Here is a 52,878-nt window from a genome sequence, read left to right on the forward strand (position 1 = left end):
TAAGCAGCTCCCGGTGTGATGGGGCCCTGATCTCGGCTGGGGTCTTTAGCCAGGACTCTTAAGACCTCTAATAACAATTCCAGAGCACAGGTATTTACAGAGCAGGGGTCCCCTTCTTTCCCTGCTAGGAGAAGGGTCCCTGGGAGCAATAGGGGGTCTTAAAGAAGAGTAGAAATCAAGGGTGGGGGCACCTGGGGAAATAATCTTACATCATGCTTCCAGCTGTGTAACCAGTCACGCAGCAGACAGTGCTGGTGTGAAGAGCTGCTTTGGGTCCATTAACACCCCCCAGAAAAAATGCCACCCCCACAACACCCTGCCCAGAGCTCCGGAGTGTCAGAATTAAACATTTATCCGGATGCCTGGGTGTGTTCCCTGCTTGGAAGAGGAGAGGCTGCCTGACTGGTCAGGAGGGCGGGGTTCTAGAATCGGTGCTAGGAAGGAAGTGGAGTTTAGTGGTTGGAGCAGGGGGGGCTGGGAGTCAGGACTCCTGGGTTCTGTTTCTGGCTCTGGGAGGGAAGTGGGGGGCTAGTGGGTTACAGCAGGGAGAGGGCGGGGACTCAGGACTGAGGGTGAATGTATTTGCCCCCAGTTTTAGATCAGCTGTAAAGAGTAGGGTCAGGGCATTATGGCCTAGTGGTTAGAGCAGGGGCTGGGAACTAGAACTATGGGGTTCTAGCCCCAGGTTATTCACAATTGGACTAAGAGAGGGTGAGCCAGGCTAGACCCTCAGGGCAGCAGTTGCTAAAGTGACTTAAGGAGTTTGAAATATACAAGAATTAACCAAGGTGCTGGTCAAGCCCAAATAGACCCAGCCTTAACAAGGCCTTTTTAAAATGACTAATGGAATCATCGTTACCCCCAAGAGACTGTGAGCACATCCCAGCTGGGCCCGAACTAAAAGCCTTTCAGCCAGCCCCTCCCTGCCCCCAGAGCATTTCCCCGAGAGCATGTTCCTGTACCCAGCATTGCACTCGGGAGGCCCCATTGATTGCCCTGACACCCCTAAGTTAATGGGGTGTTTTGCAAGCTACCCACATGGGGCAGCGTATGTTTAGATACTAGCGAGTGGGGCATCTGTGAGTCAGGACTCCTGGGTTCTAGTCCAGTGCCGCTCTATTGGATTCAATGGGGCCAGATCCCAGCTGGTGTCAATGGGCATTGCTCAACAGGAGTCAATGGGCCCAGATCCCCAGCTGGTGTCAATGGGCGTCGTTCCATCAGAATCAATGGGGCAGATCCCCAGCTGGTGTGACCTGGCAGCCCTGCATGGAGCCAACGGAGTGGCACGGACATGCTCCAGCCCCACATGGGGTAAGAGCACAGACGGCCTGGCACAGAATCAGCCTGGCATCCTAACTCGCTCCACCCCTGTCCCCTTGGGGCTAACTCTCTATTTCTCTTTCAGCTCCTGCTTTCTCTCCTGTTTTCTCTGCAGGCTGGAGCTCCCCTCCGGGTCACCTGGGCAGGAGCTGTGCCCAAGAGGAACCCCCAGCCTGCTAGCTCCCTTCGGCGACGGGTATTCTTGGGTAGATAATACGGATTGCGTTGTTATTGCTTGAGAATACGCGTAGCCGAGGGGAGAGTCTCTCATCTCGTGCCTCTCTCCCTCCTTCCTGCACCAGCTGACGCTCACCCAGCCGGGGGCTCAGCACCACCCCTGGAGGAACACGGAATGGTGCCCACCCACACCAGATGGCACCAGCGAGCCAAGACCCATGCTGGCCCCTGTGTCATGCTACCCCATTCCCGCCCCTGCCCCTCAGTGATTGTGTTGGCCTGTGGAACTCCTCACCACAAGATGAGGAGGATTCCTGCATGGGATCAGACTTTTCCATGGGGAGCAAGAGCACCCAGGGTCAGGGTGGAGAGGGTCAAAAGAATAGGTGGTTTTAAACTCCCCTTGGGCAATGGGCCACAAGCTGACCCCCCAATATTGGTGGATAAGAGGAGATTGCCCCCCTTGGGGGGGCAGTTAACCCACCAATGGGGTTCTTGCATCTTCCTCTGTAGCAGCTGGTTCTGGGCCCAGCTGGAGGCAGGAGACAGGGCTACATGGGGATTCCTGGATCTTTTTCTGTTCATCCAAGCTGCTTCCCTGGAAAGCCAGCTGGGAGTCTGGACCCATTGAGTCCAAAGGTGCAACAGCCAGCTGAGGACTTGGCATGAGTGGGGGCAAATCACCGTTGCTCCACTGGAATGAATCAGCGTTTGGATCCGAGGCGCATTCTCCCCGGAGCCCGTCCTGCCCAGTCACTGGAGGCAGAGATGTTGGCCTCCAAAGTGCCCAGTGGCTAGTGGGTGCCATGACCTCCCTTGGAGACCCCCAGGCTCTGACCTGCAGGGGCTGACTCCAAGCACCCAGGCCCTCACCACTCACGCTCCTCAGTCCGCCTGGCCCCCCCGGTATATGACAAGACGAGGGGCTGGTAGCCCTGATATCTCATCGAGCTCCAGTTAACATCCCCCACCTTGCACTACTGGCTGGATGTTCTTATACTGCGTGCAGATGTGGTCGCCCCATCTCAAAAAAGACATATTGGAATTGGAAAAGGTTCACAAAAGGGCAACAAAGATGTTTAGGGGTAGAGAAGGGCTTCCGTATGAGGAGAGATTAATAAGACTGGGACTTTTCACCTTGGAAAAGAGGCGACTAAGGGGGGAGATGATAGAGGTCTATAAAATCATGAGTGGTGTAGAGAAAGTAACTAAGGAAGTGTTATTTACTTCTTCTCATACTACAAGAACAAGGGGCCACCAAATGAAATTAATAGGCAGCAGGTTTAAAACAAACACAAGAAAGTATGTTTTCATGCAATGCACTGTTAACCTCTGGAACTGCTTGCCAGAGGGAGTTGTGAAGGCCAAGACTGTAACGGGGTTCAAAAGGGAGCTAGGCAGATTCATGGAGGATCAGTCCATCAATGGCTATTAGCCAGGATGGGCAGGGATGGTGTCCCTAGCCTCTGTTTGCCAGAAGCTGGGATCGGGCGGCAGGGCATGGATCACTTGATGAAAATCTGTCTGTTCATTCCCTTTGGGGCACCTGGCACTGGCCACTGTCAGAGGACAGGACACTGGGCCTTTGGTCTGACCCAGTATGGCCGCTCTTATGATGCAACATTCGCCTTCGCTCCCTGCTCTAAGCCACCGCTTGTTAAAACACCGGCTGCCGTCCACCCCAGAAGCAGCTGCAGCTCAGCAACTCAAGCTTTGGGGGAGACAGCACAAGGGTCAGGGTGGGATTCCCCTCTGCCAGCCATGAGCAGCATGAGATTTGCAAGGTGACTGTCCCTCCCACCCCCCGCCTCAGCCCCAAACTTGCCTCCGAAGGGTCAGACTGCTTCCTACGGCCAGAGGTTCCTGGGGTGTTGTAGGAATTGTAACCCCGGTACTGCAGCGTCGCCCCTGCTGGGGATCTGAGGCTAATGCTTTCTCCTCTAGCTACAACCACCCTCGTCAGGAGCCAACCCCCCTGAGCTTCCCGCGCCCACGTGGGCAGATCCATGTGAGCAGGGCTCGAGCTAGTGCATTAAAAATCGCAGCGGGGATGTTGCAGCTCGGGGTCTCCAAGCCCACCAGGCTCGAGGGCCCGAGCTCCAGCCCGGAAGTCCTGACTCCTAGCCAAATGCCCTGTCCGCTGGGCCATGCTCCGACTCTTTTAAGAGAGATTTAAGTGACACCAAGGGCTTGTGCTGGGCCCAGCGCATGGGGGTGGATTTCAGCCCCAGCTGCTGATTTAGGAGACCACAGACCCTGCGAGGACTGGCCCAGGTGTTCGTGGGTGGGCAAGCGAGGAATCCTGCTGCCACCGGGCCTGAGTCGTGGCCCACCCAGGCCAGGGTCACTGGCTGCTTCAGAGATTTCCCTCAGTGGAACGTGCGTGGAGATAAGCAGGGGCAGCAGGTTTGTATAATTTTTGGTGGTGCCCAGAACAGGTCCAAGTCCCGCCCCCGCCCCCCCGCCCCGACACCTGCCTAAGGCTCTGGAAGGGAGTTTGGGTGCGAGAGGGGTGAGGGGGTGGGCTCTGGGAGGGAGTTTGGGTGCGGGGTGCAGGCTCTGGGCTGGGGCACAGGGGGCGGGGTTCAGGAAGAGGGCAGGGGGGCAGCTCTGGGAGGGAGTTTGGGTGCAGGCTCTGAGCTGGGGCAGGGGGTTGGGGGGTAGGGCAGGTGGGGGGCGGTCTTTGGGAGGGAGTTTGGGTGCAGGCTCTGGGCTGGGGCGGGAGGGCGGGAGGGGTGCGGCGCTTACCTCGGGCGGCTCCCGAAAGCGCTCGCACGCCCCTCTGGCTGCGGCTCCTAGGCATGGGGGCGGGAGATCTCCGTGCGCTGCTGCCCGCAGCTCCCATTGGCAGAGTCAGTGATTGGGGCGGGAGCAGCACGCGGAGACCCCCACACACACCCCAGGGGCTGCTGCGCTGCCGGTGGTGGCAGCAAGGGGCCCCGGGCCCTTTTAAATAGCCCTGAGGCAGCAGACGGGGCCGGGAGACACTCTGGGGGTGGTGCCTGGGGGCAGCAGGCAGGGCCCGGGGGAGAAACCTGGCCCTGAAGATCGGTGGAGCTGGGCCCCCATGCTCTGAATATTCCTGGACCACGGGTACCACACACTCGTACAACTCGCCGCCCCTGGGCGCAAGGGGGCTGGGAGCCAACCAGTGCAACGTCCCCCTGTCCTTAGCCTCAGGGTGAAAAACTTTCTTTTCTTTCTTTCTTTCTTTCTTTCTTTCTTTCTTTCTTTCTTTCTTTCTTTCTTTCTTTCTTTCTTTCTTTCTTTCTTTCTTTCTTTCTTTCTTTCTTTCTTTCTTTCTTTCTTTCTTTCTTTCGTTGAAACAAATGGGTAGCGCCCAGCCAATCTGCAGCTGTCCGCTTTATATCCATGGCCCCTGTTTGTGGATCGGCTGTGGCTATAAATTTTGTATCCGCTCAGGGCTCTACAAATGGGCACTGAGGGAACTCAGCGCTGGGAAATGGGGAAACCTTTTGTGTGGAAATTTTCAACAAAAAGTGGAAGGGGAAAAAAAAATCCAACCCCAACTGTCTCTTTTGAAATTTTCTGTCGAAAAATGTGACTGTTTTGTGTGTGTCCCCCAAATCACTATTTTTTTTGGGGTTGTTTTTGGTTAGCCTTAGTTTAGGGATTCTCCCATTTGAGGATCAGTTTTCAGGTTTTTGGTTGTTCTCGGACCAATCAAACATCTGGGAGGAAATCAAACACTTTCCACACACACACACAGTCATTTTTTTTTTCGAAACCCCCAATTGGCCATCAAAAATCCAGTTCCAGGGGGAATTTTCCACTGGCCCCAGGGCAGCATCTTTGAAAACGTGGACCGATTTTCTTCAGCTGCCTAAATAAGAATTACAGGGCCTCAATTTAAAAGCCTGAAATCCAACAGTTCAAACCCCTTTAAGGAGATTTCAAGTAGGCGCGGCGATTCGATTCCTTCTGGCTTTGGCACTGGTGGAGTCCTGCGCTCAGCTAAGAAGCAGGTTGATAAATTGGAGAGGGTTCAAAGAAGAGCCAGGAAAATGATTCAAGGACTAGAAAACAGGTCTTAGAGTGAGAGACTGCAGGAACTCAATCTATTTCGCTGAACAAAGAGAAGGTTAAAGGGCGACTTGATCCCAGCCTCTAAGTACCAACTAGGAACAAATATTTATCCTGGGCTCTTCAGTCTAGCAGCAAAAGGTCGAACACGATCCAAAGCTGGAAGTTTAAGCCAGCCAAATTCAGACTGGTAATAAAGTGCAAATTTTTAACAGTGAGGTAGATGCACTATTGGAAGAACTTCTGAAAGCTCATGGTGGGTTTTCCATCACTGGCAATTTTTAAATCAAGCTTGGGTGTGTTTCTAAAAGCTCTGCCCTAGTTCAACCAGGAATTACTGCAGGGCAGCTCAGTGTTATCCCGTCTGGCCCTGGCCTCTATCAATCTAGGCAAACCCTGGTCTCGGCCTAAGTGACAAATCCAGTACAGCTAACATATTCCCACCTCTGCTTGGTTCTGACATCAACACGGCCCAGGTCAGCGTTCTCCACTTCTCCCAGTTTGGGGGAAGCTGAGCGGCCAGAGCCCCCAGTCTGGGAGTGGCTCTCAAAGGCTGGATCTTCCTGGCTGCTTGACTCCTGACCTGCTGCAGAAAAACCCCAGCGAGCGGAGCCCGTCTGCCTTAGGTAAATATGGGATGGGGGGGGAACTATTCTCAGAGCACTTCTCTCGCTGTGAGATGGATAGCCAGTGAGCCATGGGCGTGGTTAGATATGGCCCATCCTAGGTACATTTCCCACCCCACATCTCTGCTCCTAGTGCATCCGCCTACTCCACCAGCGCATGGGGACTTGGATCCTGGTGGGAAAGGCCACTGGGCTTCAGCGTCTCTCCAGATTTTGGGATAGAGGCAGGAGAGTGGCTGGCTCCTCCTGGCCCTGGAAGATGGTAAAAGCCCCGGATCTGGGAGCCTTCTGGAGGAAGCAGGGGAGGGCCTGTATGTGAGGGTAGGGTCTGGTCTCTTGGCTTCTGTAGCAAGGTGGAGGCAGCTGGGGCTTCTACCTGAATATTTTTGCCCAGGGCAGGGTTGGCACTGGGCTCCATGCACTGCTGGGGGCTTTGCTCCAGCAGGATCCTGCCCTGTCCCCCAGCTGAACCGTTCGGTCTCCAGAGCAGACTTGGAAAAGGCTCTGGAGCACCCTGAAGTCCACAGCCCCCTGTTCTAGAACCTCCCTACTCCAGAGGCCCCCGGTCCAGAACCTCCTTCTCTAGAATACCCTGTTCTGAAAACCCTGTCGTTCTAGATCTCACAGCCCTGTAATGGTCCCAGGCCAGCCCCCCAAACTCTACAGTCACTCTGCTCTGGGACCCCCATTCTAGAACCCAACTTGAGAACCACCCAACCCTAAAACTACCATGTTCTGGAGCCCTCCGGGCCAGAACCCCCAACTCTAGAACACTCCTCTTCTACAACCCCAAACATAACCCCCTATCTCTAGAATCACCGACTCAAGAACTTGCTGTTCTAGAACCCCCGACTCTAGAATCATCCTATTCAAGAGCCACCCCCAGCTACAGGACCCCCCCCAGCTCTAGAATGGCCCTCTCTAGCTCCCACAGAGGTGACGGACCGGACGCAGGGATTGCTGGGGGAAATTCACTGGCCTGTGCCATGCAGGAGGTCAGACTAGGTGACCACAGTGGTCCCATGCCAGCCCCCTTCTCCACCACCACCCCCCCACGCTCTCCTCCCCCATGGGCGTGTACAGTATGCCTGTGTATACATGGAGGAGGGGGTTGTGGGAGGGCCCAGCACATCCTGGGAGCCGGGGGTTGGCTGGCAAACTCAGTGCCCAGAAACACCAACGATGGGCACCTTGGCAATCCGGAGACACACAGATCAGGGTGGAGGATGGGCAGTGAACACCCATTCCCTTTAATCCTCTCCTTCCCCGATAGTTATTGACGGTGCTACTGGCCCACAGCTGCCCTCCTGCCCCCATGGTCACGAGAGGCTGCAGGTGGGATCGAGCCGGGGTACGGGGGTGTCATCGTGGGAGGCTGTTTCTGGCCTCCCCCTTAAAAATTCTCCACCCACTGGAACCCTGAAAGTTCTCAGTGTTGCTTGGCAACCGGAGCAGCGGGCGCTAGGCAACGCAGTTGCTAGGGAGCATGTGTGTGTGTAGGGGATGATTGGCAGCTCTGGCAGAGGCCTGGCAAATGGCACTTGACCAGATGAGTAGCCCCCCCCCGCCCCCCCCAGTGCCAGGGTATGAGGGTTGCCAATTTTGGGTGGACGTATTCCTGGAGGTTTCATCACATGACATAATCTTTAATTAAAGCTTCATCTTTAATTCCTGGAGACTCCGGGCCAATCCTGGAGGGCCAACCCCAGAGCTGGGAACAGACCCAGAAGTCCTGCTTCCCAGCTCCCTGCTCTAACCCATGCCCCTGTCTAGTCACTCCTCGCAATTCCCTAGGCAGTGCAGGGAGCTGGCCCCATGCTGCCCGCCCCCCCCATGCCCTGAGCACCCAACCCATGATTACCGGCCCCAGTCCCCCCCTCCACAGCCCCCCTGCCAGCTCTGCATGCCAGTGGCCCTGCCCGGAGCTGGGCACCGACCAGAAACATCCCACAGGAGGGGACCCTGGTACAGCCACCCCCCACCCCCTGTCCAATGCACTGTACCAACACCACCCCGTTCTCCTGCCCCTAAAACAGCCCCTCCCCCAGCCCATCCCCAAGACACTGAACACCCCCCCCCCGTTTACCTCCTGCCCCTAAAACAGCACCCCTCCCCTTCCATCACCTCCCGCCACAGTAGGCCCCAGCTATCCATTAGCAATGGATTCCCAGACACATTCAGAGCAGAGATGGAGGGGAGAGGTAACCCCCCCCCAAAGATCTCCTGAATGTGACAGATCTCCAACCAAGCTGGCCATGGAACCCAGCCCCAAAGAAAGGGGGCCAAACCCCTGAGCCACCCAGTCCCTGGAGCCGGATGGGAGCTGGCACACCCTAGAGGGGAAAGGCCCATGCTCCCCCCAGAGCAGTCCCAGGGCAGGGGCATGCTGGTGGGGGGCTGTGGCAGCAAAGCCCCCTTGGGTAGCCCCCCCCATTCCACAGTGTGGCACCTGCCCCACAGCAGGCCCATTGGGCAGCCCATAGAGTGGTCTCTGTGTCCATGCGGGTTGGGGGAGATTGCTACATCCATTACCCTGTGGGGAGGGGTCTGTAGTTTATATCCAGCATCCCCAGGCTCAGTTGGGGGCAACGGAGCATGTGTGGGGAGGGGAGATCAGGGACCCCCAGTCTAAGGTCAGAGCCAATTCACGGGGCTCTCCAGTAGTTGGCCTGGGAGATCACACCAGCTCCAGACCTGCCTGGCACATGGACACACACACTGCGCCTTACCTGGTAATTAACAACTGAGGTGCTTTGAGCTGTGATCCCCGAGTAATCTGGTTAATTGGATCCTCCTTAAAATCGGCCTGGGGGCAGGGGACGAGACTGGCTAGGGTGGGATCCTCCCCAGGGTTCAGGGTGGGTTCCTTCTGACCCTTTGCAGCCCAGAGATCCCCCTTTTCCCCCACCACCACCACCACCTGGTGGCCCCTCTCAGGCTTCCTTTGTATCATTTCACCCCAGGCTGGGCTGCCCCTGGGATAATGCAGCCCCGGCTGGTAACAGTAGGACCCCAGGGTGCTTATCAGGTGTCCACTCGCTGGGGTGTCCCTGGATTTCCTCCCTTCCCCAATTCTACTGCAAATTAACTCCTCCCAACATAGCTCCCCTCCCCCTCCCCCAGCTCTGGCCCTAGCAGGCGACAGATGGCGAGAGGTTTGCAGATGCCCCACGGAGCAGGGGACAGATGAATGCACCAGCCGGCTGAAAATGCCACTGTTTAGTTACTGCTAAATGTTTGAATTAATCCCCCTCCGAGTCCCCCATGGCCCCCGGGGCCCAAAGCCAGCGATCACCCATTCACCTTACGGTGAAATAAGTTTCTCTGGAGCCTTTCCAAGGAGGCCATGGGGCAGGCACAGGAGGTCAGGCTTGAGGCGCATGGCCAGAGCTGTGGGGGAAGCAGAGGTAGGATAACAGGGGGCACAGGTTGAGATTAAGAGCGTTGGCAGAGGTGGAAGGGCTGGAGCCCAAAGCCCGGGTAGCAGAAGGGCTGGAGGTCAGGGGTGAGGAGCATCGACACAGCTGGGTGCGATGGGTCAGGATCAAGGGGCGTTGACTGAGCTGTGGGGAGGGAGGGGACTCAGGGCTGGGATCGGCGGGGCTGCAGGTCAGGAGCCAGGGGGGGTCAGGAGCCAGGGGCGTCGGCAGAGCTGTGGGGATGGATTTGGCAGCCAAATAAAGGGAACATTCCTCGAACCCCTCCGCTCTCCCCACAGCCCCATCAGCGCCCGGGGCACCAGCCAAAGGGGGTCAGTGTTATATAGCCCAGTCAGTGCAGGTGAACTGGGGTCCAGTGCCCTGGGCAGGGAGTGGGGCCCGGACGCCTGGGTTCTTTCCCAGCTGCGCGGGGGGCCCGGTGCTCAGGGCAGGGGGTGGGGGCCGGACGCCTGGGTTCTTTCCCAGCTGCGCGGGGGGCCCGGTGCTCAGGGCAGGGGGTGGGGCCCGGACGCCTGGGTTCTTTCCCAGCTGCGCGGGGGGCCCGGTGCTCAGGGCAGGGGGTGGGGCCCGGACGCCTGGGTTCTTTCCCAGCTGCGCGGGGGGCCCGGTGCTCAGGGCAGGGGGTGGGGCCCGGACGCCTGGGTTCTATCCCAGCTGCGCGGGGGGCCCGGTGCTCAGGGCAGGGGGTGGGGCCCGGACGCCTGGGTTCTATCCCAGCTGCGCGGGGGTCGGTGAAATGGGTCCAGTGCTCGGGGCAGTGAGCGCGCGGCCAGAGGCGGTTGCAGCCACTGATTGGCTGGGCTTCAGAGAGTGGGCGGGCCCTCCCCGCGGATTGGCTGGAAGGCAGGAAAACGAAGCGGCCGGAGGGACTCGCCCCAGGATTGGCTAGATCAACGGAGGCGGGCGGTCCTTATTCCGGATTGGCTGGAGGTTGGAAAGGGGCGTGACCGGAACCAAAGACGATTTCTGATTAGCTATCCCCCGGGGACTGGGCGGGACATCCCCCCGGATTGGCCCGGGGCGCGGAGTGGGCGGGGCAATGTCGGCGGCGCTGCAGCAGGCGCTGGGCGCGGCGGGGCCCGGCCCGGCCCCGGCCCCGGCCCCGGCCCTGGTGCTAGGTCCGGCCCGCTCCGGCCGCTCGGCGCTGCTGTTCCGGGCGGCCCGGGGCGGGCCCCGCGCGCTGTTCCTGGCGCCTCGCGCCCTGCAGCGGTTGCCGGGGGCCCGGCGCGGGGAGAGCGACCTGCGCGATCTGCAGGTGATGGGCGGGGCCTGCGCGGAAGGGGCGGGGCCAAGGGCCCGGGGCGGGGCCTGCGCGGAAGGGGCGGGGCCAAGGGCCCGGGGCGGGGCCTGCGCGGAAGGGGCGGGGCCAAGGGTCAAAGTCTTAGGGGGCGGGGGGCTGAATGTGGGGAGAAGCTGGAGGCCGCAGTGCCTGATGGGAGCGGGGAGCTAAGGGGTGGGGTTTCATGGCAGGGGAGGAGCCTAAGGGGCAGGGCATCAGATAAAGGGAGGGGCCTGAGGAGTGGGAGGGGCCAGATAGGGCGGGGCTTTTCTGGAGGGGGGTTGCTGCTGGCATAGGACAGCTGGCGGCCTGTACCTGGCGGGGTGTTGGCAGGGGGATGCCAGGCAGGGGAAGGGAGGATATACTGGGTTGGGACTAGCTGGGAGGCAGGGGGGCTTGGCTGTGGTTGGCCTGGTGAGGGAGGGGATCCCGGGCGAGGGCGGGATGGGCTGTGGGGGAGGGGATCCCGGGGGGGGGGCTGACCCAGTTCAATCGCTTCCCTCCCCTTCCCCACCCTAGCGCATCCAGTTCCTCTACCCGCCCTCCCTGCGGGAGCTGCGTCAGCTGTTGGCCTCGCTGCACCAGAGCCTGCCTGGGCCCCCTGCCCTCATCTTGCTGGATGGCCTGGAGCATTACCTCGCTGGTTGCCCTGGCCCTCAGGCAGCCGCCCGGCTCTCAGCCCTGCTGGTGGACACAGCTTCGTACTTCACGGGGCGCCTCGGCGCGGACCCCCAAGGATCTGCCCCCTGCTGCCAGCTCATCGCCTCCATGCAGGTCTCCGGGGAAACAGAGGTTGAGGATCATCTCAGCATCCTCCAGCGCTACTTCCCAGCCCAGTGCTGGCTGTGCCCAGACTCGGCGGCAGCCCTGGGCCAGGAGGACTGCGGGGGCGACGGGCTGTTCAGGGCACGCCTGTCCCAGCCCGGTGCTCCAGACCGGGAATGGAGGCTGGGATTTGGCCTCGATGGAGAGATGAGGGTATCCCCGGTTCCACGGGGCTGTGCAGAGGATCCAGGGGCAGCTTCGGACAGAGACAGAGCTGCCGGGGCTGAGAAGTGACCGCTGGGGCTCTGGCCTCTAGCGTTCTCCACTGGAGATGTAAATCCGTCTGTTTCCCGAGTGAGGGTTTCTGCCCTGGTCGTTGGCTGAAGCTTGGGCGATTTGAGGGGGCATACAGAGACGTATTTTCCCCTCTTGGCCTGCTTAATTTGCCACCCACAGTGAATAGAAATGGTGGAAAATTCAACAATACAAATCTGTTTATTCCAGTACCGCCGAAGGAGCAGCCGAGATCGGGCCCGCCCCCCCCATCGCGCCAGGTGCTGCACAGACAGCATAATGTGCAGTCTCTACCCCTGAATCTAATTTATTTTCCAGGGTTTCGGCTCTCTGAAGAGGTGGGGTGACCTGACCAGTTAGCTGCGCCCAACTCTGGGGGGGAGCCCATCTGTTCCAGTGCGTAGGATGCAGGGCTCGGAGCGGAGGAGATCGGGCCTCTGTTCCTGGCTCTTGCCACTCACCTGCTGTCTGACCTCGAGTCATTTCCCCTGCTCTGAGCATTGGCCCCTACTCCCGGTCCAGAGCCAGTAATAAAACCTGACTCCAGCCCCTCCCAGATCTGGGAGTAGAACCCAGGAGTCCTGGCTCCCAGGCCCTCCCTCTCCTGTTCTAACCCACTAGACCGCACTCCCCTTCCACAGCCACGAATGTCCCTCCCAGCTGGCTCAGTGCCATGGAGCTGATCTGGCACAGGGCTGGGGGCATTGGCACAAGGACGGTGAAGCCACGAATCAGGCCCAGCAGCCCCTGGAGCCTTCAGCTCCTGCCCCCTCCCGGCTCTCCCGACGGGCTCCCGTCCCAAGGGGCTCACCCTGCCGATGTTGGATCGGCGCCCGTCCCTGCCGAGAGTCAGCGCTTGGCTGGGCTTCCGCTGCCTGCCACAAGCTGAGCTGCTGCTGATAACCCCCGGGGGGGCTGGTTGCTGTGGAGATAATCGCTATCAGGTGGGGACGGGCGCTGAGCCAAAGGGTTCTGCCTGTTGCCTGCCTGTGGGGCTGTTTGGAGGGTGGGAGGCTGGATCCAAGCAGAGCTACTCCCCCGATTCCGCCCCTGGCACCCCGGCACTGTCTGCCGCCCGTTCGAGCTACGCCACGGTGTTTCTGCCAGCGCCCGGGCTGAGAGCCAGTGGAGTCATTGACGCTTAGTGGCACGGGAGAGCCAGCAGCGTCCAGGGCTCGTTGCCACGTTTCCTTGCACTTGGGCCGGGCACGTGCAAGACCCCAGCACGCGGGACAGGCAGCCATGCACGCTGGCTTTAACCAGTGTCGCGATCCTCAGGCCTTGCTACGAGGAGCGGAAAACATGATTTATCTGTATGATGGCAGTGTCCAGGATCCCATTGTGCTAGGTGCTGTACAAACTCCAATCACAAAGCCAGTCCCTGCCTAAAGGGGTTCCAGTCTCTCCCCCGGCATCTTTTCCCCCTGCGTCTCCCTCGCTCTAAGCTGGCCTGACGAGGCTGGTCCAGGCACAGATGGGGAAGCAGGTTTCTACCCAGCAGAGAAGGCGGCAGTCCCCTGGAGGAGCAGTGAGGGGGAAATGCTGAACCGGTTTGAAGTCGGAGCTTGATCGGTTTCAGACTGAGCTGACGTAACGGGGCATCCCGGAGCCGTGGAGCCTTCCTCAGCAGAAAGTAGGCAGACGTGGAGTGGAAAAAACCAGCCCCTTTATTAAAAGACCAAGATCTCTCACCCATCCAGCCGCTGCGGGCTCCTGGCTGGGCCCCAGCCCGGCCAGGGCACTGTGCGCTGTGGGGCAGTCCCCTAGTTGTGGGGATTCTCAACCCCCACTGGCCCTCCTAGCCAGCCCCACCTGCTCCCCTTTAACAAGCCCCTGGCCTAAGCTGGGGCCCCACCGCTGCTGGGCAGATAGGAGCCCTCAACCCCCAGGTGTTTCAATGCTGGCCAGGTGGGTTGGTCTCACCCCAAGAGGGCTGCGGTGGTGCCAGGGCGAATCAGTCCATCTGGCGCCGGCAGCATCCCTTAAAGGGTTAATGACGAGAGCGCCCCAGGGCAGGGACGACCCCGTGGGGCTAAATACCTATAGCAGAGGGAAGATCCCAATGACAACCCGGGTTGGTCAGTATGGTCAGCCCTGTTTTACAAGTGGGGAAACAGGTGCAGACAGGGGGCGAGGGTGGGACTTGCCCCAGGTCACAAAGCCAGTCAGTGGCACAGCTGGGATAGAACCCAGGAGTCCTGGCTGCCAGCCCAACCCCCAAACTGCACTCCCCTCTCGGAGCAGGAGCCGGGACCCAGGAGTCCTGACGCCCAGCTCCCCTAGCTCTAACCACTAGGCCCCACTCTCCTCCCACAGCTGGGGCTAGAACCCACGAGTCCTGACACCTGACCCACCCCTCACTCTAACCTCTAGCCCCTGCTGCCTGGCTACTACATTGGTCACAGCAGTAACAGATTTACAGGGGTAACGGGGCTTTTTGAGCTTTCCTCCCCTATACACATAAGTACAAAAAGAAAAGGGGCAGGATTGCAGGACTCCCATCACCCCTTGCAGCCGAGCCAGGCTGGGGGGTGGGGGGAGAGCAGAGTGGGTGGGCTCCCCTTGGTGGCACAGGGGGCTACAGCTTCCACCCAACTCGTGTTTCGAATCCAAGCCAGCTCTGGTGAGGGGGGGGGCGATTGGAGGTAACGCCCCCTGCTGGCAGGTTGGTCCCTGACCACCTGCTCCACGGCTGCAACAGCCGGCACCGTCCGCGTCGCCCCGTGGCCCATCCGGCCAGGTGGGAGTTTCCGTCCCGGCGAGAGCCCAGTCTGAGCCTGAGCTGGGGCAGTTCGGCTCCCACCTGCCTTGGCTCCCACCACAGCCTGGCAAGCACCGGGCAAGAGGGAGCTGGTGCTGGGGTCATATATCCATCCTCAACCTCCTGCTGGGACGGGGGTCTCCTTTACCTCCTCCCAGGTCTCTGAACCTCCTGCCGGGACGGGGGTCTCCTTTACCTCCTCCCAGGTCTCTGAACCTCCTGCCGGGACGGGGGTCTCCTTTACCTCCTCCCAGGTCTCCTGAAGCTCCTGCCGGGACGGGGGTCTCCTTTACCTCCTCCCAGGTCTCTGAACCTCCAGCCGGGACAGGGGTCTCCTTTACCTCCTCCCAGGTCTCTGAACCTCCTGCCGGGACGGGGGTCTCCTTTACCTCCTCCCAGGTCTCCTGAACCTCCTGCCGGGACGGGGTCCCCACGACGTCCTGCCGGGAAGGAGTTTCCTCCACGTCCGGCAGACCTGGGGGTCCATCTCTGTTCGCCAGGCCCGGAGTCCCCTGCCCGTCCGCCGGCACTATGAGCACGCCACGTAGCTGGCTGGGAAGGGCTGGGCCTGGCCCCCATCCTGGCACAGGTTGGTGTAGAGGTTGGGCCGGTTGGTGCTGGTGCCCAGGGGGCCGTAGTCAGCAGAGATCCCGGAGTCGGACACCAGCAAGTAGCTGTATTTGAGCGGGCGCTGATGCCCACAGGGTGCCAGCAGCTCCGAACTGGGGTCGAAGACGGTGTACTCGAAGCTGGAAGAGGACGAGACCTGCTCCCCCGGGACAGGCTCCGGTGTGGCCCCCGGGGGGCCCAGCTCCTGCCCCACGGCAGGGGGGGCTTCAACGCCCGCACTGCTCCAGGCATCCAGCAGGAGCAGAGAGTCCTCGCCCAGGCTGCATGGCATCAGCTGTTCATCCAGCACCAGGTAGTCGCCCTGGGGCTCTGCGGGCAGCTGAGGGCGGCTGGGCAGGGCCGAGCCCTGGGCTTTGAGGGGCAGAGGGGGCACCGGCCCCTCCGCCTTGGATTCGCGGCCCTCGGACAGCACCTCCAGCAGGCTGGGCTGCTCCTCCAAGTAGCCAGGGTTCCCACTCCACCAGAGGCAGGCGTTCCTTTGTCCCAGCCAGAGCTGCGAAGGCAACAGGGCTTGGATCACCGGAGAGGCTGGGTGCGGGGGCACCTTCTGAGCCAGGCCTGGTGGTCTGAGCCTCCTCTCTGCACCCCTGGACTCTCAAGTTCTGCCTGTCCCCCCAGCACCCACCCTGGGCCAGATCCTGCCAGCCCCTTTGTTTTAAACCAAGGATTTATGTAGGGCCTACAACAACAATGCCTAGCATTTGGCAGCATGAAAACCAGACCCGGGCTCAGTCCGCAGCTTGGCCCTTCTCTGGGGGCTTTCCCATCTCTAAGTATCTCCCCCCCGGACAACCACTCTGGTCCCCCAGCCCAGTACGTCCCCCCAGCATCAGACCCCCATACCCCCAGCCCAGATGTGGGCAGTGTGGCGTGGTGGGCAGTGTGGTGACTTCCCCCCAGCAGGCCCTGCTGGCCAGACCCCTCCATGCCTCGATGGGCTGCGGCCCCCTGTGGGGCCCCTGGCCAGGGCAGAATCCGGTACCTGGAAGTTCCCCTTGTAGAGGGTGAAAAGCCCCTCGAATTTGTGCTCCGGGCTGGGAATCACAGGCCACAGCTGCTTCTTCAAAAACCTTGTGGGGGGAGCGGGGGGGGACAGTAGTGAACAGGAGACAAGCCTGGGCGTGAATCCCCCCCCCCCCCCCCCCGGCAATGGAAATGCGTGTGCACCCACCCTGCGGACGCTCGTGGGCCATTGGCGGCAGGGGGCTCAGGAGATACGGTCCCCAGTGCCGCCCCCACGCCTCGTGCATCCCCTCACACACGCAACCGCCAAGCATATGCAGACACGTTGCCAGACGCATGCGCATGCTACCCTAGACAAGTACATACATGCACGCCCCCCTGGGGACTCCCCTCCGTGCACACATGCCTTGCACATACTCTCACACACGTGCCCGGTCCCCCACACCCCCGGACACGCACCTCCATGCACACGCACACGCCTCACACACAAATGCATACCGCCCCCAAACATGACTGCACACATGGGCATCTGCACACACAACCTCGCAGCCCCCCTTATACCCCTGCACCCCCCCCCACAACCTTACAGCCCCCACCCCCACTCCTCTGCCCACCTGGGCACCACACCCAGTTTGGCAGGCGTGTGCGCATGAGTAAGGCCGGGGTTGAAACCTTAGCCTGGAGGGGCCCAGCGGGTGCGGGAAGGGCTGTCCCGGTGGGCACGGGCGTGGCGGGCGGTACCTGCGGTGGGTGAGCAGGGCAAAGAGGGCCAGGAGCACCACGATGAGCACCAGGATGAGCGACAGCGACAGGATCAGGGGGTCCAGATCTGCAAGGTGGGGTGGCAGGGTCAGGAGCTGCCTCCAGTGGGATCATAGAGAAGGACCCAGGATCGGACCCCCAGACCATCCCGTGGCCCCCTCCACCCCCACCCCACCCCGCTATTCCCCGCCAGCCCACGGCCCCTCCACCTCCACCCCCACCCCGCTATCCCCCGCCACCCAACGGCCCCTCCACCCCATCCCCACCCCGCTATCCCCCGCCACCCAACGGCCCCTCCACCCCATCCCCACCCCGCTATCCCCCGCCAGCCCACGGCCCCTCCACCCCCATCCCCCCGCTATCCCCCGCCACCCAATGGTCCCTCCACCCCAATCCTCCCCTGCCGCCCTACGGCCCCTCCACCCCCATCCTCCACTGTCCCCCGCCACCCAACGGCCCCTCCACCCCCACCCCCGCTATTCCCCGCCACCCAATGACCCCTCCACCCCCACCCAGCTATCCCCCGCCACCCAACGGCCCCGCCACCCCATCCCCACCCCGCTATCCCCCGCCACCCAACGGCCCCTCCACCCCCATCCCCACCCCGCTATCCCCCGCCACCCAACGGCCCCTCCACCCCCACCCCGCTATCCCCCGCCACCCAACGGCCCCTCCACCTCCACCCCCACCCCGCTATCCCCCGCCACCCAACGGCCCCTCCACCCCATCCCCACCCCGCTATCCCCCGCCACCCAACGGCCCCTCCACCCCCATCCCCACCCCGCTATCCCCCGCCACCCAACGGCCCCTCCACCCCCATCCCCACCCCGCTATCCCCCGCCACCCAACGGCCCCGCCACCCCATCCCCACCCCGCTATCCCCCGCCACCCAACGGCCCCTCCACCCCCATCCCCACCCCGCTATCCCCCGCCACCCAACGGCCCCTCCACCCCCACCCAGCTATCCCCCGCCACCCAACGGCCCCTCCACCCCATCCCCACCCCGCTATCCCCCGCCACCCAACGGCCTCTCCACCCCCACCCAGCTATCCCCCGCCACCCAACGGCCCCTCCACCCCATCCCCATCCCGCTATCCCCCGCCACCCAACGGCCCCTCCACCCCATCCCCACCCCGCTATCCCCCGCCACCCCACGGCCCCTCCACCTCCACCCCCACCCCGCTATCCCCCGCCACCCCACGGCCCCTCCACCCCATCCCCACCCTGCTATCCCCCACCACCCAACGGCCCCTCCACCCCATCCCCACCCCGCTATCCCCCGCCACCCAATGGCCCCTCCACTCCCACCCCGCTATCCCGCACCACCCAACGCGGGGGGGGCCTCCAGGGAGGGGGTCTCACCGTGGGGCGTCACCACGGTGACCGGCGCCGACCAGGCACTCCAGTAGCCGCTGTAGCTGACGCCGTCGGGCTTGACGCGCACGGCCAGGGCGTAGCGGGTCCGGCCCCGCAGGTTGAGGATCAGGCACTCGGTGCGGCCGTCGGGGATGTCGACCTGCAGGGGGCAGGAGGGCAGGGTGAGGGGCGCCGGGCGGGTCCGGGGCCGGGGCGGGGCAGGGCAGGGGCAGGGCGGGCTCACCATCTGGCGCTCGGCACCCTCGGGGGCGAAGGCCACCTCGTAGCGCAGGCTGCTCTCCAGGTAGCGGAGGCTGGGCGGCTGCCAGCTCACCGTCAGCTGCCCCGGGCTCTCGGTTGCACGCGCCGTCAGGTTGGACGGAGGGTCCAGGAGAACTGCGGCCCGGGGCGGGGAGGGGGGAAGACGTGAGCTGGTGTGTCCGGGAGCCTGGGAATGGGGCTCGAGGCCTTTCCCCTCTAGGGGGCGCTGGCCCCGGGGGGTGGGGGGGGGCGGGCTGGGGCGGAAGTCTGGCAATGGGGCCGTTTCCCTCTGGGGGTGCCAGCCTCAATCCAGTCCCAAGGAGGGGGACGGGTTGGCTCAGGGGCGTGGGGCATGGGGACTTTCCCCTCGAGGGGGTGCCAGCACCCATCTGGCCCAGGGCAGGGGAATTAGCTGGGTCGGGGGGTGGGGAGTGGGGCATGGGGTCTTTCCCCTCCAGGCACTGGTTCCGATCTGGCCCAGGGCAGGGACTGGCTGGGGGGGGGCAGGGAATGGGTCACAGGGCCTTTCCCCTCTAGTCAGTGCTGGCTCCCATGTGGCCCGGGGCTGGAGACTGGATAGCTCGGGGGGGGGGGGGGGAGCGGGGGAGGGGAGATGGCTCCAATCCGGCCTGGGGCAGGAGGGCTGGCTGGCTTGGGGGGACTGGTCATGGGGTATGGGGCCTTTCCCCTCTAGGGGGCGCCGGCTCCGATCTGGCTTGGGGCAAGAAGACTGGCTGACTCGGGGGAACTGGTAATGGGGTATGGGGCCTTTCCCCTCTAGGGGGCACCGGCTCCAATCCGGCCTAGGGCAGGAGGACTGACTGGCTTAGGGGGACTGGTCATGGGGTATGGGGCCTTTCCCCTCTAGGGGGCGCTGGCTCCCATCCGGCCTGGGGCAGGAGGACTGGCTGGCTCGGGGGGACTGGTCATGGGGTATGGGGCCTTTCCCCTCTAGGGGGCGCTGGCTCCCATCCGGCCTGGGGCAGGAGGACTGACTGGCTTAGGGGGACTGGTCATGGGGTATGGGGCCTTTCCCCTCTGGGGGGCGCCGGCTCCAATCCAGCCCAGGGCAGGAGGACTGGCGGGCTCGGGGGTACGTGGGGCCTTTCCCCTCCCGGCTCTCACACCTACCCACTTGGTTGACCATGATGGTGCGGGCGTGGACAATGTTGCTGCTGTTGCCAGTGTAGGCACCAACGTGCAGGGGGGTGAAAGACGGGGTGTCCTGGGGGGGGAAGATGCAGGTGAAGCGGGTGCTGTTCCAGGGCGTCCGGGCCACGCTCAGGTTGCAGCGCTGCGGGGCGTCCCCCCTGTCAGAGGCGGGGAGAGAGGGGGGCAGGGGGTCAGCAGCAGCAGGGGCTGGGGGGAGGGGAGGCCTGGGGCCCTTTCATGCACGCCCTCTGCCCGGGGCAGCAGACGTGGGATGGGGGTATCAGCAGAGGGGGCACGCTTCGTGGGGCACATGCTGGGGCTGGCCTGGGGGGCACAGCCTGAGGGTGCAGAGGGAGGGGGCAAGGGGCAGGCTGTGGGATGAGACTTGGGGGCACAGAGGCGGGCATGGGAGGGACGGGGGCACGATGGCATTCCAAGACTTGCCCTCTCCCCCCCTCATCTCCCCACAGAGGGGCTCCTGGTGCGGGAGGGGGACTCACTCCACGACATAGAAGAAGCCGTATTCCGTGGCGCTCGGGGGGCTGCTGCTCTCCCAGAAGCAGGTCAGGTCCTCCAGGCAGTGCGTGAAACATTTGGGGTCCAGGGGCTCCTCACCCAGAAGCAGGGCAGCTGGGGGCACAGGGAGGGCCCAGTTAGCAGCCACCTCTCCCCCACCATCCACACGGACCAATTAACAACCCCCCCCACCCCGAGTCATCGAGCGATCCCCCCGATCCTAGTCCTGCCCCCCCAAAGCCTGGCCAGCGAAGAACGCCGCTACCCTGCAGCAAACCCTGCGCCCTAGTAACATCCTGCTGCTGGGGGTTCTGAGGGTTAACAGCCCCTTGCCCTGAACCGCCCGGGGAGGTGGCTCCAAGAGAGACCTTCGCAGCCAGGTACAAGAACAACCCCAACCCCCAGCAGGCAACAGGCCCCAGCTGCCGCTGAGAGTGAGGGGTCTCGTCTGGAGCCAGCCGGCCCTGCCCGAGGGATTCCTGGGGGCAGACCTCCGCTCCCTGGGTCTGCCCCACTGCAGACGGACGCCCCGTGAATGGAGCAGGGCACTCCATTGGCACCATGCAGGAGAGTTAATGTGTGCGGGGGACAGTCCGGGTGAACGTGTGTGTGTGTGTGTGTGAATATCTATGTGTGCACGAGTGTCTACTGACTCGTGAAGGGCGATTCAATAGGGGGTCTCTGTGTGTGTGTATCTGTGGGCATGTGTGTGAAGGAAGGTGTGTGTATATATAGATATATGGGTGTGGATGTCTGTGTGTGAAGGAAGGTGTGTGTTTATGTAGATATATGGGTGTGGATGTCTGTGTGTGAAGGAAGGTGTGTGTTTATGTAGATATATGGGTGTGGATGTCTGTGTGTGAAGGTAGGTGTGTGTTTATGTAGATATATGGGTGTGGATGTCTGTGTGTGAAGGTAGGTGTGTGTTTATGTAGATATATGGGTGTGGATGTCTGTGTGTGAAGGAAGGTGTGTGTATATATAGATATATGGGTGTGGATGTCTGTGTGTGAGGGAAGGTGTGTGTATATATAGATATATGGGTGTGGATGTCTGTGTGTGAAGGAAGGTGTGTGTATATATAGATATATGGGTGTGGATGTCTGTGTGTGAAGGTAGGTGTGTGTTTATGTAGATATATGGGTGTGGATGTCTGTGTGTGAAGGAAGGTGTGTGTATATATAGATATATGGGTGTGGATGTCTGTGTGTGAAGGAAGGTGTGTGTTTATGTAGATATATGGGTGTGGATGTCTGTGTGTGAGGGAAGGTGTGTGTATATATAGATATATGGGTGTGGATGTCTGTGTGTGAAGGAAGGTGTGTGTATATATAGATATATGGGTGTGGATGTCTGTGTGTGAGGGAAGGTGTGTGTCTGTGTTATGTATGGGGGGGTAGGACTAGGCGTATGTGTACACGTGGGTGATTGTGTGTAGAAAATAATAACACAGCTCCTCACTACATGGTTATACTGTGTCCGGGCAGCGCCCGGCACAACTGGGCCTTTGGGCTCTACCATAATCCAGATAATACATATGATTAGTTCGTGCTTCGTTTATTAGACCAGGGCCTGTTCCAGGCATTTCACGGGGATTCAGCCACGTGCAGACACAGAATTCCCCTTAGCCTCTGTCATTTTGCTTGAAGCTGCTTTCTGTTAACAACTCCCAGTCTGCATCACGCATGGAGTCGAGAAATGATCTTTAATTACCTGTTCTATATTATTACCTTATAGGCTACGTTCCCTTTATATAATTTAGGAAAGTAGATTAGATAGATAGATAGATAGATAGATAGAAGAGGTGTATGGGAATGGATAGATAGATAGATTAGATAGATAGAAGGGGTGTGTGGGGATAGATAGAGGGGGGGGTGTATGGGCATAGATAGATAGATAGATGGGGTGTATGGGGATAGATAGGTAGATACAAGGGGTGTATGGAGATAGATAGATAGATATAGATGGGGTGTATGGGGATAGATAGATAGATAGATTAGATAGAAGAGGTGTATGGAGATATATAGATAGATAGAAGGGGTGTATGGGGATAGATAGGTAGATACAAGGGGTGTATGGGGATAGATAGGTAGATACAAGGGGTGTATGGAGATAGATAGATATAGATGGGGTGTATGGGGATAGATAGATAGATTAGATAGACAGAAGGGGTGTATGGGGACAGATAGATAGATAGATAGATAGATTGATAGAAGTGGTGTATGGGGATAGATAGATAGATTAGGTAGAAGGGGTGTATGGGGATAGATACATAGATAGATGGGGTGTATGGGGATAGGTAGATACAAGGGGTGTATGGAGATAGATAGATAGATATAGATGGGGTGTATGGGGATAGATAGATAGATTAGATAGATAGAAGGGGTGTATGGGGATAGATTAGGTAGAAGGGGTGTATGGGGATAGATACATAGATAGATAGATGGGGTGTATGGGGATAGGTAGATACAAGGGGTGTATGGAGATAGATAGATAGATAGATAGATATAGATGGGGTGTATGGGGATAGATAGATAGATTAGATAGATAGAAGGGGTGTATGGGGATAGATAGATAGATTAGGTAGAAGGGGTGTATGGGGATAGATAAATTAGATTAGATAGATAGAAGGGGTGTATGGGGATGGATAGATAGATAAATACATAGATAGATAGAAGGGGTGTATGGGGATAGATAGATAGATTAGATAGAAGGGGTGTATGGGGATAGATAGATAGATAAGATAGAAGGGGTGTATGGGGATAGATAGATAGATAGATTAGATAGATGTGTATTGGAATAGATAGATTAGATTAGATTTTAGAAAACAATATATTCTTTATAACCCTGTTTTAGGAGCAAAATTCAACTTAACCGCGACTATGGAGGCACGAGCTGCATCTCATTCATATATTAAGAGAAGACGTGGTTTTAACAAAATGTCTGTACGGTAGAGGAATAAAATATCAAAGAAACATAGAAATGTGGGGCTGGAAGGGATCTCGAGAGCTCATCAGCGAGAGCTCATCTGGTCCAGCCCGCTGTGCTGAGGCAGGAGCAAATAAACCTTGACCGTCCCTGACCGGGGTTTGTCCAACCGGTTCTTCAAAACCTCGTGTCGGGGATCCCACAACCGCCCTTGGACACCTGGTCCAGAGCTTAGCTCCCCTTAGGGTTAGTTAGAAAGTTTTTCCTAATTCTAGCCTCCATCTCCCTCGCTGCAGATGAAGCCCATTGCTTCTTGTCCTACCCTCCAGGGACAGGGAGAACCATTGATCCCCACCCTCTTTGTAACAGCCCTTAAGCTATTTGAAGACTGTTCTCAGCTCCCGTCTCAGTCGTCTTTTCTCAGGACTAAACATGCCCAGAGTTTAATCTTCTCTCACAGATCCGGTTTTCTAAACCTTGGATCGTTTCTGTGGGTCTCCTCTGGCCACTCTCCAATTTGTCCACATCTTCCCTAAAGCGCAGCACCCAGAACTGGACCCAGGACTCCAGCTGAGGCCTCCCCAGGGCCGAGCAGAGCAGGACAGTCACCTCCCGCGTCTCACATATGACACTCCTGCTAATACACCCCGGAATATTAGCCGGTTTCACAACTGCATCACATTGCGGGCTCGTTCAATTTGTGACTCACTCTAGCCCGCAGCTCCTCTTCCTGACACTAGACATTTGATTTTTCCTTCCTGAGTGAAGTACTTTGCACTTGTCTTTACTGAATTTCATCTTGTTGATTTCAGGCCAATTTTCCAATTTGCCAGGGCTGTTTTGAATTCTAATCCTGTCCTCCAAAGTGCTTGGAACCCCTCCCAGCTTAGTGTCAGCCACAAACATATAAGCACACGCTCCACTCCGTTAGCCAAGTCACTAATACAAATATTGAACAGTACTGGACCCAGGACTGACCCCTGCGGGACCCCAGCAGACACACCCTCACAGTTTGACAGCCAACCATTGATAATTACTCTCTGAGTACAATTTTCAACCAGTTGTGCACCCACCTATCTATCTTACATCTAGACGACATTTCCTTAGTTGGCTTATGAGACTGTCACATGGGACTGCATCCAAAGTGTTACTGAAATCAAGATATTTCCTATCTACAGCTCACTGGGCCAGTAGACAAAGAAGGAAAATACTACATTTGCCCCTGTCCAGTCCTCTGGGACCTCACCCATCCTTCAGGAGCTCTCAAAGATAATCGCTTCAGCTCATTTCTTAAGTAACCTAGGATGGCTTTCATCAGACCCTGCCAACTTGAATGTATCTCACTTATTTAAATATGCTTTACCCTGATCTTTCCTTGTTTTGGCTCGCGCTCCTTCCCCCTGGTTAATCTTCATTGCGTTGAGTACCTGGACACCGTTAGCCATTTTAATGAAGACTGATGCAAAATAGGCATTAGACACTTCGGCCTTCTTGATGTCATCAGTTATTAGCACTCCTTCCCCGCTAAGTAGAGGACCTCCACTTTCCTTTGCCTTTCTCTTGCTTCTAATGGATTTAAAGAACCTCTTCTTCTTGCTTTATATGGCCCTTGCAGGTGTAATCGTTTTGTGGCTTAGCCTGTCTGATTTTGTCCCTACATGATTGTGCTGGTTTTTTGTTCTCCTCCTGAGCAGTTCATCCAGGTTTCCACTTTTAGTAGGAGCCCTTTTTGATTTTCAGGTCATTAAAGAGCTCCTGAAGGAGCCCCGCTGGCCTCTTACTCTTCTTCTGATCTCTCCTTTGTATTGGGGTACTTCAAAGTTGTATCTTTGATAGCGTCTCCTTGAGAAACTGCCAGCTCTCCTCAACTCCTTTATCCCATAGATTTTCTCCCCATGGGACCTCAGCGGCCCGTTCTCGGAGTTTGTCAACGTCGGCTTTTTTTGATGTCCACTGTCCTGTTCCTGCTGCTCTCACTCCTTCCTTTCCCTTGAAACATGGAACCTATTCCGTCAGAATCACTTCCACCCAAATCACCTTCCAACTTCAGATGCGTGACCAATTCCTCCCCACTGGTCAGAATCAAGTCAAAACTGCCCTTTCCCCCGGTTCCTTCCTCCGCTGGCGGGAACAAACGGCTGGCCCCAGTGCATTCCAGCAGCGGGCTGGAAATCTTGCCGTATGACCTTCCCGACAGATGTGTGGGGAGGTGAAGTGCCCCCTGCTTACTACCAGGTCTTGTGTTTTGGATCCTTCTGTTATTTGTTCTAGAAATGCCTCTTCCACTTTCTCTCCCTGATCTAGGGGTAAACCCCCCACCGTGATGTCACCCCCTCTTTCCCTCCCTTTTATCTTTCAGTTGCTCTGCCTTCCACCTCCTTCTGGGCAAAGACTGTGCAAACCAACCTTGTATGCTACACACGATAAGGACCTTTCAGACTATGTACATGCTTAGATGTCGGAGGTAAAGTGCAGTTTGGAAAACATATTCCAAGAGGTTTCAGAGTAACAGCCGTGTTAGTCTGTATTCGCAAAAAGAAAAGGAGTATTTGTGGCACCTTAGAGACTAACCAATTTATTTGAGCATGAGCTTTCGTGAGCTACAGCTCACTTCATCGGATGCATACCGTGGAAACTGCAGAAGACATTATAAACACACAGAGACCATGAAACAATACCTCCATGTGTTCCCGGCGGGGCGGGGGGGGGGTGTGAGAAAGCCTGGATTTGTGCTGGACATGGCCCACCTTGATTACCATGCACATTGTAGGGAGAGTGGTCACTTTGGATGGGCTATTACCAGCAGGAGAGTGAGTTTGTGTGTGTATGGGGGTGAGGGGATGAGAGAACCTGGATTTGTGCAGGAAATGGCCCACCTTGATTATCATGCACATTGTAGGGAGAGTGGTCACTTTGGATGGGCTATTACCAGCAGGAGAGTGAGTTTGTGTGTGTATGGGGGTGAGGGGATGAGAGAACCTGGATTTGTGCAGGAAATGGCCCAACTTGATTGTCATGCACATTGTAGGGAGAGTGGTCACTTTGGATGGGCTATTACCAGCAGGAGAGTGAGGTTGTTTATGGGGGGGCGGAGGGTGAGAAAACCTGGATTTGTGCTGGAAATGGCCCAACTTGATGATCACTTTAGATAAGCTATTACCAGCAGGACAGTGGGGTGGGAGGAGGTATTGTTTCATGGTCTCTGTGTATATAAAGTCTTCTGCAGTTTCCACGGTATGCATCCGATGAAGTGAGCTGTAGCTCACGAAAGCTCATGCTCAAATAAATTGGTTAGTCTCTAAGGTGCCACAAGTCCTCCTTTTATATTTTGTATAGACACACAAATTATACACACACTTCTCTATCTGTGCATAGACCCACATCTAGCTGTCAATACACGGCACCTTACCACACGTATCTCCCAAAACGTATTTCACGTAACATGCACCCCCCCGTCCGTATATAGATATGCAGCTACCTCATTACCTATACGGTCCATCTTTTTACCATATAAGTTTCTCAAAATATATTTCCCATAACACACATGCTTGTACAACGGCCCACCATCCTTATCTGTGCATGGGCTGGGAAGGAGAAGATGTTTATCAGTAAATGTTGATTTCACCACGTACACGCAGAAACTGATAAAAAGTGTTTCCGCCAACGATCACTGAAATCTACGGAGAGAAGGCCGTAGTTTGATTTAAGGCTGTTTCCTTTGCGTATTTTGATACGTGACGTTGACAAGTTGGGTTGGACTGGTGAGAAAACTTGACCTTTTTCAATCTGAACATCTAGTGTCGTTAAATACTTGTTGTCGGCTCCCTCACCCTGTTGTCTGAAAAAAGCCCCGTAATTTTGTGCAGCTGTGAAGATTTAGCTCAATACAAATCTAAAAAAAAGACTTACAAATAAACCCTGAGATTCTCCGTCGAAATGATCAAAAATAAAAATGAAATTTTTATGACCAAGTCTAGCTCTACAGGTTACTGCGAATTACTTCTGCTTTTATCTAATGGGTCTCATTCAGCAGAGTCGCCGACACGCTGCACTACAGAACTGCCCGGCAGCCCCGTTAGCGTGGGCTGGGAAACAAACCTAGATCAGCAGACGGGCAAGTGAGTCAGCAATACACTCTGTCAGAGAGGTGGGCTGCTAGGGGGCTTTCCCCCAACCTCAGCATCCTTCTAGAGATGCTCAGATCGCTGGCGGTTAGGGCCATGTAGGCATTTGAATGGAGAGATGGGTGTGTGGGGGGATAGATAGATAGATAGAGGGGGTGTGTGGGGATAGATAGATAGATAGAGGGGGTGCATGGGGATAGATAGATAGATAGATAGATAGATAGATAGATAGAGGGGGTGTGTGGGGATAGATAGATCAAGGGGGTGGGTCAGCTCTGCTGTAGTTCGGGCCCTCGTTAGGACAGACGGGTCTGAGGACAGAGAGCCGACTGGAGGGACACGTGTGTCTGGGGGTCGATCGGGCAGACCCACACGCTGAGCTAAGACATCAGAACATGTTTCACAGCCACATTCCCTAGAGCCTGGTGCACACACGTGCACGTGTGCACACAGCAGGCACTCAGCACAAACGCCTGCAAGCGCACCCCCACACTCACGCACGTGCGCACCCCCCCATGCACACTCGTGCTCACTCACACACATCCACGCACACTCGTGCTTCCACTCACACACATCCATGCACACTCGTGCTCACTCACGGTCACACACACACACTTCTGCTCACGCTCATGCACACACACTCACGCACACGCGCTCACGCACGCGCACACTAGCTGTCAGGATCTAACAGCAGAGGGAGGAAATCAGTTTCCTGTTATGAAACACTCCTGCCCCGTGCCCCTGCCTGGCCCCCGGGCCACTCGCCCTCCCCCAGCCCGCAGGGCACTGCCAGCCCCCAGGGCCTGTGCTGATACCTTGGATGTTGAAGCCATTGTCGGGTCCGGCTCCCTCCTGCGTGGTGCAGGTGGCCCAGGCCAGCAGGGTGCAGAGGGCAGCGATGTGGCTCCAACGAGGCTCCATGGTCCGGGGCGCTGAGCCGTCTGGCCTGGCAGGGCTCCCTGGCCCCTGGCTGCAGGTTGTGGCTGCGCTCGGCGGGGCAGGCAGGCTGGGAGGGGACAGATAAGGGCTGGGCTGGGGCTGCTGCTAGGAGAGGCTGAGGAGCACGGCAGGGAGTTGGAGAGGAGCCAGGAGGGGTTGAGACACCCCCATGTCTCCACCAATGCCCCCTCCACTGCCTTGGGGAGCGGATCACTGCCCCATGGGATCCGGAGGGAGCAGCTCTCTGCCCCGTGGGATCCGGGGGGAACAGATCACTGCCCCATGGGATCCAGGGGGGAGCTGACCATTGTCCTGTGGGATGCAGGGGGGAGCAGATCACTGCCCCGTGGGATCCAGGGGGTTCTGCCTGGTGGGAACCAGTGGGGGGCTGTGTGGATCACTGGCCAGTGGGCTCCAGAAGAGAGTGGATCCCCATCACACAGGATTCACTGGCCTGTAGGATGCACAGCTGGGGAGTTGATCAGACGAGGCAGTGAATCCCCACCCCGTGGGCTCTAGCAGGGCCAATCCTGCGCTTTGCCGATCAAGGGTGCAGCAGGGGGATGGAGCGGGAGATGGCCCTCACCATGCCGCAAACAGGGACACTCAGGCTCCAGGTCGCAGGACCCGGACCAAACAGGGGGGTGGGGGGTGATGCACCCCAGACCCAGAGGGTGCTGGAAAGAGGGTGTTAAAGGGGGTTTAGACACCCCCCGCCTGCACTCCCCAACCGTCTGGCTGGAAGGAGGGCAGGTCCCTTCCCAGCAGCAGGAAGATAATCAAACCCTCCCAGGGGACGTTGGAACTGGGCAGCAGATAAACCGGGGCGTTGTGATGCCAGCACATCGGTATTGCTGGGTTTTGTGCATTGCAAGAGCCCGAGAGGCGCCAACCAAGATCAGGTCCCAGTTGGGCCAGGTGCTGCCCAGACCCCGACCGAGCTCAGGGCCCCCCGTCAGTCGTGCAGCCGGGAGGGGGAAGCGGGGGGAGTAGTGCCTTTTTAAATTTTTACTCACCCAGAGAAGCTCCGGGTCTTCGGCGGGGGGGTCTTCACGGGGTCCGGCTCGGCGGGGGCCTTCAGTCGCTCCGGGTCCTCGGCGGCATTTCAGCGGCGGGGGCCTTCAGGGCCGCCGAGGACCCGGCGCGCCACCCGGTGAGTACAAGCAGGTGGCCCTGTTCGCTCCCCCTAGCTACGCCACTGGCCCCCGTTGTGCCAGGCACTGCCCAGACCCACTGAGACCGTCCTTGCCCCAAGCACTCCTGGTCTGAACTCACAAGCCAGACCAAAGTAGATTCATTATCCGCATTGTATGGGTGGGGAAACCGAGGCACAGAGCCGTGCCGTGCGGTCACCAGGGAGTCTGTGGCACAGCTGGGAATTGGACCCAGCTCATCCAGGTATTTGTAGCTTTCACTAACACCCCTGTCCCCGCTTTTTACTGTGAAAAACAAACTGTCCCATGTTCAATCAAAGCCGGGCCCCACACGCCGGCCCCCCGTGACGCAGGTGAGATCTGTCACAGCAAGAACATGGGGCGGGACAGGCTGAAACAAACACGGCGTGTTGGCCAGAGATAAGGCGCTGGAGTGGCGCCGGGCTGGACCGGGCTGTTTACACCAAGGCCCGGGCCTCTTTGAAAGAGCTGAGTAGCAGGATCACGCGGGGGCGGTAACTGAGCGTCCCGCTCAACGCCCTCAGCCCCACCCCCAACACGTGCACAAGCGTGGCCATAAATCGAGGAATACACGCATGCCGCCCCGGACACACACGACTACACGGATGCACAAAGACACGTACATTCCCCCACCCCCACCCCCCGAATACAGGCACGTCCCTGCATCCACACACACCCACAAACATACACACGAGCTCCTTGCATTCGAAGGTTAAAACATCAGCCACGGGGCACTTTGTCCAGCTTGGGGTTGGGTTCTATCCCCACCTCAGGGAAGGGGGGGATCAGGACTCCTGGGTTCGAGCCCCAGCCCTGGGAGAGGCCTCGGGGGTTAGTGGTTGTGGGGAGGGGGATCAGGACTCCTGGGTTCGAGCCCCAGCTCTGGGAGAGGCCTCGGGGGCTAGTGGTTGGGGGGAGGGGGATCAGGACTCCTGGGTTCGAGCCCCAGCTCTGGGAGAGACCTCGGGGACTAGTGGTTGGGGGGAGGGGGATCAGGACTCCTGGGTTCGAGCCCCAGCTCTGGGAGAGGCCTCAGGGGGTTAGTGGTTGGGGGGGGGGGATCAGGACTCCTGGGTTCGAGCCCCAGCTCTGGGAGAGGCCTCGGGGGTTAGTGGTTGTGGGGGGGGATCAGGACTCCTGGGTTCGAGCCCCAGCTCTGGGAGAGGCCTCGGGGGCTAGTGGTTGGGGGGAGGGGGATCAGGACTCCTGGGTTCGAGCCCCAGCTCTGGGAGAGGCCTCGGGGGCTAGTGGTTGTGGGGAGGGGGATCAGGACTCCTGGGTTCGAGCCCCAGCTCTGGGAGAGGCCTCGGGGGCTAGTGGTTGTGGGGAGGGGGATCAGGACTCCTGGGTTCGAGCCCCAGCTCTGGGAGAGGCCTCGGGGGCTAGTGGTTGGGGGGAGGGGGATCAGGACGCCTGGGTTCGAGCCCCAGCTCTGGGAGAGGCCTCGGGGGCTAGTGGTTGTGGGGAGGGGGATCAGGACTCCTGGGTTCGAGCCCCAGCTCTGGGAGAGGCCTCGGGGGTTAGTGGTTGTGGGGGGGGATCAGGACTCCTGGGTTCGAGCCCCAGCTCTGGGAGAGGCCTCGGGGGTTAGTGGTTGGGGGGAGGGGGATCAGGACTCCTGGGTTCGAGCCCCAGCTCTGGGAGAGGCCTCGGGGGCTAGTGGTTGTGGGGAGGGGGATCAGGACTCCTGGGTTCGAGCCCCAGCTCTGGGAGAGGCCTCGGGGGTTAGTGGTTGTGGGGAGGGGGATCAGGACTCCTGGGTTCGAGCCCCAGCTCTGGGAGAGGCCTCGGGGACTAGTGGTTGGGGGGAGGGGGATCAGGACTCCTGGGTTCGAGCCCCAGCTCTGGGAGAGGCCTCGGGGGCTAGTGGTTGGGGGGAGGGGGATCAGGACTCCTGGGTTCGAGCCCCAGCTCTGGGAGAGGCCTCGGGGGTTAGTGGTTGGGGGGGGGGATCAGGACTCCTGGGTTCGAGCCCCAGCTCTGGGAGAGGCCTCGGGGGCTAGTGGTTGGGGGGAGGGGGATCAGGACTCCTGGGTTCGAGCCCCAACTCTGGGAGAGGCCTCGGGGGCTAGTGGTTGGGGGGAGGGGGATCAGGACTCCTGGGTTCGAGCCCCAGCTCTGGGAGAGGCCTCGGGGACTAGTGGTTGGGGGGAGGGGGATCAGGACTCCTGGGTTCGAGCCCCAGCTCTGGGAGAGGCCTCGGGGGCTAGTGGTTGGGGGAGGGGGATCAGGACTCCTGGGTTCGAGCCCCAGCTCTGGGAGAGGCCTCGGGGGCTAGTGGTTGGGGGTGGGGGGGATGGGCGGGGGCCAGGGATACTCTGTGCTCAGGGAAGGTGCAGGCGATGTGGGGGGAAGGACCCATATCAGCCGTTCCCAGGACACTTCCCTCTCTCCCTGCTGCTTATCTCCCCCGCCCCACAGGGGATAATCACGCCCCCCCAATGGGGGCTCCCGCCCGATTTCCCCCACTGGGGCCTGCCCGTTAACCCTTTCTGAGCTGGGACAGCAAGAAGAGACTGGGTGTCACCACAGGCTGACGGCCCCCCTCTTGTCACCACAGGGGTCACAGTGGGGTTGGGGGAGCCAGGATCAGCAAGACTGGGGGGGATATTAGGGACCCCCCTGAACAGCGGGGGGGGGGGAGGAATAAGGCTGGCTGGTTGCTAGGCAACTGCACGGATTGGGGGACAGGAAACTAGGGGTGAGATGTGAAAGTGTTAAATCTGCCCTTGGCCCAGAGCAGGCACCTGGGGCTGGCTGGGGTGGACCCAGGGGCTCGTTTAAGGACCAGCTGGAGACTCCCAACAGCCAAGGGGAGCCCCCCGGACCCCTCATTCACACCCAGCAGCCCAGGCCCCGGCACAAAGGGGTCAGGCCAGGAGTTAAGCGCTGCCCCTTGGCCGGACAAAGGACGGAGCCAGAATGGTGCCCACCGCAGCTCTGCTGGGTACACGCTCTGGCTTGGCCAGGCTGCCCCATGCACCCCCCAGTGCCACCCTGGGGCCCCACCGAGGCTGCGAGCGGGTGACTAATGAACCTGCTCTGGCGGGATCTGGCTCCTGGGGGGCACGCAGGGGGCTGGCCGGCCTCTGCTCCAGGGAGCCACCAAGAGAGGGTGGCTGGTGCCAGAGGCCCAGTTCCAGAGTCACGTGGGGCCGGGGGTGCTGCCCCATAAGGGAGTCACCCCCAAACACCCAGCCTGGAGCAGCCCCTGTGGATCCAGGCCAGTGTTTAAAGGACAATGGACCCACAGGCGCGGCCGGGGTGTGATGGGCTCTGGGCCGGGAGAGGATCCCGGGGGGACGGGTCCCCACGGGAAGACAGAGCCCCCGGCCCCAGTGGGCATTGAATAAACTGGGGGTCATGCACCCGGGAGCACCCGCGTCCAGCCGCGATTCATAGCTGATGGACCCGGCCCCATGCAGCCGGGCACCCCCCAGAGAGGGGCAGGGAGCCTGGCCTGGCACCAGGGAGGCACCATGGGCCCCAGATACCAACCTGGAGGAACCCACGGCATGGCCCTGCACCAGCCAGCTGCAGAACCCGTCTGCCCTCCACCTGATCTATCGTCCCTCCCCACAGGCACCCACCCACCCCCATGCCCTCCCCATCCCTTCCCACCCCCCACCCGCCCCTTGCCCCCTCAATCCATCCCTTCCCACCCATCCCCTTTCCCCCTCTATCCATCCCTTCCCCCCCCACCCGCCCCTTGCCCCCTATCCATCCCTTCCCACCTCTCACCCTTCCCCTTGCCCCTCTCTATCCATCCCTACCCGCCCCATGCCCCCTCTATCCATCCCTTCCCACCTCCCACCCTTCCCCTTGCCCCCCTCTATCCATCCCTTCCCCCCCACCACTGGCCCCATGCCCCCTATCCATCCCTTCCCACCTCTCACCCTTCCCCTTGCCCCCCTCTATTCATCCCTACCCGCCCCATGCCCCCTCTATCTATCCCTTCCCACCTCCCACCCACCTGCCCCCATGCCCCTCTCTATCCGCTGCTGGCAGAGCTGGGGCAGGGCTGTGACGGGCAGGAAGCAGGGGGTGGCTGCCAGACCCTGGGGATCTCTCTGGGGCTCAGGCTCCCAGCCGGGGTCCGTTGCCCCCTCCCACCCCGGAGTCCTCCTTCCCCCAACAGTGGCCTGGGGGCGAGCGTCTCGCTGCCCTTGTGGCCCTGGGCACGCAGCTCCCAGCGTCAGCCGTAGAGAGGGGGACGTGGGACCCCAGGAGCCAACCCCTCCTCTCTCCCCATCCCCCCAAGGTCCAATCCTGATTCAGTTCCAGGCCCCAGCCTGAGGGTGGGGGGTGACTGAGGGCCCAATTCTGGAGCGGGGGCCGGGGCCCGATCCTCGGCTGGGGGTGGGGTTGCAGACACCCTGATCCTGGGGTTGCAAAGGGCTGAAGTGGGGACTCCCCACACCTACACACAAAGCTGCGGAGGGGAATGAGACCCCCAACGCTCCCTCCCTGCCCCCTCCTGGCAGCCCCCCCGCCCCTGCCCCCACCCACCCAGAGTGAGGTTCATCTCCCCAGCATTGTCACGGCAACCAGTGGGTGAGGCTGAAAAAGCAGCAGCACCCCCAACATGCATCAGCCTAGAGTCCCACCAATTCCCCACCCAGGGCCCCCCAAGGCAGCCAGGGGCAGGGGCCCCTGGAGGGGGGGATCAACCAGCTGCAAAAAATGAAGGGGCAATGGGGGGGGAGGGAATTTCAATCTTCTGGGGCTGCTGGGAAAATCGCTTGCCCCCCATCTCCACCCCCTACTAACACCAGCTTGCCCCAGATACCCCCAGGGTGTGGGGCAGAACAGACCATCAGACCATGGTTTGCTCTACTCAGAGGGATTTATTGGAAGAAGGGCCCGCAGGGGCCGGAACATCCAGGATTCAGAGCCCCCCCTCGGCTGATTGCTGGGGAGCAGCGAGAGAGGGGAACCCCCAGCACAGATCCCACCCCTTGGCGGGGACCTCTCCCAGGAGCGCTGGCCCCATCCAGGTCCCCGTGGATCGCCTGCCCCCCAAACCCCTCTTCCCAGGAGCAGGGCAGCTGGGGTGTGATGAAGTGGGACTGTTCTTAATGGTTCCTCTGAATAGTGTGGGGGTGCCTCAGTTTCCCCTATGCAGTTCTTAAGTATCTAGGGGGTGGGATAAGGGTGTATGATCATTGCAGAGCCCTAGAGGGCAGGTGTGTACAGGGGTCTGGACACAGACAATGGCCGACACCCTGTTTCCTGGCCACTGATGGCCTGGGCCTTCCCCCCTGCAAGGTGAGAGCTAAAGGGTTGGAGAACAAAGGGATCCGGTGACCTCCTGGCCCGGGAAAGGGACAAAGCCCAGAGGAGGAGGGGCTGGAGAGAGTTTCAGTTTGGGGTTGGCTGGGACATGGAGTGAAGGGCAGACATGGCTGTCTGGCTCACTGCCCCCCAAAATGGACCCAGCTGAGGGGTCCTGTTCTCTGCACCTGCAAGCTCTGTTTTAGACCATGTTCCTGTCGTCTAATAAACCTTCTGTTTTACTGGCTGGCTGAGAGTCCCGTCTGACTGCGGAGTTGGGGGGCAGGACCCTCTGGCTTCCCCAGGACCCTGCCTGGGTGGACTCGCTGTGGGAAGCGCACGGAGGGGCAGAGGAGGTGAATGCTCCGAGGTCAGACCCAGGACGGTGGAAGCCGGGGGAGCTGTGTGTCCTGCAGACAGGCTGCTCCCAGAAAGGAGACTTCCCCAGAGTCCTGCCTGGCTTCAGAGGGAGCAGTTCCAGAGCATCGCCCGGGGACTTCGTGACACGGGGGAAGCCCAGCCCTCAGCACAGCCGATCCTCGCGTCTCCGGTGCCCCACGGCATGCTTGGTGCTCCTGGCTGCTGGGCGGGACGGGGGGGCAGGCTGGGGGGTGCCCATACCCAGGGACTGACTGGGGGGGAGTTGGGAGAGCCCAGCTGAGGGTTGTTTCCCTGTCATCCTTTCCCTGCTGGCATGGGGGGGGATAGTATAGATCCCCAGAGTCTTGGTGACCCCTATGGGTCAAGACAATGGGGGGCCCAGTGCACAGCAGCCTGGGGAGGGGCCAACAGGGGGCGCAGGGAGGAGCGGGATGTGCAGCCAGTCAGGGGGTGGGGGAGCTGGGGAACGAAGTAGGGGGCTCTGGGGGTGGAGATCAGGGGGGAGGCTGCTGGGGGGAGGTGCTAGGATGGGGGGGGCTGGGGGCAGGGAGTGAGGAGAGCAGGGAGCGTGGGGGGGTGGCCGGGCTGCGGGGTGCAGGGGGTAAAAGGGGCTCTAGGGGGGAGGGGAGTGGGGGCTCCGTGGTTAGGGCAGGGCTGTGGGGGAGGGGAGTGGGGGCTCTGTGGGCAGGGTGCAGGCGGGGGCTGGGGGGGCCTTTCCGGCGCAGGACGAAGTTGAAGTCGGCAGCTGGATTCATGGCGTAGAAGGCGTTGGCCCCATCGGGGATCAGCAGCTCTGGGGGGGGGGGCACAATGATACTGGAGACCCCCCCAGCTGGTCCCCTTCTCCAGGAACACCCCCTGCTCCCCCCCGCAAGGTCCCCCCACCTGGTCCTCTGCTCCAGCAATACCCCCTGCCCCTCCCCAACACCACCTTCCCCCCATGACCTCATCCTCCCCCCCCACATGCTTCCCCCACCTGGTCCTCTTCTCCAGAAACACCCCCTGCCCCTCCCCCCACACTCAGCATGCTCTCCCCCCACCTGTGACACCTCCCCACCCCCCATGCTCCCCCACCCTGCCCTCTGCTCCCCATCCCAGCCGTGCCCCCCTCACCTCGGCCGCCCCCCAGCAGCTGCAGGAGCTGGAAGTCTCCAGGCTGGGTCCCTTCCAGGCTGTGTTTCTGAAGGGCACGCAGCACCACGGCTGGGGTCTTGTCCTGGCTGGTCAGCTGGGGGGCAGCGGGGGGCACAGGATCAGCGTGGGGGGCAGAGACGGGCACGGGGGGGTGGAGGACAGGCTGGGGGAGGGGGCGGCACATGCAGGGGTGGGGAGGAGGGCAGAGACGGGGTAGGGCCCAAAGGGGCGGGGCCAGGCCCCAGCCCCGCCCAGAGGCAGGACCCCCAGCCCCCCCTCACCAGGATGCTCTTATAGAGGTTGCCGTGGGCGTTCTCCATGCTGACCCGCACGATGCACGAGTCTGCCCCCTGCTGGTTGTAGAGGGGCGAGCAGGGGCGGCGGGCGAGGGGGGAGGACGGCTCCTCGGGGGGGCAGGTGCTCAATGGCAGCTCCAGCAGGCTCTGTGCCAGGGTGGGGGGAGAAACAGGAGCTGGTGAGCGAGCAGGGATAGAACCCAGGAGTCCAGGCTCCCAGCCCCGCCCTCCCCCCAGCTCTAACCACTGCACCCCACTCCCCTCCCAGAGCTGGAGAGAGAACCCAGGAGTCCTGGCTCCCAATCCCCCCTCCCCCTGCTCTAACCCCGGGAGCCCAGCGGGCACTGGCCTTTGCACTGGGATAGCCCATCCCCAGCTACCCCCAGTCAGGTCTGAGCCACCCCAGCACACACACACCCCCCGGCACCCCACAGTACCTTGCAGAGGGCCCCCCCCATCTCTGGGGAGCAGGGGGCACTGGGCCCCTCATCGGCTTCGCAGCTGCTGCCGGTGCCCGAGAGCGAGATGCTGCCCTTTGCAGAGGGCAGCCGGGGGGACAGGGCCTCGGACCCCAGCAGGAGCCTGAGGGGAGACGGGGGTGAATGAGCAAGAAAGGGGAGAAGGGCTGGGGGGGCTCGAAAGGAGAACCTGCCCCCCAGACATCCCCATCCCCCTCCAGATGCCAATTCCACCCCCACAGAGCAAGACGCCCCCCAACGCCCACCTCCTCCCCCGAATACCCACGGACCCCCTGCCCCTCCCCCATCCCTTGACTGAATGTGGGAATTCTGGTAATAGTTTTATGACCACGAGGTGTGCCTCAGTTTCCCCACTGATTCTGCCTGACCAGCCACTAGTGCCAAGGGACTGACCCCCAGAGGAGAGGGGAGTGAGGCCTGGCCAAGAGCTGCCCCCTGGCACGCCCAGGAGCCGAGCAGGATCAACCCCTCTGAACAGGGGATGCAGGATGCCGACGGGAACCCCCATGGGAAACTGAGGCAGGCTGGTCAGGGGCAGGAGGGTGACCAGCCCATGGCCCCCATGCCAGGGCCATCCCCACACCTCCCGAGCAGGGCTCCTGGCTCCCCTCGCTCAGGTTGGGGTGGGGGGGGCTGCTCACAGGGAGACGGACGTTTGGACACAGACAGACTCCCCCGCTGGGATCGTCCCATCCGGCCTTTCGCGGAGCCCAGGCCAGCTCCGGAGCTGCCCGCCCGGCTGCAGCTTGGGGGCTCCCCGCGGCGGGGGCCCCGGGGGGCCGGGGGCCACTTACGAGCTGAAGCGTTTGCTGAGGCTGCGTTTCACGCGGGGTGAGCTGGGGCAGGAGTCGGCCGGGGGCTCGATGAGCCGGGAGACCCGGTAGCTGGGGGGGGAGCGGATTTGGGGGGTTAGTGCGTGTCCGTTCTGCCCCCCCCGCCGCTGCTACTGCGCTCCGTCCGCCATTGAGGGGGACACTCCAGGCAGCTCCCCAGGTGAAACCCGCTCCCCCGCCTCGCGCTGCCCCCCGGCTTCCCTCCTACCCCCCCTCCCAGCCACCTCCCCCACCTCCGTACTGCCCCCCAGCCTCCCTCCTGCCCCCTCTCACTGCCCCCTCCCTGGCCTCCCTGCTGCTCCCCGGCCTCCCTCCTGCCCCCCCTCACTGCCCCCTCCCTCGCCTCCGTACTGCCCCCACCCCGGCCTCCCTGCTGCCCCCCTGCCTCTCTCTGCCCCGCTCCCTGCTGGCCCCCGGCCTCTCTCCTGTCCCCCCCTGCCCGCCCCCTCCCCACAGGCCCCCTTCCGGCCCCTTCCCTGCCCGCCCACTGCACTCCCTGCTCCCTGACCACCTCCCTCCTATCCCCGCCTTGCTCCCCCCGAGACCCCCTCCCCACCCCCCGTGGTACCTCTGCTCCTCGGAGAGCCGGGCGTGGCGCTGAAAGGTGGCCAGCACGGGGGGGTTGGGGCGCAGGGCGTAGCCCCCACACGACGCCTGCAGCTGCCGGATCCGCAGCAGGATCTCTGCCTCCTGGGCCCGGACATGGGGTGAGACTGGGTTCGGGGCTCCCTCTCTCCCAGCTCCCGTCCCCCACTCCGGCCAGCCTCCTGCCCCCCCCAGCTCCTGTCCCCCTCTCTGCCCAGCTTTCCGTCCCCCCCAGCTCCCATCCCCCTCTCCACCCAGCCTCTCACCCCCCCAGCTCCCATCCCCCTCTCCACCCAGCCTCCTGCCCCCCCAGCTCCCGTCCCCCCCTCCGCCCAGCCTCCTGCCCCCCCAGCTCCCGTCCCCCTCTCTGCCCAGCTTTCCGTCTCCCCCAGCTCCCATCCCCCTCTCCACCCAGCCTCTCGCCCCCCCAGCTCCCATCCCCCTCTCCACCCAGCCTCCTGCCCCCCCAGCTCCCATCCCCCTCTCCACCCAGCCTCTCACCCCCCCAGCTCCCATCCCCCTCTCCACCTAGCCTCCTGCCCCCCCCAGCTCCCGTCCCCCCCTCCGCCCAGCCTCCTGCCCCCCCAGCTCCTGTTCCCTACTGCCCCCCAGCCACCCCCTCATCCCCCGTCCTCCTCAGCTCCCATCCGCACCATCTGCCCAGCCTTCCGTCCCCCCAGCTCCCGTCCCCCCCAGCCTCCTGTCCCCATCCCCCTCAGCCTCCCATCCATTCCCCGTGCCCCCCCGGCACTCGTCCCGCCACTGCCAGCCTCCTGTCCTCCATCCCCCGCAGCTCCCATCCCCCCATCAGCCCAGCCTCCTGCCCCCCAGCTCCCGGCCCTCATCACCCCCCCAGCCTCTTATCCACCCCTCCAGCTTCCTGTCCCACAGCTCCCCCCCAAGCTCCCATCCCCTGACCCTCCCCACAGCCTCCCACCAATGAATCAGAGATCCCAGGAGTCCTGACTCCCAGCGCCCCCGCCCCTTGACCACTAGACCCCACTCCCCTCTGCTCTCCCGGCCAGCTCCCCCGCCCCCCCCCCCTGTGACGATGTGACTCAGCAGAGAGGGGGGAGTGTTGACCTGGGGAAGCAGAGTCCTGTGGGATCAGGAGGCAGCTGGTGGTCCCCCAGAAGTATCGCCGCAGGCTCCTGTACCTGGCCCATGACATCCCCCTCGCAGGGCACCAGGGAATCCGGCGCACCCGGCAGAGGTTGCTACAGAACTTTTACTGGCCCGGGGTCTTTACCACGGTCCGGCAGTATTGCCGATCCTGTGACCCCTGTCAGAGGGTGGGGAAGGCCCGGGACAAGGGGAAAGCGGCTTTGAGACCTTTGCCCATCATAGAGGAGCCTTTCCAGAAGGTGGCCATGGACATCGTGGGGCCTCTCAGCAAGACGACCCGGTCGGGGAAGAAATACATTCTGGTGGTGGTAGATTTTGCCACCCGCTACCCCGAGGCAGTGCCCTTAGCTTCCATTGAAGCAGACACCGTGGCCGATGCGCTCCTGACCATTTTTAGCCGAGTGGGGTTCCCCAAGGAAGTCTTGACAGACCAAGGCTCCAACTTCATGTCAGCCCTGCTCCGGTGCTTGTGGGAGAAATGTGGGGTCCGGCACGACTGGGCCTCAGCTTATCGCCCCCAGTCCAATGGGCTGGTGGAGAGGTTTAACGGGACGCTAAAGATGATGCTGAAAACCTTTATGAACCAGCACCCACAGGATTGGGACAAGTACTTACCTCACCTGCTGTTCGCATACAGGGAGGTGCCCCAGGAGTCTACTGGATTTTCGCCTTTCGAACTGTTATATGGCAGGAGGGTGAGGGGCCCCCTGGACCTGATGAGAGACGAGTGGGAGGGGAAGGCCACTCCCGATGGAGAGACAGTGGTGGAGTATGTCCTGATCTTCCGAGAGAGACTGGCTGAACTCATGGGCCTGGCCAGGGAGAATCTGGCCAGAGCCCAGAGGAAGCAGAAGGTCTGGTATGACCGCACGGCACGGGCCCGTGCCTACGCCACCGGGGATCAGGTGATGGTTCTCATCCCAGTGAGAAAGAACAAACTACAGGCCGCCTGGGAGGGCCCTTTCAAGGTCGTCAAGCAGCTCAATGAGGTAAACTATGTGGTGGAGCTGTCAAACCGGGCGCACCACCGCCGGGTGTACCATGTGAATATGATGAAGCCATATTATGCCAGGGGGAATGTGGTGTTGGCCGTGTGTGGACAGTGGGAAGAGCAGGGAGATGACCCTTTAGTAGATCTATTCCCTGGGACCAGAGCTGGTTTCCCCCTGGAAACAATTCCCCTCTCGGATCAGCTAACCCCTGCCCAGCAAGCTGAGGTCAGGGAGGTGCTGCATCCTTACCGACAGCTGTTTTCCAACCAGCCTGGACGCACTAATCTGACTGTCCACCGGGTGCAGACAGGGTCGCACCCGCCGATAAGATGCTCCCCCTTCCGAGTCACAGGGAAAACTGCTCAGGACCTGGAAAGAGAGGTCCGGGACATGCTGGCTTTGGGGGTGATCCAGCCATCGGCCAGCCCTTGGGCCTCGCCAGTGGTGCTGGTCCCCAAAAAGGACGGGTCGGTCCGGTTCTGTGTGGACTATCGGAAGCTCAATGCCATCACTGTATCTGATGCCTACCCCATGCCCAGGCCGGACGAGCTCCTAGACAAGCTGGGAGGAGCTCGGTACCTTACCACCATGGACCTTACAAAGGGCTACTGGCAAGTGCCGCTGGATGCAGATGCCCGACTGAAATCGGCCTTTATCACCCCTCTGGGGCTCTATGAGTTCCTGACCCTGCCTTTCGGCCTCAAGGGAGCACCGGCCACCTTCCAGCGCCTGGTGGACCAGCTCCTGAGGGGGATGGAGAGTTTTGCCGTGGCGTATATTGATGACATCTGTGTCTTTAGCCAGACCTGGGAGGACCACGTGTCCCAGGTTAGACAAGTGCTGGACCGACTCCAGGGGGCTGGGCTGACTGTAAAAGCGGAGAAGTGCAAGGTGGGGATGGCGGAAGTATCTTACCTGGGCCATCGGGTGGGGAGCGGCCGCCTAAAGCCGGAACCAGCCAAGGTGGAGGTGATCAGAGACTGGCCCGCTCCCCACACCAAAAAGCAGGTCCAAGCCTTTATTGGGATGGCAGGATACTACCGAAGATTTGTGCCCCACTTTAGCGCCATCGCCACCCCCATCACGGAGCTATGCAAGAAGGGGAAGCCAGACAAGGTGGTCTGGACCGAGCAGTGCCAGGTGGCTTTCCGGGCGCTGAAGAAGGCTCTGGTCAGTGGCCCAGTTCTGGCAAACCCAGACTTTGACAAGCCCTTTGTGGTGTTCACCGACGCCTCAGACACGGGACTGGGGGCGGTGTTAATGCAGAAGGATGAAAAGGGGGAGAGACACCCCATCGTGTACCTGAGCAAGAAGTTGCTACCCCGGGAGCAACACTACGCGGCCATCGAGAAGGAGTGCCTGGCCATGGTGTGGGCCCTCAAGAAACTAGAGCCCTATCTCTTCCGGAGAGGGGGCCCCGAACTTCCCCAGGTCACTGGTCAGCGTGACCCCGCTCAGTTCAGTCTCAAAGGGGGGAGAGATGTGACGATGTGACTCAGCAGAGAGGGGGGAGTGTTGACCTGGGAATGTGCCCTGGGGATGGGAGACCTGAGAGCCTGTCACCTGAGCCAGGAGGGGGAGGGGGAGGTGACACCTCTGCCCAGGAATGTGAACAGAGGCTGCAGCAGGGAACCTGCTGGGTGGGTTTAGTTTCAGTTTGGGGCTGGGGAGAGGAACACAGGGAACCCCAGGGCTGGGGTCTAAGCTCCCTGCTCCCCCAGAAGGACGTGATTGAGGGGTCCTGGTTGTACCCACAAGCTCTGTTTTTGGACTGTGTTCCTGTCGTCCAATAAACCTTCTGTTTTACTGGCTGGCTGAGAGTCTCAGTGGATCCCAGGAAGAGGGGTGCAGGGCCTGGACTCCCCCACACTCCGTGACACCCCCCACACACACTCACCTTCCTCCTCTTTTCAAAGTTGATGAGCCCACCCTGGGGGGGAATCAGAGAGAGAACATGAGGGCGGTTGGGGCCCCCCCAGTGTTCACATTAGGTGGTTACCCCAGGAAGGGGCTGGCACTCAAGGGGGGCTGACGAACAATGGGGGTGGGGTGAGATGAGATATGTCCCGGCCCCCGGGGGCAGGATGTGCAGAAGAGCCTCTGGGGGTCTCAGGGGAACAGGCAGCTTGGCCCAAGGGGCCCCTGAGCCGGGCGCTGCGGGGGGGGGCACAGCAATGGTGTGAGCCTGGGGAGACCCCCCCCGACCCCCGACTCACCTCCAGGAAATCCGGCAGCGCCGTGTCCAGCATCACCAGATCCGTCAAGAAGGTGCCGAGGTACGGAACCGTGGCCGGGGGGGGCGCCTGGAGGGGGGAGGTGTGATGAAGTGGGACTCTTCTTAATGTTTCCTCTGAATAGTATGGGGGTGCCTCAGTTTCCCCTAGGCAGTTCTTAAGTATCTAGGTGGTGGGGTAAGGGTGTATGATCATTGCAGAGCCCTAGAGGGCCCGTGTGTGCAGGAGTCTGGACACAGAGAATGGCCGACACCCTGTTTCCTGGCAACTGATGGCCTGGGCCCTTCCCCCCTGCAAGGTGAGAGCTAAAGGGTTGGAGAACAAAGGAATCAGGTGACCACCTGGCCCGGGAAAGGAACAAAGCCCAGAGGAGGAGGGGCTGGAGGGAGTTTCAGTTTGGGGCTGGCTGGGACATGGAGTGAAGGGCAGACGTGGCTGTCTGGCTCACTGCCCCCCAAAATGGACCCAGCTGAGGGGTTCTGTTCTCTGCACCTGCAAGCTCTGTTTTAGACCATGTTCCTGTCGTCTAATAAACCTTCTGTGTTACTGGCTGGCTGAGAGTCCTGTCTGATTGCGGAGCTGGGGGGCAGGACCCTCTGGCCCCCCCAGGACCCCACCTGAGTGGACTCACTGGGGGGAAGCGCACGGAGGGGCAGAGGATGCTGAATGCTCCGAGGTCAGACCCAGGAAGGTGGAAGCCAGGTGAGCTGTGTGTCCTGAAGACAGGCTGCTCACAGAAAGGCGACTACCCCAGAGTCCTGCCCGGCTTCATGGGGAGCAGTTCCAGAGCATCGCCCAGGGACTCCGTGACAGGAGGATCCGGGTCACCCACCGGCTCTGCCAGGGCCCCTCACTCCCAACCAGCAGCCCCCTGCTAGCCCAGCCCTGGGCTCCCCTCCCCCAGCCCAGGGAGTCACTCGCTGAGTCGCTTTGCGGGCTCCGTCGGGGGCACCCCAGGCAGCGTCTCCCTGGGCAGGGGCCCAGCGGAAAGAAACCTTTGACGGGCGCCACCGGTACACGGAGCAAAATCCCACTGCCGGGGGCACGGTGACCCCCACCCCGCCCCCTGCCCAGCTTCCTGCCCCCTGCAGCACGACATCCCCTGGCAAGCCCCCACCTTTCACCAACCCCCCCCCGCAGCACAGCACCCCCTGCCGAGCCCCCTACCCTGCTCCCTGGGGTGCAGCACCCCACAGCATGGCCCCCATGCCAGGTACCTGCAGCAGGATTTCCCGGCAGCTCAGGTGGTTCTTGTCATCGGAGAAGATCTGCGAGAGCTTCCGGAAGACGCCCATGGTGTCCCTGGGGGGAACCGAGGCAGAGCTCTCTCCATGCATGCACCCCCGATCCCCATCCCCATCGGCCCCAGCACCCCCGATCCCCTGCCCCACCGATCCCCGGCCCCATCGGCCCCGGCACCCCTGATCCCCGGCCCCATCAGTCCAGGCACCCCCAATCCTCAGCCCCCGATCCCTGCCCCCACCCACCCTGGCACCCCTGATCCCCACCCCCATCTGCCCCAGCACCCCTGATCCTCACCCCCAATCCCCACCCATCCCCGGCACCTCCAATCCTCAACCCCCAATCCCAGCACCCACCAATCCCTGGTCCCTGCATCGTCCTGACACTATCCCCACCCCAGCACCCCTAATCCTCTCACCCCCCCAATCCCTCGCCCACCCGCTGAACCCCATCCTGGCAGCCTCCCCAGCACGCCCTGACCCCCGCCCATAGCACCCCCCAGGGTCACCAGGACCCTCTGGACCCCACTCCCCACCGTGAGCCCCAACCCAACAGCATTGGCTCTTGGGGACAAGTCCCACGCTCTGGAAGGCAGGACTTCCTGGATTAGCCCTGGCCATCCCAGCCGCGCCTTTGGGGGACGCTGGTCAAAGCCACGCCTTTGGGGGACGCTGGTTTGGTTTGCATGGAGCCAAACTCACCCCCTAGCTCTCCCCACCAAGCCGAAGGGGGGCAGGCCGTGAGAGCTGGACAGCCCCCGCCCCCTGCGCTTGTCTCCCGCCCCCTCCATTCGGCCCCCCCTCCGCTCTCACCGGCTGACGGCAGCCCAGGTCCTCTTGAGCCGGTGCACAGGGCTGGACTGCAGGGCGGAGATCACGGCTCGCAGGGAGGAGAAGTTACGCAGAAAGTAGCAGTGCTGGGCGGGAGGGGAGTCAGTGGGATCCAGCTGCCCCCCCCGATCTGCCCCCCAACCCCCCAGGCCGGCACACATCCAGTTACTACTGGACTCCCTCCCCCAGCCCCTGCTGGCCTGGATTCCCCCCAACCTCCCGTAAGTGCCCCTCACCTTCCCCCGCACCCCACTGGGCCCGCACGGCCCCGCCTCCAACCCCCACCCCCTCAGCTGTCCTCTGCCCCCACCTGGGCGATGGTGACCCACTTCTCCAGCAGCCAGGCTCTCTGCGGCGCACGGAGCTGCACGTCACCCAGCACCGAGGCGACGACGCAGCCGGTGACAGCGTTGAACTGGGCCACGGTGGCGCGGACGCTGGGCGCAGCCCCCTCGCCGGCCTTGCGGTCCCGCTGCGACCACACACAGCCCAGGCAGTGGAAGGGCCGCACCTGCATGAACAGCTCCTGGGGAGGGGGGAGAGGGAGCGGGGAAGGGCCCGTGCTCTGTCCTGGCTCCCAGCACCCCCCTGCTCTAACCACTAGACCCCACTCCCCTCCCAGAGCTGGGGAGAGAACCCAGGAGTCCTGGTTCCCAGCCTCTCCCTGCTCTAAGCCCTAGACCCCACTCCCCGCCCAGAGCTGGGGAGAGAACCCAGGAGTTCTGCCCCTCGGGGCCCCTGCTCTAACCCCTAGGCTATGCTCTCTTGGGAGCTCTGGCCCCCCTCCCCCAGGCCCCCACTTACTATGTCCATTAGCGTGAGCTGCTCGGCCACCTCCTCCACACTGAACGACAGGAGATCAGGGGGCTCCCTGCAGCCCTCTGGCCCCCCCTTGCCCCCCAGCGCCAGCGGACCAGCCCCAGGGGATTCACAGCCTGCAGGGGAGACAGCGCCGGGCATCAGACCAGCCGGCTGCACAGGGGCCTGCAAGGGGGACAGGCACTCAGGGGTCTCAGCCAAGAGATGAGTGGAGGAGGGGATAAGATGGACAGACAGACGAGGGGCTGCAGCCAGAGGACAGGTGGTGGTGGAGGAAGAGCCAGGAGGGGGACAGGTGCTGGGGGGTTGTAACCAGGGGACAGGCAGAGGTGGGGGTTGTAACCAGGGGACAGCTGGAGGAGGGAGTAACAGGGGCAGGCAGAGGTGTGGGGGAGTGGGAACAGGTGGAGTCAGGGGACAGGCAGAGGCAACAGGGGCAGGGGACAGGCCAAGGCAGGGGTTGTAGCCAGGGAGTGACAGGCGGAGGCAGGGACTGTAGCCAGGGAACAGGTGGAGGCATGGGACAGGCAGAAGCGGGGTTGTAACCAGGGAACAGCTGGAAGTGGGAGTAACAGGGGCAGGCAGAGTTGAGGGTAGTGAGAACACGTGGAGGCAGGGGACAGGCGGAAGTGGGGGTTGTAGCCGGGGGCAGGTGGAGGCAGAGGACAAGCCGAGGCGGGGGTTGTAGCCAGGGGACAGGCGGAGGCCGAGGACAGGCAGAGGCGGGGGTTGTAGCCAGGGGACAGGTGGAGTCGGGGGTTGTAGCCAGGGGACAGGCAGAGGCAGGGGACAGGCAGAGGTGGGGGTTGTAGCCAGGGGGTGACAGGCGGAGGCAGGGACTGTAGTGAGGGAACAGGTGGAGGCACGGGACAGGCAGAGGTGGGGTTGTAGCCAGGTTCAGGCCGAGGCGGGGGTTATAGCCAGGGGACAGGCGGAGGCCGAGGACAGGCAGAGGCGGGGGTTGTAGCCAGGGGACAGGCGGAGTCGGGGGTTGTAGCCAGGGGACAGGCGGAGTCGGGGGTTGTAGTCTGGAGTCTCTTACCCTCAGGCTCCACCTGTTCATCTCCTGGCTCCTCCTGAAAGCCCTGCAGTAGCCCTTCGGCCCGCGCACACCCCTCCGAGCCCGGGGCTGCCTGGCGCAGATAGCCATGGAGCTGGCGCAGGCTGGGGTGCTGGGGGGGCTCCCGGAAATCCTCGGGGTGATCACGCAGCCAGAGCTCCAGCACCTGCAGCACAGACCTGGGGGGAAGGGGGGGGGACAGTCCTGACAAGAGGAGGCCCCTCCCCTCTGGATCTGGGGGCATCCCTGGTCTGAGACCCCCCAACCCAAAGCAGCCCCCTTCCCTGGCCCGGGTGGGTGAGGGCCCCCACCACGAGGACCAGACTGCAGGGTTCTCGCCTCCCAGCATGCCCAGAGACCAGCCCCCAGGGCTCACCTGTCAGGGTGGGGGGATCCTAGTGCTCCCATCAGGGATGGGGGAATCCCAGCACACGTACCCCAAGGCTTACCTGTCAGGGGTGGGGGGAGCCGAGTGATCACCTGTCAGGGTGAGGGGATCCCAGCGCCACCCCGGGCTCACCTGTCGGGGTCGGGGGATCCCAGCACACACACCCCCAGCTCACCTGTCGGGGTTGGGGGATCCCAGCACCGCCCCGGGCTCACCTGTCGGGGTGGGGGGATCCCAGCACCGCCCCGGGCTCACCTGTCGGGGTGGGGGGATCCCAGCACCCCCTGGGCTCACCTGTCGGGGTCGGGGGATCCCAGCACCGCCCCGGGCTCACCTGTCGGGGTGGGGGGATCCCAGCACCCCCTGGGCTCACCTGTCGGGGTGGGGGGATCCCAGCACCCCCTGGGCTCACCTGTCGGGGTGGGGGGATCCCAGCACCGCCCCGGGCTCACCTGTCGGGGTGGGGGGATCCCAGCACCCCCTGGGCTCACCTGTCAGGGTGGGGGGATCCCAGCACCCCCTGGGCTCACCTGTCGGGGTCGGGGGATCCCAGCACCGCCCCGGGCTCACCTGTCAGGGTGGGGGGATCCTAGTGCTCCCATCAGGGATGGGGGAATCCCAGCACACGTACCCCAAGGCTTACCTGTCAGGGGTGGGGGGAGCCGAGTGATCACCTGTCAGGGTGAGGGGATCCCAGCACCACCCCGGGCTCACCTGTCGGGGTCGGGGGATCCCAGCACACACACCCCCAGCTCACCTGTCGGGGTGGGGGGATCCCAGCACCCCCTGGGCTCACCTGTCGGGGTGGGGGGATCCCAGCACCGCCCCGGGCTCACCTGTCGGGGTGGGGGGATCCCAGCACCCCCTGGGCTCACCTGTCGGGGTGGGGGGATCCCAGCACCCCCTGGGCTCACCTGTCGGGGTGGGGGGATCCCAGCACCCCCTGGGCTCACCTGTCGGGGGATCCCAGCACCGCCCCGGGCTCACCTGTCGGGGTGGGGGGATCCCAGCACCCCCTGGGCTCACCTGTCGGGGTCGGGGGATCCCAGCACCCCCCGGGCTCACCTGTCGGGGTGGGGGGATCCCAGCACCCCCTGGGCTCACCTGTCGGGGTGGGGGGATCCCAGCACACACACCCCCAGCTCACCTGTCGGGGCCCAATGGCAGCAGCAGCTCCAGCACGCGGCTGGGAGTGGCAAAGGCGCGGTAGGTGGCCAGGAAGCTGGGGAGGTAGCCAGGGTCGCCCTCTGCGTAGGCAGAGACCAGGCCTCTCACCAGCTGGGGCAAGGTCCCGGCACGCAGCCGGCGCAGCTTGCAGGTGCGGTACTGGACGAAGGGGCAGGGGGGGCCAACTCCAGCCTGCGGGGGGGGGCAGGGAGAGAGGGATGGGCAGAGAGAGGGATGGATGGAGTGTGAGAAATAGATTGGATGGAGTGAGAGGGAGGAGTGAAGGAGATAGATAGATAGATAGATAGAGGGGGTGGGGGGATAGACAGGTATGGAGAGATCGAGACAGAGGGAATAGAAGGAATAATTACATCGCCCCAGCCTCTTTCCCTCCTTCAGGATCCCAAAAGGATCCACTGGCCTGAGATGCAGCCCACTCTGGGGTGGAGCACAGGGGCTGTTTATACAGGGAACCCTCGCTTGGCGCTGAGATGCAGCCCCCTCTTGGGTGGGATGTGGGGGGTTGTTTATACAGGGACCCCTAGCCCAGCCCGGAGATGCAGCCGCCTCTGGGGTGGAGCACAGGGGCTGTTTATACAGGGAACCCTCGCTTGGCGCTGAGATGCAGCCCCCTCTTGGGTGGGATGTGGGGGGTTGTTTATACAGGGACCCCTAGCCCAGCCCGGAGATGCAGCCGCCTCTGGGGTGGAGCACAGGGGCTGTTTATACAGGGAACCCTCGCTTGGCGCTGAGATGCAGCCCCCTCTTGGGTGGGATGTGGGGGGCTGTTTATACAGGGACCCTGCACTCGGCGCTGAGATGCAGCCGCCTCTGGGGTGGAGCACAGGGGCTGTTTATACAGGGAACCCTCGCTTGGCGCTGAGATGCAGCCCCCTCTTGGCTGGGATGTGGGGGGCTGTTTATACAGGGACCCCGCACTCGGCGCTGAGATGCAGCCGCCTCTGGGGTGGAGCACAGGGGCTGTTTATAATCAAGCTGCGCACTCGCTCCCAGAGAAAATGTAGGCTAGAAAATGACCCAGTGTCATGGCCCAGCGCCCCCTGCTGGGCCTCCCGCCCCCTGCAGCACCAGGGTTAAGCTCTGGGATCCCCCATGCAGGTGCTGACTGGGTCCAGCCCCACTTGGCATAGGCAAGCTGGCAGGCCCCTGGCAGAGCCCCCCTACCAGCAGGCAGGGTCCCCCGTTGGCCGCAGGGTCCGCCCTCACCCGCTGCAGGGTGATGCTGTAGATGGCCCCGTCTTCCACCTCTTCACCCCACTGCTGGAGGGGCTCCTGCGGGGGAGAATAGACCAGGCCGTGGGCCCAGCCAGCCCCCGACACACACAGAGATGGGAGATGTGGCTGAGGTGCTGGGAATCAGGACACCTGGGTTCTGCCCCAGTTCTGGGAGGACAGTGGGATCTAGTGGTTAGAGCAGAGTGGGGGGGCTCGGAGCCAGGACTCCTGGATTCTCTCCCCGGCTCTGCCACAGATGTGATATGTGATCCTGGGTGAATCCCTTTCACCTCTTGGTGCCTCAGTTTCCCCCACATATGATACACCTATCAGAGGAGCCCTGTCCCTGAAACCTGGGGATGCAAATGCAACTTCTAAAGGTTTCCCCTGGGGGGGGGTTAGGATTAAGGGGTCCCCTCACCCTACCCCCAGTACAGCCATCAGGCTCGGGTGCTGGCAGCTCTGGGGCTGAAGGACCGTGGTACAGTATCGCTCCCTGCCTGCAGGCAGCCCCCGGCACTCCACCTGACCCCCCAGCACCCCCTACAGGGGGTGCTGAATCCACATCCCTACGGGACGGATGGAGAAACTGAGGCACAACGCAGCTTTGGAATAGACTAAACTCCGGAGTCTGGACTCCCAGACCCCTGCTGAAGGGGGGAGGAGCAGGGGCCACCCATTGTACAACCCCCCACCCCGCACCGGAGTGGGGGGAAAAGTGGGAGTGGCACGAGGGGGGCAGAGTGCTCTGGGGCTCCGGCTGCCCTGAACAACCCCCATCCGCCCCCCCCTCATTTCCACCCGCGGCTCCAGGAGCCAGAGCAGAGCCGCCCAACCGGTCCAGCAAGGTCAGCCTCCCCCCGCGCCACAAGGGGCCCTGCTGCCCCTGCCCCCCTCCCTCCGCCCTGCCCCCCACCCCAGCTGGTGGGGGGGCTGCCATCCCAGTGGGCGCAAGTCGCGTTCTCCCCCCTCAGCTCGGGGAGGTGGGGCTGGTGTCCGGCACCCTGATCCCCGTGGGACGCGGCCACCTGGGAGGGGGGTGAGGTCTCCAGTCCCCCCGAGCCGCCCGCCCCCCATGTCCGTTCGGTGCCCCGCGTTCGCAGGGAGCTGGGGGGGGTCTCAGCCCAGGCCCTAGCAGGGCAGGCGCCCCCCGGGCACCCAGCGCCCCTTACCCCCTCCGGGCAGCCATGTGCCCCCCTTCCCACCGGCCCCTGGGTACCTAACGCCCCCCGGGCACCCAACGGCCCCCCTTTCCACCACCCCCGGGGCACCCAGCGCCTCTTACCCCTCCCGGGCACCAAGCGCCCCCTTCCTACCCCCCCGGGCACCCAGCGCCTCCCGCTCAGTCGAGGGACCGACCCCCAGGGCTGATGTCTCTGCTCTGTGCTGGGCGGGGGGTTCGAGTCCCCGGCGCGGCGTTACCATGGGGCGCTCCAGGGCCCGATCGCGGCGTCCGCCCTTGACTCGGCGGCGCCGGGAAGGTCTCTCGGCTGCAGCCCCGGGCGGGAGGGGCTGGGCCACGGAGGGAGGGGGGGTAGCGCAGCCTGGGCACAAGGGGCCCCTCCCCCAAACCAAGGGGGGGCGGGAGAGCGACGCAGGGAGCGCCTGGGACATAGAGTCCCGGCCCCTGAGACCCAACCACCCCCGTGGGGGAGACGGGGGGCTTGGAAGCGGTGCTGTGGGAGTTGCTCCGCCTCTCGCTGCAGCCCCCCAGGGGCTGTGGGGTGCCCAGTGCAGGCTCAGCCCCCTGGAGCGAGAGGGGGGCCAGGAGTGGGGCAGCCAGGGGGACCTGAGAGCTGGGGCCGGCCCAGCCAGGAAGGAGGACAGGGTTAGGGTAAAGCCTAGTAGCTGGAGCGGGGTGGGAGGGGAGCCAGGACTCCTGGGTTCTCTCCCTGGTTGCAGCAGGGCCTGGGGCAGGACACAGCAGGTCCCCACCCCAGCAGAACTCTCTGGTGCACCTGAAACGCCACTGGCCCCGTCTCTCCACCCCCTCCGACCCCAGGCAGGGGGAGCCGGGTGGGCAGCAGGGGGCTGTGGGTTGGGACTGAGGGGCACCGGCGGGGCTGTGGGGCAGGGGAATGGGCCACAGGGGGCGGGGTAGGAGGGGTATGTGGGTTGGGACAGAGGGGCACCGGCGGGGCTGTGGGGCAGGGGAATGGGCCACAGGGGGCGGGGTAGGAGGGGGCTGTGGGTTGGGACTGAGGGGCACCGGCGGGGCTGTGGGGCAGGGGAATGGGCCACAGGGGGCGGGGTAGGAGGGGGCTGTGGGTTGGGACTGAGGGGCACAGGCGAGGCTGTGGGGCAGGGGAATGGGCCCCAGGGGGCGGGGTAGGAGGGGGCTGTGGGTTGGGACTGAGGGGCACCGGCGGGGCTGTAACGTCGGGGGGGGGGGGTCCAGAGTTGCGATTGACACTGGACAGTTAGGGGGAGCGGCTGAGTTTCTGGTGTTTCAGTGTCCCGGGAGCAGGTGCCCCCCAGGGGTCACAGCTCTGGCAATCCGGGCTGGGGGGCAGGAAAGTTGCCAGGGCCGAGGTGTGGCAGGAGGGGGCCGTGTCCCCGTGGGCCCCGCCCCCCAGTGCCGCTCACTGTCCAGGGGGGAGCCACTCCCGTGGGCCACTGGCACAGCTGATCCCCCTCGCCAGCCTCTCCTAAGGGGCACTGGGATGATTTTGGGGTACGGCTGCTGGAGGGGGACGTCCCATTCCAGCCTGGCTTCCCCTCTCTGTCTGGGGCAGCCCCTGTTTGGCACCCCTTGCTGGAGAGCCCTCGCCGCCCTCTGTGCCCCCAAAAGCGCTGCACCGGGGTCAGTATCATGCTGGCCATAGGACAATCCCTGCCCCCCGGCAGCTGGAGGACGCAGCCTTGGCAACGGCCCCGCTCCCAGGGCCACTCGCCCAGCAGCACGGAGCGGGTGGCAGATCCGCCTCCAAGAGGAGTGGTTACAAGCCCCCCTTTCTGATGAGGGGAAACTGAGGCACAAGATTGCAAAGGGTGTCGGCGGTAGCTGAGTGGGGTTTGGCAGCTAGGAAGGCTGGCTCTCTGGGATCAGAGTCTGGGGCCAGGATGTGGGGGGACGGAGATTCTGGCTCCTGGGGCTGCAGTGAGGCAGAGCCCAGTGGGGATCAAATCTTTGCCACTCGCGCCCCCCCACCCACCCCCGGTCCATGCAGGGGCTGCAGCCAAGGGAGGGGGGCTCTTGGTTTCTGCAGCCAGCCCCAGGGCAGCACTAGGGGGCGCTGTGCTGCAGGGAGCAGGGCAGGGGCTCAGCAGGGGATGCCCTCCCTCCCC

General features: G+C 62.0%; 3 protein-coding genes across 3 annotated transcripts; 1 reads left to right on the forward strand and 2 right to left on the reverse strand.

Moving 5' to 3' along the window:
* Window positions 1–10,634: 10,634 nt before the first annotated feature.
* Window positions 10,635–12,129, forward strand: SWSAP1 (SWIM-type zinc finger 7 associated protein 1). The gene is made up of 2 exons (XM_084610297.1): window positions 10,635–10,865; window positions 11,409–12,129. The coding sequence occupies exons 1-2, from the start codon at window positions 10,650–10,652 to the stop codon at window positions 11,946–11,948; spliced, it is 756 nt and encodes a 251-aa protein (XP_084466423.1). The 5' UTR covers window positions 10,635–10,649; the 3' UTR covers window positions 11,949–12,129.
* Window position 12,130: 1 nt separating this feature from the next.
* On the reverse strand, window positions 12,131–30,107 carry EPOR (erythropoietin receptor). Its single transcript, XM_084610296.1, has 9 exons — window positions 29,357–30,107; window positions 28,217–28,455; window positions 20,334–20,463; window positions 19,813–19,991; window positions 18,665–18,816; window positions 18,427–18,580; window positions 17,044–17,131; window positions 16,322–16,409; window positions 12,131–15,832 (listed from the first exon to the last, which is right to left on the reverse strand). Exons 2-9 carry the CDS (start codon window positions 28,320–28,322, stop codon window positions 15,239–15,241), a joined length of 1,491 nt encoding a protein of 496 aa, XP_084466422.1. The 5' UTR covers window positions 28,323–28,455; window positions 29,357–30,107; the 3' UTR covers window positions 12,131–15,238.
* Window positions 30,108–34,342: 4,235 nt separating this feature from the next.
* Window positions 34,343–51,204, reverse strand: RGL3 (ral guanine nucleotide dissociation stimulator like 3; the record flags this gene model as incomplete). Its single annotated transcript, XM_084609909.1, is given in 17 exon segments — window positions 34,343–35,748; window positions 35,750–35,963; window positions 36,284–36,398; window positions 36,586–36,747; window positions 37,038–37,182; window positions 37,874–37,963; window positions 38,481–38,602; window positions 42,512–42,544; window positions 42,831–42,917; window positions 44,066–44,150; window positions 44,903–45,006; window positions 45,231–45,446; window positions 45,725–45,855; window positions 46,782–46,978; window positions 48,335–48,546; window positions 49,540–49,647; window positions 51,013–51,204. Coding segments are annotated over 17 exon segments (2,430 nt in total). The 3' UTR covers window positions 34,343–35,531.
* Window positions 51,205–52,878: the final 1,674 nt, after the last annotated feature.

Source organism: Lepidochelys olivacea (genome assembly GCF_965140295.1).
Source record: "Lepidochelys olivacea isolate rLepOli2 genome assembly, chromosome: 20".
Taxonomy (NCBI): domain Eukaryota; kingdom Metazoa; phylum Chordata; order Testudines; family Cheloniidae; genus Lepidochelys; species Lepidochelys olivacea.

What these genes read in the sequence shown, in the direction of transcription:
- SWSAP1 (XM_084610297.1), top strand. Translation starts at nt 10,650, where the DNA reads ATGTCGGCGGCGCTGCAGCAGGCGCTGGGCGCGGCGGGGCCCGGCCCG. An exon ending in GCGACCTGCGCGATCTGCAG is followed by an intron (nt 10,866 to 11,408) that starts GTGATGGGCGGG and finishes TCCCCACCCTAG; the next exon opens with CGCATCCAGTTCCTCTACCC.
- EPOR (XM_084610296.1), bottom strand. Translation starts at nt 28,322, where the DNA reads ATGGAGCCTCGTTGGAGCCACATCGCTGCCCTCTGCACCCTGCTGGCC. An exon ending in CAATGGCTTCAACATCCAAG is followed by an intron (nt 20,464 to 28,216) that starts GTATCAGCACAG and finishes CTGTGCCCCCAG; the next exon opens with CTGCCCTGCTTCTGGGTGAG. An exon ending in AGGGTGCCGAGCGCCAGATG is followed by an intron (nt 18,581 to 18,664) that starts GTGAGCCCGCCC and finishes TGCCCCCTGCAG; the next exon opens with GTCGACATCCCCGACGGCCG.